The sequence below is a fragment of the Leptosomus discolor genome, chromosome 10 (assembly GCF_034619465.1).
Source record: "Leptosomus discolor isolate bLepDis1 chromosome 10, bLepDis1.hap2, whole genome shotgun sequence".
NCBI lineage: Eukaryota > Metazoa > Chordata > Aves > Leptosomiformes > Leptosomidae > Leptosomus > Leptosomus discolor.
The window spans coordinates 9,498,046-9,567,284 of NC_141400.1; the positions used below are offsets into that span (position 1 = coordinate 9,498,046).

A 69,239-nucleotide genomic window follows, 5' to 3' on the forward strand; every position below is an offset into this window, starting at 1 on the left:
TGCCAATAGCAGATGCTCAGTCTCGGCCAGAGCTACTCGTGTTTGCTAAGGTGGGATGAGAAGTGTGGGGAGCTTGTGGCAGGAGAGACACCGAACCTTGCTGCTGAGACTGAAATGGCACAAGGACCGTTCCCTGACGGATCGTCACCAGCGGCGGACTGGGGACCCGCAGTTCAAACCCTGCAGTGGCCTGTGGGCCCTCATGCTGCCGGGCTGGGTATTGTCAGAACCGTGGCTTCCCCAAAAGCGGGGAAAAATAGCCAGGTAACTGTGCTGGTATCAGCGCTGCCGGCATTCCCGCTCCTGCCAGAGACCAGCTGCACACATGGCCCCGGAACCAAGGGCCACCTCGGCAGGGCTCAGGCTCTTGGCATCACATCTCGTGCAATTTCAGGGGCTTTGGTCGTACTTCTTGCAAGACGAAATAGTACCCACACCAGGGAAATGAGAGTAAAACCCCTAAGTCACATCGAGGGGAGACCCCAGGGGACTCTAATCTATCTACTGGCATAGTTAAGGCTATAATATTCTATCTACATAGGATGGCTGAATCCCTAGTGGTCTCTGGGTCTGAAAAATAAATGGAGACGATGGCGATGGCTTGAGGAGCAGTGAGGTTCCCGTTCCCTCAGGAAAACAATGCCTCTGTCCGGCTTGTGGTGGGGTTTGCTCCGACCGGTGATGGGCTCTCTCCCCCTTCCACCTCACCCGGAGATGGAGGGCAAGTTTGCAAGCAGGGAGGATACTGCTTGAGCATGCCTTAAATCCAGCACTGTCAGGCAGCTCCGAGGGCACCTGGCCAGAGGCAGAGTGGGCAAGCGTGCCACAGGGCGCTGGCGAGCACGGGGGATGGATCCTGGGTGCCAACTAGGTGCTGGGGAAGTGTATGGCTTATCAGGTATCGGGCAGAGCATGGGGAAGGCGTTGGGTGCAGCGGGCGTCCGGCGCGGCTGTTGTGCCCCCTCCTGCCTCCCTGCCTCTCTGGATTTTGGGCTGGCTGCTGGGCGGGGATGACAGATGGATCTTCTCGCCCTGCTTGCTTTGCAGGGGGCTGAGGTGAGCGAGGAGCAAGCCGCTCGGCCTGGCCAGTGCCCCAGCCACCTAAGGAGCCGGAGAGAAGCCAGCTCCCTCGCACAGACCCAGAGGTGCCCGTCCCCCCAGGCTGTGCCGGCAGGACCTGCCAAACCAAGTCTGGCCAGCTCCGTCCCTCTGGCCCCTCTCGTGGCTCCAAAGGCAATGGAGGGCTGGAGCAGTGCTGGCTGGCAGGCATCGGTCCTGCAGCCCCCCCGGGTAGGGCATCCTTCTGCCACCCCTCTCCTTCACGCCTGCAAAGCTGCTTGGCCCCACGGCGAGAATGGCACTGCCTGCCGGCTCCACCACGCACCAGGACCGAGCTCAGCACCTGGGTGCTGCGACCCAGCTGGGCTGGGGGCTGGGAGGCTGGGGCAAGAAGAATGGCTTTGACAGCAAAGTGGGAAACCCCAACACAACTGCCGAGCACCCCAGTTCGCCAGCGGGGGGAGGCGGGGGCCTCTGCGGCCGGCAGGTGAATGCCGGCTCCATGACTCTGCTCTGACCCCCCATTTGCTGAGTGACAAGTGCCTCATTACAGTGCATAGTTAAAAATCAAGGAAGCGGTACAATAAATCTGAATTACAGTACATCTGAGCCATAAATACATTTTTTAAGTATATACTTTTTTTTTCTCTTCTTCTTCTATTAAAAATTAGTTTATAATCCTGATTCTATTCACAATTAACAATTTCATCATCACACACTACAGACAAAAAAATGTTATGGTGAACACAGCTGCAACTCCACGGCGGGAGCACGGGAGGGCCAGGAGGAGGGAGAGGGCCCGGGGGGTTCCTAGGCTCACCCTAAAACAACCAGTCAGAAGCGGGGGGACTAACGTGTGGCAGTGAGACATCAACACCATGGGGACTCACAGACAGAAGCAGCTTTGTTCAATGTAAACATCGATCGGAAGGGACAGCAGTCTCTCTCTCGTGCGTGCGTGCTCTCGCTCTCTCTCGCTCTCTCTCGCTTTCCATAGACTGAATAATTTCTTTGAAAACGTAAACATATTGGAAGTGCCTTGACTGAGGTATTGAGGTATTCCTCCAAGGTTAAGGCTGTTACCGATGCAGGCTTAGCTGGGCCTCCTGCAGCAAGCTGTCGAAATCCATGGTCTCGTACTTGCTTTTCACTGGAGCTGGGGAGGACTCCTCCACGCTGCAATCTGGGAACAGCAGGGACACAAGGCAGCCAGGTCAGGGAGCGGGGCACAAGTGCACTCGCTGCCTGGCAGGGAGGGAAACTGAGGCACAGCCAGGCACTGCTCAGCCCCCGCCACCAGCAGGCTGCATCCCAGCACCGCGAAGCCAGCCTGGCCGAGGCGGGGATGGCGAAAGGGAGCAGCGGCAGTGCTGTCTCCCCGCCATTGAAAAGGAGCCGTTGGGCAGAGCGGCTGTAGCGGTGCCGAGCCCGGCAGGTCACACACCACAGACACCCATTTCCAGGTGCGCCGAAATTTGCCGGGTGCAGCTGAATTCCGAGGCGCTGACACGGGGCCGTCCCATGAGAGCCCTGCGGGCGGCGGGGAGCGGGGTGCCTGCCTGCAGCGCTCCCCAGCCCTCCGGCAGAAGCTGAACAAACAGTGCCACCGCAAAGCCTGGGAAAGTCAGCAAATGCCAGAAATAAAGCTGCCTAATTTAACAGCAGCTTAACCCTTTTCGGGCGTATGTTTTTGAATAAGCCATGAATGACGTAGTTGCATTTCACCTCTGCCTGTGTGCTCCCCATCTGAGCCTGCACCAGGGTGAGCACGATTTTAGGAACGAGCCAGGCTGTGCAATAAGGGGTGACTGCTGGCTTTGCAGCAATCTGCAGGTGAGGAGCACTGAGGGGGTTCTCCCATGCAGGGGATAACTCTGGCCTCCCTCCTCACAGCACTGCACAGCCACATGCCAACATCTTCATCACGGGGTGCTATCTGTTTCCTCTCTTCTCTGTGCCCAAATGAGAGGCCCTGGGATTTATTTAGATGAACAATGGACATTGGCACCCACAACCAAAGCCAGAGGGATTGCTGCTCTGAGCAGATATTAGAAAGTGCTAAAAGATCAGGCAGTACTTATGTCAGACTGGGCATCTAGAGATAAGTCAAGACTTAGGGTTTTATTTTCTGTGCCTCAGTCTCTCATGCATGAAGTGGGATACTGGAACCACTTTACACCCTACACAGGGTACAGAAATAAATGCACAGTGTTCATGAAACACCTGAAGGTCACAGCAACGAGCACTGAGCAAAGCCCGGATCACATTTCTTTTGCAGGACCAGCACAGGGTTTCACTCCTGTCCCTCAGCTCAGGCTGCAGCCCTACCTCCCACAGAAGGACAGGGCCAGCGAGACCCTGGCTAACGCGGTTGCCAAGTGAGGCAGGAGGTCTTGCAGAAGCCCATACAGCACAGAAAGAGTTAACGCGACCGCAGCACATTTCAGTGCCTTCATGTTGGCTCAGAGGTGCATGTGCAGTGTGGTGAATCTGTCCGGCGGAGCAGCAAACCACCCAGATCACCTCTTGGGCTAATGAGATGTTGCTGACTGCTTTCTCTAACGACTGGGAAGGGACTTCTCTGCTGGAAAGCATCCAGCGCTGTGTAGAAACACAGTGGAGACAGGATGGGCTGTGGTCAGCCAAGATCCAGCAGCCCTGGGATCTCTGGGTCCTCACACCAGTTACTCTTCTTTTCCTCCAGTTTCCCAAGCCATCTGAGTGAGCTAAGAACAGCTATGCGAGCCATAGGAGAGCCAGTGGGCTTTTCCTGCAAGCTCTAAAGTTGTTTAGGAACCTTCTGTGACTAGGGTTCAGCAGTGCAATGTGCCATCAGAGCTCTGTGCTGATAAACAAGACACTTCAGAAAAAGCAGCTCTTGCTTTCTTACCCAAGTCAGCATATCTGGTCCAGAAGATGTGCCCGAGGCCACCAGAGCTGAGCTGGAATGAAGGCTCATTCCTCTTCCTTAGCGAGGTGCCGTTTTTCAGAGACAAGGCGGCATGCTCTGAATACCGGTAGGTGATGAAGCCATATTTATCCCCCCTGAACAACCAGAGAAAGAATTCAAGATGTCACAAGCCCAGCAGCCCCTCTGATGCGCCTCTGCCCAGCACTGTCCCCCTGGCCTTCCATCCCACTGGCCCTCCATCCCGCTATCCCTCCATCCTGCTGGCCCTCCATCCCACTGGCCCTCCCCATGCCCTTGGACCTGGGGACATACTGCATCTCCTCGCCCAAAGCACCGGGACCGTGGGCTTGGCTGAACGAGGGGTTTGGCATGGCACAGAGCACTTCACCCCACTGGCACAACCGCTTCCCTCGCACACCCGCAGCGGGGTGCAGGGGTGACCCTGCACTGCCTGGCAGTGCTGATGCTGCCCGGGGAGAGGGGTTGTCTGTAGCCGCTGGAGCCCCGGACCACAGCTCGCTCCCCACCCACCTGTTAGTCCTGGACAGGACCTGACACTCCACGATTTCACCAAACACTTCAAAGCGTTTCTTCAGTTCACTGGAGCTCATGCTGCTGGAGAGGTTTCTGATATACACCACCCGGCCTTCCCCCTGCCAAAGCAAGCGAAAGGTTTCAGGCTCTGGCACCCCACACCTCCGCGTTGCCGACAGGCGGTGGAAATGTGAGGCTGTCGAGGAGACCCTGCAAGCCAGCACCAGGAATCAGGCTGCAGCGGGGCAATACTGCCACGGGCACAGTCTCACATCTCCAGGGTCTGGCTGTCTCTGCTCCAGCTCCTGGGTGTCACACCCAGGACACAACTGCTGCAGGGGACAGCCATATCCAAGCTGAAGCAGCCACCACCCTCTTCTTCTCTTTTAAATTTCTCTTGCATTCCTGCAACTTTTTCAGCTTCTCCTGGTGAAGGTGCCAGGGAATATTCCCAGGAATTGCTAGGGGCAAAATTCAATTGCATTGCAGGAAAAGAATGCCAGAGGGCCATGTCTAAATGTGTGTGTGTGTGTGAGTGCACAATAGTATGGAGGACCAAGTTATTTCCCTGCACGCCCACCCAGCTCCCACCCGCGGGCACACACCAGGTTCCCAATGCACAAGTCTGCCTCTGCAGCGGGACCGCATCTGTAAAGGCTGAGCAGCTTCAGGGATTCCCCAGCTCACGCCGCTAATTGCCAGCGCCGACTGTGCTGAAGCACCGGCGTAGGATGCTCCGGGCATTTCTGGGCCAAGGACTCAGTGTATTGCCAATCGCTGGTGGCTTCCGCTTGGGTTTTTCTCTCCCCCCTCCACCCACATGTCCTTGTTTAACACTGGCCTCGCACCAAGAGATGCTGAAGCCAGGGCTAATGGGCTCCACTGCTGCTTTTCTGGGAGATGAACTGAAAGCTGGGGATTGCTTTGTCCCAGCGCAGGGTCCCCGCTCACTTACGATGGCCTTTTCCTGTCTCTTCTCCAGCTGGCCCCGGTGCCCGCTCCCACCCTGACACTGCTCGCCGTTCTCACACCTGGGAAGCGAGGGAGAGGAGGTCAGCCGGGGGGGTGGGGGAGATCTGGCTGGAAAAGCTTCAAACATCATAGAAGCCAAAGCACATGGCATCTGCAGCAGGGGCTGGGCACCCGAGGAGAGATGCATGTCTGGAGTCACTGGAAAGGACACTACAAAGTCCTTTCTGATAGATGCCAGAGGGAGTTCCCAGCCAGCACTTGCCCCTTCCCAGGCATGGCTCTGGCCCCTGCCCATGTCCCGTGGCTCCCAGCACCATGGAAATCCCTGGTTGCTTCATCCCCGTGCTGCTTTCTCTGGCCATGGCTGATGTTTGCAGCAGCTGCTGATGTGGTACCAATTATTTCAACAGTTTTTCTTTCACTAATTAGCATCTTTATTACTTGGGCCAGCAGAGCACAGAGAGTCAGGGCTGCCACGCACTGGGGCAAAAACGCGGGGGGCAAGAACAGTCCCAAGTGCCCTCCCCCCAGATCCCCTGTACCTGAAGGTGCGTCTGCTTGCGGGCGATCGGGACCGGCAGCACGAAGACCCCGAGCTGGACCTGCTCCGGGAACAGAAACGCAAACTGGTCCTAGAAAGGTGGTTTCTCCGCAGGCACAGCTTGGTGTCACCGTGCTCCTCCTCCTCCTCCTCTTCCTCCTCCTCCTCCTCCTCCACAGGGGAGCCGCTCTCGCTGCAGCTGTCTTCAAAGACCGTGTCATACTCGGGGGTCTTACAGAAGACCATGTCCTTGTCGTCGAGAGCACTGTCCAGAAAGCCAAAGTGCTTTGTTAAGCTGGCTCGGATCTCCTGGTCTCTCAGCTGCTTGACGCCGTCCTTCCACAGCATCTCGCCTCCCGCCTCCTTGCCGAGGTCCAGCCCCTGGTAGTGGGCGGCCGGGACCCTCCTCTTGTGCTCCATCTCCACCTGGCCCAGGGGCTCCCACGACCTGAGCACCTTCCTCTGCAGGGCAGCCTCAGGCTTCAGCACCTGGCAGTAGTCGTGGTCCCCGAAGGAGCGGGAGAAGGGCCGCTTGAGCACGCCCTGCGGCTCGGGGAGCACAGGGCGCCCGGCGGCTCGGCTCAGGTGGGCGAAGAGCTCTGTCCTCTCGGGGTGTTTCCTGGTGGCTTTCCGGGAGGCTGCCGTGTCCCCTGCACCCCCAGGGCTGGGGGCCATCCCGTCCTCCTTCCCTGGCTCCTGGGGGATGTCTGGCTTGTAGAGGTCCTCCTCGGCGGGCTTATATGGTGGAGTGGTGGGTGGCGTGAGACCTGAAAGGTCCCCCCGGAACAAACAGCAGGAGTCAGCTCTGCCCCCACCGTCCTGCCCCATCCCACCCCAGCGCCTGGGCTGCACCCACCATTGCAAGGGAGGAGGCTGCTCGGCTCCCGCAGCCTCATCCATCCAGCAGCACTTGGGGCAAAAGAAGGATGCCTGATCCCAGCAGGGACCAGAGGACACTCCCTTCCCTCCTGGCTCATGCAGGGAACCCTTGAACAGACACACCCCCCCCATCCCAAACGCATCCCCCTGAGCCGCTTGCAGTGCTCGGATGCGGAGGCAGTGCATGGGATGTCTCCTACATTTGAAGTGTGAAGGGGGGTCCCAGGCCACGGGATGAACATGCCCCTTGGCTGGGCTTGGCTGGAGCTGGTGCCTCCAGGCTGAATTTAGGGTAAATTCGAGTTTTCCCAGGGAGGATTTTTACAAAATTTAAAAAATTAAAAACCTGTCCTACCTGCTGTCCCACACAGCTCCACAGTCAGCATCGGCTCAAAGTTTCTCTTCCCAAATGTTGGGTCACTGGAGAAGAGCAGAAAATAAGGAGAGAAAGTGTTTAGGTGAACCGCAGTCCCAAAAAAACAAAAGGAAGCTGAGAAAACACTGCCTACACGTGTGCCCTACCACCATGGCTAGTGCCTGATGGAGTAACCCCGCAGGTGGGTGCAAGGGGCAGTGGGGTGAGCTGCGTGCCCTCCCTGTCCCAGCCAGAGCTCCAGAGCATGTTGCCCCTGGCATGCAGAAATGCCCTGCCTTCAACCCAGAGCTTTCTGAGCAACTTGCACCTGAGCGATGGCCACGGCTCCCCACAGCCCTGCGCCCAGCTGCATGGCTCGGTCTGCTCGGCAACAGGAGCTTCGCTCGCTCACTGCAGAGGCATGCCCAGCCAGCCAAACCAAGGCGGCTTTCCAGCCCCAGCGCGGTTCCTTCAGCCCCATGCGCACTTACGTTTGTGCCAAGGACAGCGTGAGACACCTGGGTGTTTCTGAAAGGCAGGGAGAGAAGCAGGGTTACCAGCGGAGCTGTGTGCTCCCTCCAGCACCTGCAGTGCTCGCGGCGGGAGCTGGGGCCCCTCTGCTTGCCCTGGCCTGGCAGGGCGCTGGGGACCATGGGCTTTGCCTGCCTGCGAGGCGGCAGTGTCTGCAGGAGGGCTAACGCTGCCAGGGTTCAGCCATTTGTGCTCACAAAGCATCTGTGCATAGCCGTGATTTTGGGGCACCAGTGCAGCTGAACCCTGGTGCCCAGGCACAGGGCAAGCCCACGGGGAAGAGGGACCCAGAGGGCTGGGGTGGCTCAGTCACCGCTGGGTTAGCGCTGCACCAACTCCTTCATCTTGTTACAAGGATGGGGAAACTGAGGCAGAAGGCCCCTATGGGTTGAAACAGCACCTCAAAACCAGAAGAGGCCCCCAACTCCCCGTGCATGGGGCCCCACGGCCAGCTGGCACATAGGTCAGGGCTCAGCTGTGCTTGAGGCTGCTCACAGCTTCACTGCCAGGTGAGTGCCAGGCGCCTGGCCAGCAGCGCTGGCCCGTGGCAGGGAGGGCACAGGCAGCGCAGGCACACTGGGGAGGGGTGAGCAGAGTGACAGCCCCCAGCCCCCCTCACCTGCTTGCTCCAGGAGGGCACAGTGCTGGCTTTCAGCCCCGTCGCCCACCTCGCCATGCCCCGGGGAGCCCAAGGAGAGGGGCTGGGGCTCCACCGGTGGTGCCATGCCCCCCACCTCCACTTCGGCCGCGGGCTCTTCGGTGGAGAAACCTTCCAGTGCCGGACACGGCGAGGGCTCTCTACAGGCCAGGGCATCCTCGGGGCCGTGGCTGTCCCCTGCCTCCCGGGGGATGGAGGGCTCAGGGGGTGGCTCGTCAAGGAAGGAGAGCCAGTGGCCGAGCTCGGGGTTGAGTCTCTTGGACCGGCGGACGGCATAAACAGTGCTCTCCTGCTTGCGGGCCACCTTCCCCGCGGCTGCGCTCGGGGTGCCCACAGGCTTCCCAGCATCATCCTCAAGGCCGCCTGGCTCCCACAGTGCCTCTGCCTCGGCCCCAGGGCTCTGCCGCGGCTCGCCCTTCTCGGGTGCCATTTTGGCTCTGGATGTGCAGGTCCCACCGGCATCCTCCCCGCCCTGGGCCAGTGGCACTGGGGAGCGGGAGCCAGGCGGCCGGGCCAGGGCGGCGTACACGGGCTTGCCCAGGTGGTATGGCTTGCTCACGTCGCACAGTAGGTCACGAGCCAGCAGCTCCTTCAGGATGGAGAAGGATGCTCCGGGCTTCTTGCAGCCCCCAGCCGCCTGCCAGGCACAGCCCGGCCGGCTGTGTGTGCTGCCAGGGTGGCGCAGCTGCGCGGGACAGTCCGGTTTGGCTCTTTTGAAGGGGCTGCTGCAGGGCTGGGGCTTGGCATCGGCAGCGTCGCGGGTGGGCAGCTTCCGTGGCGGCAGGCAGTAGGTGTGCATGTAGCGGATGAGCTCCACCACCGAGTGCATCTCCCCCTCGCAGGAGAACTGGCTGCCGGAGCCATCTTCCGCCGAGGACGGAGGAGTCACCGAGTCGACGGAGCTCAGCGAGTCCTCGCTGGAGTCACTGTCCTCCTCGTGATGGGCACAGTCACCCGGGGATGGGTGGTGGCTGCCACTGGGGCACTCCTCAGGTGCCCGGGGGGCTTTGGTCTGGGGGCAGGGGGTGGCGGAGGTGAGGTGCCGGTGCAGCTCAGTGCAGCTGCGGCTCTGCACCTGCGGGATGCTCGCCCTCCTGTCCCGGGGACCTTCCACCTTCAGAGAGGAGAGAGGAGAAAGTCAGCCCCAAGCCCCACAGCCATGACCTGACACAAGTACCAAGCATGGAGGAAGAAGCCCCCCTCGGCTGACAGAGCCCCTCCACATCCTCAAACTCGCTGGTTCCAGCCCATCAGCATCCTGACCAGCCTGGGGGTCAGCCCCGTGCCCCAGGGACTTTCCACTGGGCACACGAGGCTGGCAGCCCAACCATCCCAAGCGCTGCCCCTTCAGCAGCCAGCACACAATGATGCTCCTTCTCCCCGGGAGGGATTTGCTCGTCTTCCCAAGCAATCTAATTTTCTGGGCCTAATGCACCACACAATTACCATTAGTGAAGTAGAAAAACCTTTGACGGCAACTTCTGCTGGGCTTCAGGAGATTAGTTTAAGTGAGGGGGTCGGCTCTGCAGCGTGGCGTGCAGCTCTCCCCGGCCGACGGCTCCCAGCCTGGGCTGAGTCAGCGGGAAGCGGGGCGAGGGGGCGGCCAGGCAGCACACAGGGCTTTCACAAACCAGCACTCACAGGAAGCTGGGAGAGGCCTGAGCCCACTGGGTCCCAATGAGATCGAGACATTTCTCAGCCCAGTTTCGCTGAGCTCAGACTGCAGACGGGGGCAGGAACACCACATGCTGCTCTGCCATCGGTGACAGTCCCCACCTGTCCCCAGCCCCTGGCCCAGCTCAGAGACTGCCCGCGCTCCCCGACATCGGTGACCTCCTTCAGGACAGCTCTCAAGAGATGGGCGCTGGACAGGCTCAAGCGCTGCCCACTGAGGAAGTACCTTTGTGCAGGGCCGTGTGGGTCGGGACTTAGGGGTCCCCGGGCGCCGGGCGCTCCCATCCCGCTGAGCCTCGCAGCTTGGAGGCACGTGTGATGGAGAGAGGAGCAATTTCTTCAGCTGCAAAGAGAAGCGGCAAGAAAAGGAGTCGGCATCGCAGTGAGGGCAAGAGAAAGCACCGGTGGGGCCGCAGCCCCTCGGCTCATGCCTGCACTGGGCACGTCCATTGCTGAGCATCTGACCCAAAAATGGGGGAGGAAAAATAAAAAGGCAGGGAGGCGTTTCCCCCCTGCCCGTGGCTACAGGGGCATGTGCCCTGCCACCTGCAGCCCTGAGGGGGTTGGGGCTGTCTCCACAGCACTCACCCAACTCCCCAGGGAGGTTGAGGCAGTGGTGACATGAGGGAATTTACTTTCCAGGGGCATCCCCTGCTCCCATCAGACACACAGGAGCTGTCGTGGCATCCAAACTTCTCACTCCATCAATTCTGCCCTTAGGTGACAGAGATTTTACCCTGACATGAGTGATGGGTTTGGACAGCTTGCTTGGGTCCACGTGCAAGGCTCATTTAGTCAAAACATCCAGGGACAGCCTCAATTCATTAATGAGCTTTCAAGGCGTTTTGCAGATGCAAGCCCCTGTGGGACCTGTTGAGGATCTTCCCCAACTCACTTCGTCAAGCCCACGGGCAGTGGGAGGGGCGATTTCTCTGCGTTACCCACAGTGCCACCACTTTGGATGGCAAGGTCAGCGTACCATTTTTCTTTTACTCAAAACCATTTTTGGTCAGGGGGGAAAAAACCCCAAACCCCACACCCAGCAACATTTCATATTCCACCCATGTCGCACTGACAACTGAAGGCGACAACAGCTCAACAGCAAGACGACTGCGTAGGTGCCAGGGGACTGCATGGAGGAGACAGATTTGAAGCCCCGAGGCAGGCACAAGGGGTTTTAAGGGGTGATAGAAACAGCGGGTGCCTGGGTCAGGGTCTGCAGGGAAATGTCACCCACAGTTTTAGGCGTGCAGCTCCTGTTGGTGGAAGCAACCAGCACCTTTTCCCCCCCACCCCTGCAACGTATACATCCTATATATACACATACGTATCGTGTGTGATATATACCCCCCTGTGCAGGGCGTGGGCGGTGGAAATGCACGCTCTCACCACTGGATGTCACTCCTCCCCGCCACAGCCCCGGCTTTTGGGGAGACCCCGGGGCCAGGCTGGGGGTCCCTGGGGGGGACCGTGAGCCCCAGGAGGGAGCGGGCTGGGTGCCCCTGTCCCAGGGGACCTCCCGGGGACGGCAGTGGCCTGCAGCAAATGCTGCCAGTTAGTCCTGGCCAGGAGGGAGAGAGGGGCTGGAGCCCCAATATTGCAGTGAACCAAGAGGGATGCTCTGGTCACCAGATCTGTAGGGACAGGAGGCCACACAGCCCCTGAGGGGGTTGCGGTGGAAGGCGTTGGGGGGGGGTGTCAAACCCTCCCGCTGAAAGCTGAGGGCATGGGCTGTCTGGCACTCTGGCCAAACCCTCTCCGTCACTGCTGTGAGAGCAGCGGTGAGCTCGGCCCCGGGAGCAGCCACTGTTGCCCATGGGCACAGGGCTGGGATGCGCTAGGGAGACCCCCGGGCAGCCCCACATCTGCACATCTGATTTAAAAGCAGGTGTGGGCCTCGCCAAAGCAACCCCCACCCCGTTGACACCCACCCCCACCCCCTTCATTGATATATTTGTATACACACAGCTTGTTCCCGTGAGGATGGTGATGGAGGTGACAGCAATGATGCAGAACATGTATACGTATACAATACAAGTATATGCTTTGGTATTGACGGTTAAAGAGAGTTTTAAGCCTAGAATGAAAAAATTCAGACCTTTGCTTCCTATCATACCCATGCAGCCGGCTTATCAGGGGCTCATCCAAATCCACCTTAAACAGTAGGAAGTGGGTTCTTACTAGAGACAGCTCATCAAACTCGGGGGCTGGGGGCGGCCCCCCCGTGACCAGGGCGGTGGGTTTGGGGGAGGGGGCAGGCGAGGTGTAGACATGGTTGAGCGTGTCCCCCTCTTCCATAGTTCGGAAGGCAGCCAGGCCCATGTCATCTCCCTGTATATCATCCAATGTCTCGGTGAGGGCTGCCAGCAGCGCTTCATTCTCGCTGTCTATTATCTGAAAGGAGCAGGCAGAGAAGAGAGGGGGAGTTAGAGTGGGCAGAGGGACTGGGGGACGCTGGGCAGGGGGGAAGAGAGGCCAGCCATGCCACACCAGCACCCATACTTCCCAGTGACCCTGCAGGAGACCTGGGAGAGCTTTTCCCCAGCACAGCACTAGGATGGGATCAGGAGAGAGACCCAACTGGAAAAGGAGCATCAGTCTGTCTCCCTGCACCTCAGCGGGAAAATAACGAATCAGAGCATCTTTTCTCCCAGTAGTCACTTCCACCCCACCAGGAGGCAAACAGCAGCAGATAAAGGATCTGTGATTAAAAGGCTCCTTGCCCAAATCCTCCTGACCCTGGGCTGCAAGTCCTCCCGACCCTGGGCTGCAAGTCCTCCCAGCACTGGCTATCACAGTGCTGCTGAGTGGTGTTGGCAGCACCCAGCCAGGACAGGAGCCCGGGGAGGGGGCAGGCACAGCCCCCCGCCCTCTGCGGGGCTGGGGAGGCCTGAGTGGGCCCGGCTGGTTATTTGCAGCTTGCCTAATGGGGAAGGCAAGGAAAACGTGAAAACCCGAAAGCTCAGCCCCATGCTGCCCAGTGGACAAGAGGGCAAAGCCCCCAGGAGGGCACAGGGGAAGCTCTGCCCAGAGCTGAGAGAGGAAGCTGGCCAGATGCCACAGCTTGCAACAAGCAGTATGGGTTTTGTTTTCACTAAAAGCCCCCAAACACAGGCATCTCCAGCTCAACAGGGGCTTTCAGCCCCCTGGCTTAAAGCCAGCTGCACCCAGTGCTCTGCAAGGGACCCTATCAACAGAGCATGGCCCCCAGAACAAGATGGCCCTTATATTACAGCTTCCCTGATGTATTTTTTTCGGCGAACAGCACGATCTGGGGATGCTGATGGGAGGTTTGGGAGTGTCTGGGGCTGTGCCGGGGCTGTGCTGGGCCAGGCAGGGCCACAGGCTGCTCCTGCCTCCTCCCTGACCACCACCCCAACCTGCCTCCTCGGGCCCCTCTTTCCAGCTGGGCTTTGCCTCAGCTGATGCACCTCCAGCCCTCCCAGTGCCCCCCCAGTCCCACAAGCCCCCTTCCAGTCTGGTGATACAATGCAAAAGCCCAAAAGAGGATGCAGAAGCTGAGGAATGGCCAAAGTGAGCCAGGAGTTCCTTCTTTTCGGTCCTACTCCATCACATTCTGAATGTAAACCATGTCCAACAAGATGCAGGCTACCATCAGCTATAAAATTAGCACAGGGGTAAATTCAGGCTCGCAAGGAGGACTGTTGACTGCACACAACCTTCAGTGTTTCTCTCATCTTGTTTGAAAATTAAATATCTTTTGTTCCACGCCCTAACCTTGCTCGCAGTTACTGGAGCAGGCTTCAGGGAAAGGCAGCAGGATGCTCCATTTTTGGCTCCGTTTCTTCTCCTCCTGTTATTGGCACAAGACTGCTGTGCATACAAGTTCAGTGGGATACATTTCATCATAGTGGAGACTGCTCCTAATGGGCCTGTCTTTTGCATTTCTTTTATGTTTATCTTTTCCCCAGGAAGTTCAGCGGAAAATATGCATCTCGTGATGAAGGTCCCTCAGCTGGACTGGACCATTTTCAAGCACAGCATCAGCACAGCATAAAAGCCAGAGGATTGTTATTATGGCCAGGTTAGAAAATATTGGAGCTTTTTATTTTTTTTTTCTCCTTGTTTAAATACAAATACTCCTCCCTCTCAAAATGTAACCCAGAGTTGGTGACTGCAAGGCACCAGTGGGTTGCAGCCTCCCTGTCTGAGGGGGTAAGGGCCTGGGTGCTGCTCAGGAGGGCACAGAGACCCCAGCCACCAAGCACAGGGCACACCCAGGGCAAGGCATGAGCTTTGGGAAAGGCAAGTGGGCTGCTCAGTTGGCTCTGCGCCCTTCCCTGGGCAGCCCCTGCGGCCCCCTGCCTCCACCTGCCTGCGCTGTGCTCACAGCCCTGCCCTGGCACCACAGCTCCGAGAGATGCTCAGCTCTCTGCAAGGAGAAGCAAAAACAGTGCTGAGAGACAAGGACCAGCTCCGCCTGTGCCCAGGACTGCTTTGCACCACGCGGTCCTGGGTGCTGGCACAGTGATGGGTCCATCCCAGCATAAAGGCGAGGTGAGAAACCAGCCACCGTCTGCCAGAGGGACCCCAGCCCTAAACACAGGGAGGATGCCAAAGCTGGAGAGCCAGAGGAAGAGCTGCATTCTGCTCCAGGGAAATGAATACTCCTGCCCCACACCACAGCCCTGAGACCCCCGCACTGCCGCCCTGGGAAACGAACGGGACATGCTACACACCAACTGTAATTCCATTTTAATAAGACATCACAGGAGGGTTGGCTCAGCAGCCCTCCTCTGCTCATCCACCTCCTCATTAGCCTTACTTGGCTTGCCCCATTTAGAGCCAGTGTGCAAATTAACGGAACACTAATCAGCCGGGGAGGACCTATTAATAGTTGTGTCCCCTCCTTCCTCCCTCCTTCTCCCCCTCCCCTGCCCTCTCCCTGCCTCCATCCTTGGGTCCCCTGCACAAGTAGGAGGGGGGTACCTGGAAGAGCTCAGAGTCATCGGTGCTGTACTGGCTGGAGTCGGTCTCTGAGTGCTCCCCGCACCACTGCAGCTCGCTGAAGCAGCCGGTCGAGTCAAAGTCACTGGCATCCAGCTGAGATAAGTCAATCTCTGGGAAGTCAGAGTAGAGGTGCTCCTCGCCAGACACCTCGTACTGGGAAGAGAAGAGAAAGGGGGTGAGCCCGCTGCCATGCCAGAGGGGCAGGCAGCAACAAGCACCAGCAACGACCCGCAGAGACGGCTGGTCTCCTTGCGCGCTGTCGCCTCCGCTTGAGCCCACTACTCAGACCGTCTTTCGAATGAGCTTTGGCAAGCGGCTCCGGGAGCAACTACAGGGCAGAGCAAAGCGCAGACAGCACCCCTTCACTGCACATCATACAACTTGGTTTGCACAGCCTGGCGCTGGCACTGCTGGTTACTGAAAGCTGCCTCACAACTGCCACCAAACCCCCACCTCTGGCGTCCTGCACTGTGGCAAGCGTCAGAACAGCAGCACCTGCATTGGAAGAGCCTCATCTCCTCGGGTGAGCAGAAGCTCAGGACACAGCACAGCCACCCTGACCCTGGCAAAGCAGCTGCTCGTGCTCTTAGGGGAAACCGAAGCCACTCCTACCCTAAGGGTGACATCCAGGGTTATCCAGCTTCCCTGGGGATCAGCGATAACAGAACAAGGCAAGAGACTTGGGCACACAGGAGACAGCAACACACAGGGCCAGGCTCCAGTGGGCAGCCTCACGCCCAGACAGCGTGGCTGCTCCCCACCCCATACCTGTCCCCACCACACGGCACTGAATGCCTTGGGGACAGTCCGTCTGGGGAAGCTGCACGTCCCGCATGGCCCAAGGCACCGCCAAGGCAATACAGACCCTGGTCCCTGCATCACACATGCACGATGAGAAAAACAGCATGGAAACGCATCGATGCCTGGGCGCACATGGTGCGATGTGAGCTCTGGGAACCGAGCTAAAAATCTCCATTTAACCACAGCCCAGAGCTGGGACCTGCCCCGCTTCTGCCTGGCTCCCAGCCACTGCCCAGCCACAAAGCCCCACAGCTGCATCCAGCGCCCATGGGAGCAAGGGTTGGCACCAGCACGGCCCTGCCTGCACTGCCACTCGCTGCCTGCACCAAGTCCTTGCATCGTGCGTGGTTTTGCCCCTGACGTCCAGATTCAAACACGGAGGGGAAAGGTCTGATGTGACTCTTCCCCGTATTGGCTGACTGGGGGGAGTTTTCTGGTCATGAGGGAAGCAAGTTTATTTACAGAGCAAATGGATTTCGGAGCAGGCAAACATCTGAGCATGTGAGAGAGGCTGCAGGGGCAGAACATGGGGGCCTCCCCTCCTGGAGTGCCCTGGAAGGGTCTCCTCTAACACTCAACGTAAAGGAAAAGGGATTTCAAACTGAGCTGCAGGAGTGGAAAAGACAGCATTTCTCTCTTTCTGTTCTCTCTTTTTTTAATTGGGATAATCTGGGATTATTGACTGTGTTCCCATAGCCTGAGGAGCCCGTGTGCCATGCTCCCCACTGGGTTTAGGACACCCTGTGCCACACCAAAGGACACTCCTCTGCACGCACCCACTCCCATTTTGCATTTCTCACCTGCTTTCCACCCTGTCCTGTCCCATCCCAGGGGTGGTGGAAGGAAGGGCAAGTGGTTTGGAGGACACAGCAAGGGTAGGGGAGAGCAGCTTCATAGTCCAGTAGTGAGCCAGCGCCATGTCCTGGCAGAGGACTGCCAGCCCAGCTGTGCCCATGGCTGCAGCAGGGCTGGGGGCTGCAGGGAGCTGCTGATGCTGCCCCAGCCCCGCCAGCACAGGCAAAGCGCTGCAAGGAGTGAGGAGCTGCCCTGTGCTGGGGGGATGCTCTCCCCATCATCCTCCCTGCACCCTGCTGCTGGAGGGAGGTGTATCAGGTAGACATCCACAAGCGTGATGCCATCAAGTATATCAGGCACAAAGAGTCTATACAGAGTCCTGAATGGCTCTGGGATGCAGATAATCCTTGTGGGCCCATCAATGCTGGTGCTCTTCAAACCTTCCCCATAAAAAACTTTGCTCCCTGGGTGGTCAGAGCTCACGCAGCAGGTCAAGGGTCCCTGTCCTCATCACTGCCAGCTCTGGAGGACACGATGTTACCTTTCCCCTAGCTCTCCTGGCCCCTCTGCTCAGGGGCATCCTGGGCTGCTGTGGGACCAGACGTCCTTTGGCCTTTCAGATGTGTCCCTTACCTGCTGTGGCTTGCCCCTGCTTTCCTGCCACCACTCTTGCGCCTGCTCCAGAAAAAGTCTTGCAACAACTCTGGCTCCCCCTTCTCCCCAAATCTTCCCATGGGAACACAGGCAAAGGCTTTTATTTTTAGAAAAGCCATACATAACATATATATGTGTGTGTCTCTGTGTGTGCATGTGTGCGTTCAATTAAAAATAGCAAAGCAGTCAAATTCTCCTGCTCCTTTTGATATGCCACAGGGGAAAAGATCCTGGTGCTGAGATCACAAGGAGCAGCTGACACCAGCGCTCGGGATGTCTTTTGATCAACTCCACAGATGTGACATGTCCCCATTGGCAACAGGGCTAGGTAAAAATAAACTCCTTCAACCTAATGCTGCTGAGCTGCCCTCTCTGGGTACCCCGGAGGCCGGAGTGCCCCGGCACTGCCATGCTGCGTGCAGCTATCCAAGGCAGTGGTTGGCAGCGGATGCTCCCAGGTTCCCAGCTAGCACAGGTCAGGAGTGCCCGAAAGCTCAGCTCTGCCTGCGTCGGTCCCCCTCCTCCTCGGAGAAAAGTGGAGAGAGCCTTCACTCAGCACGACCGCCCACACAGGCACCTGGCAGGGCATCCCAGCGCAAAGCCACAGCTCCAGCCAGCCCCCTCTGCTAGAAGGGGTCATTTAACCAGCCCAGCCACTGAGGAGTCTCTGGAGGGAATCCATCACTCTGAGCACCACTGAGCCCTGACGGCAGAGCCCCCCTGGGCTGGCTGCAGGGGTGGGGCAGGACCCAGGCCCCTGCCTGGGGAGGGGGTGACAGTGGCGATGGGGAGTAGCTGCCTGCGGGCACTGGACCTCATCTGCTCTGACTTTCCCTTTTCCCACCCTTTGCATTTCCTGCTGCCTTGGGAGAGGAGTGAACTTTTGTTCTAATTTTACTTGGGAGTTTGTAGGAAGATCAGCCATGGGTTCTTGGTGTGCAGCCAGCAAACACCCATGGAGACATGCTCAAAAATTCGGAGGCATCCTCCAGCCCAGACACCTGGCCCGTGCACACTGCAGCACGGCTGCGACCAGAAAGCTGCCGGCAGCTCACTGTGACTTGTCTGATGAACCTCTGCTCTGGGGAAGAGGAATGCCTAGCCAGGTGCCCCCGTGCCACACACCTACATCCTTTGGGAGCAGGAGCCCAAACTGGGCATCCTCTCCGGCAGCAGGAGCACCCCACAGCAGCACCGCGCGGGCAGCTGCACCTGAAGGCCGAAGCTAAAAGGTGGAGGGCATTTGGGGGAACAGCCTCTGTTCAGACACATCCTCCTCGGCTTTCATTAAAGCATGAACCAACTCTGACCTCAGCCCTCGCAGAAACGCAATCGCAATTACAGGACAAAGAGGCAGCTGATACTCGTTTGCGTGTTGCAAGGAGCTTTGCCTCTGCAGAGGCTTTGCTTCCTGGGAGAACAGAGCATTAATGTTTTTATTCATTTACTGCTGAGCTCGAACAGCCCTTCCCCACTGCGAGGGGTTTATACCTCCAATTGTGGGAGCCGGGGTTGCCTCAGGAGGCCGGCAGGGACCCTTGCACCAAGGGTTTGTGCTCATTTCGTGCCCCTGCTGAGGCGGGCCGGATCCGGCAGCAACTGTGCCGTGCATGCCGGGGGACAGCCTGGAGAGCGGGAGGGCTCTGCGCCCACCGTGACCGCACTGCCCCACCACCAGCCCCACTGTCCACCTCTGCCGCGGCGAAGCTGGCAGTAGCGAGAAAGCACAAGGGACAGTCTCCAAACTGGCAGTCAAGGACGTCCAGAGGTCATCTCGCCAACTCTCCCGTCCTGGGGAGCCTCGGCTGCACCTAAAGATTTCCCAACAAGTACCAGGGGAGACCTCCCTAAGCACTGCAGGTGAGGAGGGGCCGGCTCCCCCCGCCACCTGCGCTATGCCTTCTGCTAGAAACCCTACATGAGCACATCAGTCTGAGAGCTTCTGGTGGCTCCTTGGTCAGCATCCCTTTGTCTCCTGGGGCTGAGAATGGAAGAGCTCCCAGGTGCTCTGGGGACTGCAGCCACCAGGGCACCTGCTGCTCCCTTCCTGGGGCAGTGGCAAGGTGGAGCAGGATGAGGAGCTCGCACTGGGGTTAGCTCCATCTCCCTGACTGATCATGAGGGTGGCCAATGTGAGCAACTGTCTCTAGCGTCCCCAGTAGCTCCAGCACATGTCCTGGGCTGGACCTGCAGCAGAGTGAGGACAGCCACTGGCTGGAGCCACATCCAAGAATGCCCCATTGAGCACAGCTCAGTGCTGGCTCCTGATGTCGTGGGGATGTCAGGTGGGACATTTCAGGTCTTTCTCCAGCTTTGGAGCAGCATTAACTCTGGTGCGGGAGCATGTGAGGTCTTATCTCTGCAGAGACACGAGGTTCCTCTCCAAGCCCAACTCTAATTCAAATATTGGATTAACGAGACAGGAAATGTTTTCCTTTTCAGTGTCAACTTGGGCTCCTCACACTAAACCCCCTGGCCAGCTGGGGCTGGGCTGCTGGCTCCTGGGTGCTGCTGTACCCAGTAAGCCCACCAAGAGCTTGCTCCACGCATGTGCAGCCAGCTTGCTAGGGGAGCAGGCTTCCTGCCAGGCACCTGCCCCTCAGAGTTCAGCAGCTTTGGGAAAATGCTGATGCTTTGGGGTTTTGCCTTCCCTGCTGGTAAGCCTGGGAAAGAAGCAAAGGGGTGACGCCACCTCCAGACACCATTTTGGAGGAATTCCTTCTCTGGAGACATTCAAAACCCGCCTGGACGCGCTCCTGTGTGATCTACTCTAGGTGGTCCTGCTCTGGCAGGGGGGTTGGACTAGACGATCTTTCGGGGTCCCTTCCAACCCCTGACATTCTGTGGTTCTGTGATTCTGTGAACTGCAGCCCTGCTGCCAGGCAACAGCAACCTAAACCAGGGCAAAAGAGCTCAGCTGGCAGTTGCCTGCGGTGCTTAACTGGCTCAGGGAGGCTGGGCCAGGGCAGTGACCATGACGAAGAGACCCGCAGGTCCTCTCCTCTGTCACACAACAGTACCGGTAGAAACTTCCTTATCTGCAAAATTTCCTTATCTGAAAAACCCCAGGGTCCAGCTCCTTGAAGTTGTGGCCAAGTATTTTGCAGCGAGGCTCCAAGCACACCAGGTGATGGCACACACATTGTGCTCATGCTTAGTGAGGCTGCAAAAGCTTCAGGTTCTGAAGTCTGCCGGCACAAAGTGCTGCTGGACGGGCGCAGCACCTTCACGGGAACTTAATCCTGTTTAAGCCTGGGAGGCCAGATTTGCATTGCTGCCTGCATACATGGCCCCAGGATGCTTTGCAATTGCCTTGTCACTCACATGCCACTTTGCTGTATGAAAAAAAAGAAGGAAAGTGGCAGCTCCTCAGAGGGGGCAAAGGAATTGGCCAGAAACAGGCAGCCGATCTCCTTGCAGAGGAGCTGAAGTGGTGACTCAGCCCCGCACGGAGCCTCCCCCCTTCCCACAGCCGAGCGCCTACCCAAGGCATTGAGGGATAAATATACATCCACATGCGCTGGAGACAGAGCCCCAAATTAGCCAGCAGCATTTAGGCTCGGACCCAAACCAGCAGAAGGTGAGAAATGCCGAGAACGCGAAGTGCCGGCTCCCCCAGCCCTCCCTTGGCAGCATGGGCAGTGCCGGCTCCCGATGCCCATGTTCGCAGCCAGCCGGGGAGTTTCCCCCTCCTCACCCTCACCCCAGGCTTGTCTCTAAAAAGGAAAGAAAATCCTTGGGCAGGGGTTTTGGAGAGAGCCGTCTGGGCTTATCAGGGAAATCCGCAATCACAGACTGCTTGAAATGGGGATTACAGCCATGCAGGCAGACGGGCACCGTGCGGCTGTTTCACCGGGATGAACTCTTTCCCTGGCAGGCAGCAGGGGGCTGGCTGGTGCAGCCGTGGGCATGGCTGCCCGCCACGCTACTCAGGCAGGCAGGGATAGGCGCCTGCAGGCCCCCAGCACCCTCCCAGGCTGCCCCAGCACCTGGCGATGGGGGCACCATGACCCACGCCGGCGCCAAACCCTGTCCTGTCCACCCCCCGGGTGCACCCTGCTGTCCCCACAGCTCTCACCCGGGGGGTTGCAGTCCCCATGCGGTCAGGCCACCAGCACCCTTGGGGGGTGAAGCTAGGTGCTGCCAGCCCCTTATCATCCCCAAGGATGTGCCAGCTCCCTCCCAGCCCTCCCAGCCCAGAAGGACCTGCATGGGACGAGCAGTCCCCCTCCAGTACTGGGAAGAGGGGAGAGGTGGGGATGGAGGAGAGCGCTATAAATAAGTGTAAATACAGCAAGGAGGCACCTGGCCAGAGCTGTGAAGGTCACTGGAATGTGTGCCAGCAGATAAGCAACCCCCCTTCCCACTGGCATTTGACAAAATGTCACTGTGAATGAGGAAGAGGTGGTGTTGGGTTGTGCCTTGGCCTGGCTGCCCCGTGCCACCCCCTGACATTTATAGCCTGACAGCCCCCAAGCAGAGGGCGAGTGGTCCCTCCTCAGAAGGCAGCAAAGGCAGAGGGGGCTGTGCCTGCAAACACACTGATGTGGCCCAGCAGGGCTGTGCACCAGCAGGCTGCAGCTCCCTCATCCAGCTCCCCAATTTAGGGGTAAAAAGGAGCACAGGAATTTTCCAGGCTCCTGGGTCTACACAGAGGCATGCAACACCTCGCTGTCCTGCTAGCAGCAGGGCATTTAACCCTCTGTATTCTATCGATTTTTAATTTTTTTTAATTTCTTCTAATCTGCTTTAACGATTCAGCCCAGCAAGCAAGAGGAAAAAACAGCACTAGCATTTAAAGCCTGGACAAAATAAATAGGAGGTTTCTTCCACTCGAGCTGCTCAAAACCAACTTCTGCTTGTCCACATTGCCACAGCACATGGGAGCTGCCGTGGCAGCGCCGGGGCCCACGGAGGACGCCCTGCACCAACACGCGTGGAGCAGCCGCCCTCCCAGCACAGCCTGTGATGTGCAGAGCGGGCAAGGGGAGGGGGTGCAGGCGGCACCAGCCGGATGAGGGGTGCTCGGTGCCAAGCTCTGAGCCACAGCCTGAGCGTGAACATGGTCTCTCTCGCTGACTTCTGTCTTACATTAGAAGGGTGTAATTAAGATCAACCATGAGATGCCAGTCATAGGAAATATTAAACATTAACTGCAAACAATAAACATGAACTTGCCAGGATATCTTTGATTTGGAGGAAAGATGGAAGAAATTGCACTAAACTATCCCTGAGTCACAGGACAGAAAAAAGGAGCTTGAGATACTGGTAATAATGCCCTGAATAAACAACGCTCTGCTTGAACACTTTAAACAAAGGTGTGTCGGGTTTAGGAAGAAGGGCAGCAGCAAAGTATATCACAGGTTACAGAGCTGCATGTTCATACTACACTCAGCGGCCGTTTTTTGGGCTCCAAATGACAGGGTCCACTTTACGTCTGCCCCAGCTCTGGGATGGGCCAGCCCAGGGCTGCAGGACCCACCTGTGCTGCAGCAGAGCCGGGGAGACCCCACAACCCCAGCCACCCACACAGAGCCCAAAGCACCTCCCCACTGCCGTCACCCTCTGGCACTGCCACCGTCACTGCCAGGGCAGCACCACCGAGCACCAGGCAAGGGCAGAAACGGAGAACTCATGGTTGTTTTTCCCCATGCAAGGAGAGTGGGCAGCAGGTAGATGTGGCTCCTCTCAACACCGGCTTATGGCCAAAGCACCTGCCGACTGTGGCTGCTGCCAAGTGCCATGCCCTGCCGGCGGCTGCTGCTGCCATGTCCCCAGGATACGGTCTGCCAGGCAGAAGGCCGGGCACACACAGCATGCTGATAACAGTGTCTCCCATCGCAGAAGTGTGACAGCTTTATCCTGCACCCCTCGAGCCAAACAGCAGCACCCCACAGCCACCCTGCCAGCAGCCAGCCCAGCAAACACCGCCCATCACCCGCTGAGTGGGGCACAGCAGAGCAGCACCCCCAATTGTGCATGTGCCAGCGCCTGCTGCCAGCCTTGCCCCAGACATCCACGGGTGCTGCTGCAGGCAGCGGGGCTGGCACTGCTCGACAGCATCAGCCAGGCAGGGCACGAGCCTCGTCCTGAACCCTGGTGATGTTTTCTAAGAAATTCCTTGTTATCTGCCCCAAAAGCAAAGGCAGGACCAGCAGACAGCAACCAGCACGAGCCAGGTACAAAAGCACACTGGGAATTGCAATGTCCCATCAGCTGGGAGGCCTCCAGCCCTGCCACGCGATCCCCTGGCCGTGGGGACAGAGGCACAGGCAGGAGCAGGCGGGTGTTGTGCTCCAGCACGACGCTCACCTCCTCCCCACAGCGTTTCTCCAGCAAGGCAGCACAGCCTGTGTGGGGCAAGGACAGAGCAAGAGGTGGCACAAGCCCTGTAACCTCGAGGGGCTCTGCACAGAGGATGCCCAGCAGGACAGGGAGCAGAGGGGGCTGCGGCCAAGGCTAGTGGGGGCATCGAGACCCCAAAACTCTCAGGACTGCTTCCACTCGCAGACCCACAGCTGGAGGCAGCAGGAAACGCTGCGGTGTTGCGAGACAGGCTGGGGAGCCCCGGGAGCAGGGGTGCCCCTGAGCTCGAGCCAGGCTGGTGGCACAGGGGGGCCAGGCTGTGCCTGCACCTGACTCACCAAGGAGCTGACTATTAGCCAGCTCTGCTGGTCACAAAAATTCCCCACGATGGCAACTCCCTCCTTTTGAAAGGAAAACATGAGGGGGTGATTATTTTCAGATCTTCCTCTTCTGCTGTCCTGGCAGCCAGCAGCCACATGATGGCTGTGGGCAGAGGGACGCCAGCGAGGAGGCTCCCCAGGGGTCAGCGTGGCTGCAGGGGCGGGAGAAGGAGCAGCTCTGCCCCTGCCCTGCTCTGGCCACCAGCCCCTTTGGAGGTCTGGTCACCAGCTCGCAGGCCAATGTGGCTCCATGAGGCCCCTTCTGTCCAGAGGATATTGCAAATGTCCTCCTGTGGTGCAGCCCTTCCCAGCTAACACCAGTTCAGCTCCATGGGCACTATTTGCCCTGGCACTGGGAGCTCTTCACCCCTCTCAGCTGGCTGCAAGAGTAAATCCCTGCCAGGAGGCAGTGAGCAACTGTCCCTCCAGTTCCCCACACTAGGAATGAGGCTGAACCTGCAGTAGCACAAGGAGGAAAGCAGAGCCATTGCCCGCAGGGAGCACGGTAGACATCACCGTGTCATGCCACATCAGGTTCCCGCTGCAGCTCCAGAGCTGCACAGGCGAGTCCAGCCTCAGCCATGCTCCCTACCTGCAGCCACAGCCTCGGGATCTTCCATGGTGTTGTGCTTCGGGTGCAGGAACCCAGCCTGTGGTCCTGGGAACCCCTGAACTACTCCCGGGGCCTGGGATAGGCAACGTGGGGAAGCCGGGAGGCTTTTGGGGTCCACGGGCAGGCAGCAGGATGTGCTGGTGGGGCTGGCTCTCAGTTGCACCAGGCCACTCGCCCTGTGCAGCTCTGGAGCTTGCAGCCTTGAAGTGGTGAAATGACAGGGGAGGGGAAGCCAGCTCGGGGTGAACCATCATTACTGAAATATGCTCTTCCCCTGGCTCGGACACCAAACACAGGGCTTTCTGGGTGGCAGCTAGCGGGATGCAGCAGCCTAGCATGCAGCCTGGCTCTGCCATGCTTGGAGGGGGACTGTAATTCCCAGCGCATTCCTGCACTCCGTGTCAGCAGATCCACGGCTCTGAAACGGGATCTGAGGTTAAAGCCAGCCTGAATCCTGCCCCTTTCCATACACATCTGACGAGCAGGTGGAGAGAACCTGCTGACTCCCGACACCACAGCCCAGCGACATCCCTCTGCCAGGTCTGTGGCCAACACCTGCAGGATGCTCTTCACCTCCCTGAGCCATAGGCGCCTTTTTGCATCTTGCCGATGCTCCCGTGCAGAGCAGGGACTGTCTGGGCAGCCTGTCCCCCTCTGGGAGCACTCCCAGTCCCTTTTGCCAGGGAGGTGGCAGGCAGGGGAGGGAGGAAAGCATGTCTCCTGCCTGCCTGCCTGCCTACAGGTTTTGCACTGAAGCCAAGAGAGGTGCTGAGGCCTTCCCCACCATGGAAGACAGTGCAGTGCCTCACACCGTTCAGTGCTGCCTGCGCTGCCGGCAGCACAGCACCCTCTTAGCGTTAATCAGGACAAGGCGGGAGACAGGGAAGGTTCAAGCTGGGGTTAAGAAGGCGCAAGGAGGATCTTCCCGCATTAGCCTGACCTCCCAGCGGGCCCAGCCCCGACACTCTGCTGCCACAGGCACACTCCAGTGACACGCCATGCCCTGCTGGGGATCAGGGCACCATCACCAAACCCGACCCACTGTGACCCTCCATGGACCCTTTCTCCCGCCAGATACCAGCTGTGCTGGCCCTCCTGCCAGAGGGAACTTTGGGGGAGCCCCCGCTGTGCCCAGCTCCCACATGAAAAATGAAGTTTTCAGCTGGAAGTGTGAGGTCTCGAAGGATGAAAACCACTGTGGAAAGGGCAAAACTGCTCAGATCAGTCCGTGCCCTCCTGCCAGGCCTGTCCATGCATGCCTGGGCCCATATCCTGGCAGGAGTGTATGCACCAGCCCTGCCCAGCCCTCCCTGCCAAGCGTGTGGGGGCAGCCGGCCACCCCTCACTGCATCACACTGCTCCTCACTGCTCCCCATCACCAGGGTGTCCTGCGAGGGCAAGGAGAAGGGTCCCCCTCCACCCCTCCTCCTGAATCAGAGGCTCCCACCTCTCCTCTGCTCCAGCTGATGGATACTGCAGCCTCCCTGATTAAATTATTGCCCATTTTCTGCACAGCGTCTGGAGGTGTGGAGATGCATCACCACCCAGCATGGTCACCGCTTGGCTCCGCTCCGGCACGACTCTGCCCTCACTCCCTGGGAAAGCTGGTGAGGGGGGAGCAGGGGAGCCCGGGCATAGGTGGGCAGGCATGGAATGGGCACTGCTGCCTCCTGGGCTTGCCCAGGGAGGGCTGTGCCAGCCCCAGCACCCCAAAACTCCAGAGAGTTGGCATGGCTGCATTGCTCCTTCAGTGACTCAAACCACCTAAAAAAGTAGTGGGAAAGGGCGATGCTGAACAGCTGGGTATTTTCCAGGTGGGCAGCATCAGTGCTAGGAAATCACCGGTATTAACTGAGAAACGGTATTGATATTATTCCAATTATTACAGTGGGGAAACTGAGGCACAGGATGGTGAATTGAGAGCAGGTTATAGCAGGTCCCATGACTGCGGCTATGTACACGGCTCACAAGGAGGATGGTGGAGGTGTCATCCCTGAGCAGCACCTCTGGGGCTGCCGTGCAAGTGCCGCCAGCGCCCACTGCACTCTCACTAGCACAACCTGTTCGGCCTGGGGATTTCCTGGTGCTATACCAACCGGCACAAGGCTTTGCTGTGCCTGGGTCTGCACCGGAGCACTGCTGATGTCCCGGGAAGTGGTGGGTGTCCCAGCCACGCCACCTGCCTCCAGGGACCTGAGGCTGGGGCTCTGTCCCTGCGTTTTGGGTCTGCAGGGAGCATTTCTGGGAGCCGCAGCCTGGAGCCGGTGCTGCCAACCCAGCTGCTCCTCCGAGCTTTCTCCAGCGTTGGGACTGGGCCCTCCCCGCTCCCCCTCCGCAAACAACTGACTCACCCCGGAAAGAAACTGCTCCAAGATCTCCAGATAGAAAAATCCCTCCAAGGGTAAAGCACTCCTTGAGGAGCACATGCAAACCCAGACAATCACCCACGTACACAAAGCTTTGTGCTATTCCAAATTCCCTCCCTGCAAGGGACCACACCTTTCCCCTCCCCAAAACCCCAGCCCAACAGGCTCCGGCAGGAGCTGCATGCCCAGGTGGGGTCCAGCCGCTCCCCACTGCGGTGGCTGGGGGCTGGGACCCCTCTCCCTCCCCCAAATCAGTGGGGGTGAAGCCCACAAACATGATTTTCTATGCTTAAATCAGACTCTTTTATCCACTCCATGTCCTGTGCCAGCTCCCTCATAACCCTGCCCTGAGATTGCCTGCTCCCGAGCCTAGTCCCCCCCTAATTTTAACCCTAGCTAATCCAGGGATCAATATAAAGCCAGACACCCCAGGGCAGACTGGCCTGAAATCCAGACCTGAAATCTGGATCTGACAGCCAGGTGCCCAGGAACTGGCCTGACCCAGCATCTGCCTCCGGGTCAGGAGCATCAGAGCTGAGGGTCCCCTCCTGTACACAGGCAGCTAGCTCTGCCCTGGCAGTGCCATGTCCCAGATGGCCCAAATTCCCATGCAGGGCTCACAGGGGTTAAGGCGCCTGCTTGGTGTGCCACCTTCATACACTTTGAATGGTCCCAGCGCCTGGCAGCAGCTCCCCAGTCTTGTTAGCAGCGCCAGTTACCGGCCCCGCCGCTGCCTCTGCGCCTCGCTTTTATCCCATCCATCTCCCTGCTCCACCGAGGCCATCCGTCTCTCCCGCTGCCTCCGCTCCCTGTGTTGGGGGCTGCCATGTGGCAGCGCGGCCAGGTGTCCTTGGGCAGCGCCTCCAATGTCACCTTGGAGGGGAGCGCGACGGGTCCGGCAGGGAGGCCGTGCAGCAAGGCTGCAGCCACGCTCGGCACAGCACCGGCGGGGGAACCTCGCAGGGACCCTGCCCGGGCCACGCAGGCTGAGCCCACGGGTAAAGCTGGCTTTGCACCCTCCCATGGCTGCTGGAGGGGAGCAAGCCACCCATGCGCCTCCGAGCCCCGGGCAGTCCCGGCACGGCAGGCACGGCGCCACAGCCAGCAAACCCCTCGGTCTCTCCATCCAGCGCTCCTCTGCGAGTGCGGTTTCCAACTGCGGGCGACCGAGTGGAGCCGCGTGTCCCCAGACCCAGCCGAGCCATGCTTGGTTATGCAAACCGCAACGGGAGCTGTTTCAGCTAGTTGGACTGCTGCCTGGCAGTCAGGTGCCTCCCTCCTCCTCCTCCTCCCAAAACGGCTGCCAGTCCCCTGTGGGAAGCTGCCCGGGCTCCCATGAGTGCCTCCATACCCACGCTGAACATGCTGTGCACGCTGTGAACAAGGGGCTCTCCTTCCCTGGGGTGCCCTGGGAGGTGGGGGCAGGCATGGGGGCTCGCTGTCCCCCAGCACAACGCACTGTTATCCCCCAGCGCAGCTGTGAACCAGTCCCGTCAGCAGGTTTCACAGTCCTTGAGGTGTCCTCAAGTGTCCCGGTACTGCCGACGCACAGCGTGTATCACGGGAATCAGAGGAAAGGTTGTCCATGCGCAGCTCGCACCCACACAACACCCATTGTGCTCGGCCGGGAGGAGGGAGCTGGGGCCATGCAAGCCCCAGGGTGCAGCAGAGGTGGGAAAGGAGCCGTTTGCCCCATTGATGGCGAGTTTTGCCCAACACTGTGGCCATGTTGGCATTTCCTGCCCTGTCTGCATGCTTGGTGGGATGCAGGAACCCACGGAAACTGCTCCCTGTGACCTGCTGTGATCAAAATTTGGAAGGGAACAGGAAAAAAGAGTCAAGGTGCTGTGAGCCACAAAGGAGGCCTCTGGCAGAGCTGGTCACCATGTCTGTCACTGGCTGGCTCAGCCACACTCATGTTTCATGGCAATGGCTCAGTGTTTGGCTTTGCCTGGAGAAACTCACCCCAGTCTGAGGGGAGAGGAGCCAGCATGTGGAGAGCATCTGCTCCAAACAGCCTTTGACATGTTGCAAAACGGGGGAAAAAACCCAGATCCCAGTACCAGGCATCTTCATGCAAATCTCATCTTTCCCAAGCCAGTCCCGACCTCACACTCTAGGACGGCAGGAAACCTGCAGCTTAGCTCTGCGCAGGGCTCTTCATCCTTTGCACAACACTTCAGCCTCTCCTTAAATTTCAACATGGATTGAGGGCAACTTCATATGATGCCAACTGAGTCAGTGGAGGCCCGGCAGCCCTGGCTCCAGCAGGGAAATGTTCACTAAGTATCCTCCGGCTGCTCCCAGCAGCTCCAGCAGCACAGCAAGGGCAGCCGGGCTGCGGCCGGAGGTTTAGGCACCGTATGGATTAGCAGCTCCACAGGGCGATAGCTGACACTGTGCTGAAACGCAGGATGAAGTGGGATGAAGCCTGCTGCCCACCTGCACCAGGACTGTCGGGCTCCTGCCATGGACAGTGTCTGATCCAGGGAGCCCGGCGGGGAATGCAGAGAGGGAGAAGTCCTGCAGAGTCAGCCTTTATACCGCTCACTGGGAAAGGGAGAAGAATCACCCAGCCCAGCACATGGAGAAGAGAGACGCTGGCGCGGTGGCACCAGCAGCAGTGCCGGGAGAGGGAGCTGACACCAGGCTGGGGTGGCACAAGAGATGGTTCCATCCCTGCGACATGTTTCTTTACTACAAATTTCTGTGCAACAAAACAAGGCCTTTGCCAAACTAAACGGGCCCCAAGCCAGCTCCTTCCAAGGCTCCCTGGGATGCTCCGCTCTACCCATCCCTCAGCGGGTGCCAAGATCTTGTTGCAGGTGTCGGTTTTTCTGTTGGGGGTTTTTTCCCAACTGGTGCTGGATGTCCTTGATGAGCTTTTCTGCAAAGGTGGCATCAAGCTGGAGGAGCGGGGAAACCTGCCTGCACTGAACAGTAAAACCCCCTGGCAACACCGTGACGCTTCTCCAGACGCTGCATCTAAATATAGACTCCTCATTTATTACTCTGCTGGCTGCTGGATTTGGTGCGAGAGGAGCCGGGGGGCTGCACTGATGCTCCCCCTTGCCCGTGGCTGGGGACTGCCTGTACACATCCAGTGCAGAAGCTCAAATTGGCTTAAACGGGTGCAAAGCACAAAATAAACCCTGAGCCTTCTCTCCGGGTGTCTCCTAAGAAATGGGGCTGGTTTGCTGGTGAAATGCTGTAGGTCCAAATCCCCCACTCTGCATCCCAGAGGGGTTTAGAGACGCACTGGCATGAGCAGGTCCTGCCTGAGTGGGAAGAGATTCCCTCTGCTCCTGGCTACAGCAGCAGTGGTACTCAGGCCTCCCAGCAAAGGACACATGGCTTTCCTGTGGCTTCCCTGACGATGAAACACAGGCATGCTTCCTCACCCAAACCAGCCATGGATGCCAGCGCTTGACCTGGCTGCACTTACTGTCTCCCTGGGACTATGGGCGAGGGATTGTTTCTGCCAAGCATTCAGGTCATATCAGGATTTGTCCCTCTGTTGCACATCCCGGAGGGAAGGAGATACCCCCAAAATCTGCTGGGGACCTGCAGCCTCCATGACACCTTGCCAAGGTTTTCCTGAGAGACCCTGTTCACCGACGGCAAATGTGGTACTGGGAGGGAAGGAGTCAATGCTTAGGGCAGAGCAGGCAGGGGAGGATAGAGACTGCATCCTGCATGACTGGGAGAGCACAAAATCCTGCCAGGCTCAGCAATGGGACATGGTGTGAAGGCAGCTGCCACGGGGCCAAGGCACGGGCAGGAGCAAGAGGGATGAAGCCCAGGATGCTGTAAAAGGCCACCGGCTGCTGCCCACACTCACAGGCGGCTGCGAGCTTCCGTGCCGCAGCACCATGCCCCTGGCAGCTGACCCCACACTGCCCCACACATCCTCCCCACCCCCGGCCAAGCTGCATGGCCCCTTCGCCCAAGCTCCTGTGGGGAAGCATTCGAGAGGGTAGACTCGGTGGGATCCTGAACATGCTCCCGCTAAAACCCCAGCCCTGCTCCAGCCCATGGCCCCGTCAGAGCCATCCCAGAAGATGCAGGGCTGGTGTGAGCTGCCTGCAAGCCTCCTGCCCAGGCAGAGCAAGCTCCTGGGATCTTTCCTGCTGCTCTCTGCAAGGGACGTTGGAGCAGAGGCCCTGTGCAAGAGGCAGGAGGGGCAGGGAGCCACGCTCCCATGGGTGCCATCGAGCCCCAGGCTGTTTGCTTGCTGCCTCCGTCACCACATCTGGGAAAAATGGGTAAAAAAAGGGGATGCACTGCAAGCCAGCCCCTACCCCCACGCAGCCAGGAAGCCAGGCTGGGCCCAGGCGCTGCTGGCTGCTCTTGGCACCAAGTCCCATTGAGACGGGGCCAAGCAGGATGGGAACTCCAGGCATCCTGCCTTCTGCCGCCGGCACTCCCGGCTGGCCGGTTCACGCTGGGACACCCGCTCCTGGGGTGGCCAGGGCGCCCTGCTGCCACCACTGCCAGCCTCGGCCACAGCTCCTGCCCCATTACCACAGCGCTGGCCAAAGGAAACAGCCCTCCGGCTCCCTAGCCCACCCAGCCTTGCCCCCACAGCCAGCCCCCTGGCCAAGCAGGCAGCTGGGAAGTGGAGGTCGGGAAGGGGTTAAGCCATTAATCATCCCTGCTGCAGAGCGGCTGGACCCAGGGCCCATGGCACTCACAGGAGCACCAGTCCTGCACCCCATGGGTATCGGGACCACCCAAGGGTCTTGCAGAGTGGCGGGAGTCTGCTGGGGACTGCAGGCTGGCAGCGCATCCTCCTCTGGGTGAATGGGATCATATGGTGGTAACAGCAAAGGCAGCCATGGTGCCTGCTGCGCCTGTGCCACCGCTCATGTGGGGACTGGGAAGCTGCCAGGCTTGCACTCCTGCTGCACACCCACCCATCACACACCCGCCCATCACACACCCTCCCACCGCACACTAACCCGTTGCACACTCGCCCATTGCACCCTCTCCTGCTGCACTCCCACCCATCGCTGCCACAGGGAGGGTGCGATGCAGGCACCCTGACCAGCGCGGGCAGGGACAGAGGTGACAACCTCTGCTCCTGAGCATCTCAGCCACTGGCTGGAAGCTGAGCTGCACAGCTGCACAAACAGCCCGAGGCTCCAGGACACAAGGGATGCTTGTACCCCAGGCTGCCATCCCCACGCAGGGACAGGCAGGACAAGGTGCAGGGCTCATGCAGGACAGCTGAAAAAGCCACCCTCTGACCGAAGGGTCCTCAGGCCCCACAGTGTCCCTGCTGCTGCAGGGGCTGTGGCAAGACTGTTGCTGCCAGCGGCCCACAGGGACCCACAGCAGTGCTGAGGGGAGGGAGCTGGGGCTCTGCAAGCCCACAGGAGCCCCATGCCCACGAATGCCCCTCAGCCCAAACCTGGATACAATAGGATGTTCTCAGTCTTCAAATTCCCATTCAGTCCCCACTTGGGGACCAGAGATGGGGGAAATGTTTTGACCCCTCCTCCCCAGATCTCACCATCTTCCAACCAACTTTCACGTTTTCAGTGTAGGGGAGCCTGGAGCAGTCTGACCCTCACCACATCTCCATGCTCAAGGTGAGCTGGCCAGTCCCATGCTACGTTCCTCAGCCAAATCCTACAGATGGCAACAACTCTTCTTTTGGGGGAATGTCTGGGCTCATAAGGCAGGAGCACATCAAAGACCTCCCTGTGCCTTTGGGGGCTGCTCCCCCTTCTCCCCTCGTTCCCTGCTCAGGGACCATCCTATGCACAAAGACTTACAGCAACGCAAAAAGCACCAACCATGATCTCTGGATGACCTCCTCCTCCCTGTGCTGACATCTGCTGAAGCACCACTTCTGCCTCCCCCCTCAGCCCCAGAGGCCTTTCCCCTGCTTTCCCCAGGCTCACAGCGGGGATAAACCCTCGGGCAGTAGCTGGTATTTGGGTAACAGGCCACGGAGCACTGGGGATGCAGAGCCAGGAACATGCACTGCTGTTGTCCTGACGGACAGACGGACACGGCTGCGTCCATCAGGACAGCAGAAGCGCATGTTCCAGCAACTCTCCCACGGCCACCAGCAAACACCCCTGGGATCCCCCAGTCCAGATGTGAGGGATGGCAGATGGGGGAAGAGCTCAGAGAGGAGCAGAGCCTGCCTGCCTGCAGCTCTGCCCTCCCTGCCTGCAGCTCTCTGGGCTGGAGGGGCTTCCCGTGGCATCACTGCTTTTGCCCCCTCCAGGACCACAGCTGATTTTGGATGGTGATATATGCCAGGTGAGGCTTTGCTGCTGTCCTGCTGGAAGGATCCCTGTCGCCATCCCTGATGGGATGCTCTGCAGCAAGCTCCTTCACCCTGAACAGCTCATATCCCCTGGCTGTGCTGCCCTCCTCACCCTCCTCTGGCAAATGACAGTGACTCTCTCCCACCTCGCCCCACAGGCGGATTTTGCTAACGCCCGCCAAGGGATTTGCAGGTATAAAGGGCTCACTAAGTGCTAACCGTGCCCAGGAGCCGTCTGGCACCCATGTTGGCAAACACCCAGCACCATCCTGGAGAAGCCTCTGCCAAAATCGCACCCCGTGCCTGCCGACCCCTGGCCCAGGGCAGCCCCTCGCCCCAGCCACGGCCCCTCGCCAGGGGTATGGGTCCCGTGGGAGGGAGGCAGTGCCTGGGCAGACAGCGCAGGGGACATCCAAAGAAGGAAAGGAGTCGGATGGATGGAGTTGCCGGCTGCGCTCCCTGGCCGGCCAGCCGACCCATACTGTAAAAGGAGTGGGAACAGCTGTGCTGCCAGCACAGCTCCAGCTCCAGCGGTTTTAAGATGGCTGTGAAGCAGAGAAGAGGAGGAGGAGGAGGACATTAACCCCGCCAGCCCTGCGCTGCAGCCAGGAGCACCGCGGTGAGGAGAAATGGCAGGTTTCCTGAGGCTCTGCTTAACAGATGGACCAGGGTCCCCCAGCTCCCACCCGACAAAATGCAGCTAGTGATGCTTTCAGCCCTGGCAGCGCTGAGACGGGAGATGCTGCCCTCAGACTGGCCGTGGGAAGGCGAAGGAGGAGGAGGAGAAGGAGGAGGAAGGGGAGGAAGAGGCACGAAGAGGATGCCTGCAGGAGGGAGGTGAACCTCCACGGGTGCAGAACACTCAGCAGGGCCTCGAAGACCCCTTGAACATGGACTCCCCGGGAAGATGCCCTCCCCCTCATGCTACCCCCAGGAAAGCACCCCCTTGGGGGCTCGGCAGCACCGGAGGGGCAGGAAAGGGGCACCCACGGGTGCCACCCCTCTGGGCGCCTGTCTGTCGGCACTGCCATCCCTTGCTAGCTGCTCAGCAGGGTGCAGCAGGGCTGAGCGACTGCTCAGCTTCCCTCCTCTTTTCCCTGTGGACACGCACGTGAATAATCACTTTTTTCCTGCTTAACGTTTTCCTTTAAAAACATTGGGCTTGGCCTTCCCTGCACTTTTCTGTGGGATTCATCAGAGCTGCAGGAACCCAGGCACAGCGACTGGAGGACCAAAGGTATCAGGCACTTAACAACAACTTCCCTTCTCTGAAATGTTTATTGGTCATTGACGTCAAGTAATTATTGAGAATTATTAATTAAGAAGGCATTTAAGGGCTTTGCTTTTGTTGAGGTTTTGTCTTTACAATTAGTTTATCGGCCAACAGGAGAAACATCAGCCTTTGCAGTTGCTTGGAGTGTAGCAAACCGCCCATAATTAATTTCCCCTTCCGCAGCAGCGTTTTGCTCTGACCTACCTTGGGGACTTGCCTTTCTCCAGGTGTGCCAACCATAACAGCTCTGGAAACACCCAGCCAAAGGGACCTCAAGAGGCCATCGGATGGGAACACCATGTCTCCTCTAGCCTGTCAGAGGCAGCTATGCATGGATAGCAGCTCTTTTCGGGAAAGCATCCTGGCCAGACGCCCTGATCGCAGGGAGGAAGCTGTAGAGTTAAGGGTTGAGTCCCGCGGTCTCTCCAGGGCCACCCTGCCATGCTTCCATGTCGCCGTGTCCCTGGCTCTTATGGCACCCCCCTCCCTGTGCCAGCACCGGCATCCTGCCGCAGAGCAGCTCGCTGCCGGTGAGAGCTCAGGCACGCTGCCATCTGCAGCCTTGTGTGACGGGCGATTCAGCAGTGGACCCTGTCTGTACAACTGCTGGCACCCTACGCCCCCACCACATACTCTGCTCAACCCTGTGCTTGGACCCTGTTCCTCGTGAGACACGAGCCTGGGAGGCCACCACGCTGTACCAGGCTGTGCCTTTGAGGCAACATCAGCCCCTGAGGACAAGGTACCTGAGGCTGGCAGCGACGTGGCTGCTCCAGCACCCAAAGCCCCAGCCTGCTGAGGACCCAACACCCAGGCCTGGCTGGAGGGGAGGGGATGGCCAGGAGGCAGGCTAACCCCATGGGATGTGGCGCTACCTCTCGGGATGGGGGCTTGAGTGCTGCCCTGGGCTGGGATCCTGCCTCAGCCCAGGTACAGCCAGGTAAGCCTTGGGTTGGTCGCTCCAGCAGCAACTCCTGCCCGATTCCATCTCTGCTGGGGCACCTCTTCCTTCTCCGGGAGAGCTGAGGGTGCTGGTGGGTGGGTAAGCTGGGAGGGGTGCTGAGGAAGCAGGCGGGCTACAGAGCCTGCACCCCCTGAGTGGCAGGCAGCCTGCGAGCGGCGAGTTTCTGCAGCCCTTCCACAGAGCAGGCTGCAGCCGACTGCAGCCCAGGCACCCGCAGCCCTGTGCTCCCAGTCCGATGCTGGTGCAGCCCCCGTGCACACGTGCACCCCCAAGTGCAGCACCAGGAGGGGCCGGCAGCCCCCGCTCGGCAAGTGGGTCAGCTATATATAAACGCAGCAGCCCCAGCAGCGCCGGTACCAGGCACGTTCCTGCCTTGCATCATTGCCACCCTAAAAACCATGGCCTGGAGACAGGGGCTGGCTCAGCCCAGGCTGTGGCAGCCACGAAATGCTGCCGTGTTGCCAGAGGCACTGCTGAATCAGCTCCTTTGCAGCCGTCACCCAGAGGGCTCCCAGCCCTGCACCCTGCTCTGCCAAGGCAGGGGGTCCAGGCAGGACCGATGTCTGCCCCACGGACGCTCCCAGGAGGCCACAGCTGCAAGCCGTGCGTACTCCTCCACACACAGCAGGCCCCCAGGAGGGAGATTTCCACTTCCATTTATCAAAACCAGCTGCCCCAGCTCCCAAGCACCCAGGCAACAAGCTCAAAACCCCTCATTAAGGCTGGGCAGACACCTCCTGGGCCCGAGGCGCACAGGCATGCCCGCTCGGCAACATGTTTGGCTCATAGGGTGACACAGAGCAGCCCCAATGCGGCACATCGCTGGGCAAGGACATTGTGCAGGAAAACTTCAGCAGGGCAGATTTAGTGCCAGTATCCCCAGTTTGCTGCATCCCAAGGGCAGATGTCTGCCCCAGTGCAACCTGCCCCCTTCAGCTGCACTGTTGCGGTTTGTGGGTCCAGTAAATCTGGTTTTGAAGCCCAGGAGATCCATGGTTCGGGGTGCTTTGGGCTGCTGCCCCCTTCACAGCCTTGCCAGCACCACACAGGAGGGAAGGGCTGCTGTTCCCCCTGCACTGCTGCAAGAAGCTGGAAAAGCCCTTTGCAGCCTGCAGGTCTCCAGTTGTCTCCAGTTGAACATCACCAGCCTCTCAAACAGCCTGGAGGGTTGGTTATTAGCAAAAAACACTTTAATGAGGCAGCTCATTAAAGGCAAGAACAGATTAGCCCAGGCACCCAAGGAATTCTGTGACTGCCAAGTTCAAGAGTAGGAGAAACAGGCCTTTCCCTGGCAGTGGTAGGAGATGCTGCCTCAAAGCAGTGGGCTGAACCCACGAATCCTCAAAGCCCTTTCAAAGCCCTGCACCCTCCCAGGAGCCTGCATGAGCTCTGAAGATAGAAGATGTCGGGAAGGGAGTACCATAGCTTGAAACTTATGAAAACACCCACTGAAATACAAGTGGAAAATACTCCATCCTCAATAGTCAAGTTCAGGCACTGCCTCCTCCACCGATCAAGCAAAATCCCAGCACTACTGTGGGCTTCCAGCAGGGATGCTCCAGGGAGAAAGCCTTTGGCATGACACAGCCCCGCCGGACAGGAGCAACGTGGGAGGAGAGGCAAAGGCAAGCAGAGATCAGTTAGTCACCAGAGAAAAATCAACCCTGGAAAAAAAATCCCGCTCCATTTCCCACTACAGGGGAAGGTTTGCAGACCATCTCTTTCCACAGCGAAATGAAATGCTGGTGGGTGGTAGAAGCACGGGATGAATGGGGCACCCCAGGAGGTTGGGGTTACCTCAAAGCCACTTGAAGAATCAGGCCCGTGCAATGGCCGTTATGAATGATGGTGGGAACAGTATTGCTAAAGATAACTTTGTGAACAGGTACTATTAATAGCAATACTACAGGGCTTTTTTGTGTGTGTGTGCTTTCTGCAAGGCTCTCACTGGGATTGGTGAATACTAATGGCTCGGGCCCCGCTACCACGCCAGGGAAGCGACCATGCGTGTGCATTGCCGGAGCCCAGCAGCAGACTGATGCCCTCGAGGAATAAGGACCAGCAGCAAGTGGCCGACCGAGCCAGCCACCCGCCACCACCGTGGCAGCCCAGTGCCGGCCGGGTGCTCAGACCGAGGATCCCGCGCGGGAGCTGCCGCCATGCCGGTTTCCATGACGACTTCAGCACTTGGCGCGAGATGGAGATGACGGGATCAGCAAGGAAAGTCACTGAGCGGAGCTGGCATCCTCCGTCTGCCGCGGCTGACGGCACAGCCCTGCCAACCCTGCGCGGCCGGCTGGCACAGGGCGAAGCCCCAGGAGCTTACGGGCATCTGGGTCCCCCTCGCCTTACAGGGTGTGTGCTGGCTGCCAGCTGTCCCCGTGAAGTGGAGCCTGCCCATCCCATCAGTCCCTCCCCAACACCTCCATGAAAGCACAGTCTAGGTCCCGACCCCCAGCCCCACACTGGCCCGGCGCACACCCAGCACCGAAGCACCCAGACGGGTTTGTGCCCCAGCGCTCCATTTCCACTCCTGGTGGGGCTGTCTCCCTGGTGGCACCACTTCCGAGCACACATCCCCTCACGCCCCAGCCTGTGGCGCTGGGGCCAGCTGGTACAGCGGGCAGCCTGGCTGGGCGGTACCCGGCTCCCCTCTGCAGCTCAAGGAGACGCTGCACGCCAGGGCTGAGCTTGCACCGGGGCCAGTCAAGCTCAGCAGTACCAGCCTGCACCAGAACAGCCCTGATCCTCACTGGTCCTCAGTCCCCACGGAGGCTTTCCCTGCCTTTCAGGTAACCTAAAATCAAGCACTCCAGCCAGAGGTGCTCAGTCAGACACCCAGGGACACCACGGAGCAGTGGGGAACTGAACACTTGCAGCATATGACTCCCCAGCTGGCATGGTCCCCCTAGCCCCAAAAGCCACCGGTGCCCAGCTGAGAAGCACTTCCCAGGGACCGCATCCCTTGTCAAGCCACCGCACGTGGCCGCTGCTTTCCCAAGCTGCTGGCAGGGAGCATGCAGGGGGCCAGGGCAGCGCGGCGGGTGGCTGGGACCCCCAGCACCCCCTCCCACCCACACGCAGGAGCCTGCTGCGCGCCCTTTTATTCCAGCAGTGCAATTAGCCTTGCTGACCCCTGAAATCCTCAGCCTCTCTAAGCAGCCATGCATTAAATCCCGGATCCAAGAGTGGAAATAGACTTCGTAAAAGGCTTATGGCCCTATTTATTACATTTTACGCATGACGGAGCCCGACAGCACAGCAATGGTGCTGCAATCGGTGCTGGCTCGGCCTCCACGCTGAGGCAGACGGACAGACGGACAGGCAGGGTCTGGAGCGGGCAGCAGAGCCTCCGTGGGTATCTTCTCCTGGCCAGGCTTGGGTTGCCAGCTGAGCACTCCCTCAGACGCAGGCAGGCAGGGATATCGATCTAGATGAAAGCTAACACCGCTCTTGGGGCTGGGTAACCGTATCTGCCGCACATTTGTATTCCTTAGGGCAGGGCGGGAGGGCTGCAGCCATCTGCCAGAGCATCGGAGATCCTGGGGACGCTGCAAGCCCTCCGGCCGGATCTCCGGTGCACCAACTCCTCCCATTTCAATGCGCAGCCTTTACCTTCTCTATTTCACCTCCACCTTGCTAGGGCCAAATAACACAGACCTGAGGAGGGCATCACCAAAACGACAGGGTCCTTCCTTCATATCCAGTCCACCTCCACCCAGAAGGGACCAGTGCGGCTGCCACCGGGCAGCGCTGAACTTGCCTGGTCCTTGCCTGTGCGATGGGAGCCAACGGGGCACCACGCTGCTGTTTGCAAGGTTGTACAAGGGCACCGTGCGAAGCCAGCAAACATGTGTTCACCAACACCTCCCCGGGGGTCCCACTGTTTAGCTGGGTGACTTCTGTCCCGGTGGGATGGCAGAGGACCCTGCACACCGGGGTGAGAGCTGGCATGAGGCTGCAGAGCTCCGGGCTGGGCAGGGGGCACAGTGAGGGGCAGGGATGGGCAGCAGGAAGACGTGGAGGCATGCAGGGAGACAGAGGTGCCGCATCCAGAGGAAGCAACAAGAAAAGCACAGAAACAAAGGTTTGAATAGCTGAGGGACCCTCCGCTTTCCTGCAGAAAACATAAGGCAGCTCCTGTGCATCTCCATCAGGGCCCAAATCAGAAGACAGATCAGGGAGCCCCTGCAGCAGCGCCGGGCCAGAGAGCCCGGTTCTCGCGCTCAGCGCTGCAAAGCAGGGAGGAGCAGAGGGGGCCCACAAAGGTGCCCCCTCCATGTGCTTATAAACAGGCAGCTGCAGAGACTCAAGCAGCATGTGTCCCACGCCCCGATCCCCTGGGACACTGGCACGCACGGACACAAATGGCTGCTCCCCACCTCCTTGGAAGGGACCCATGGCACCCTCATTGCAGGGCAGTCAGAGGTGTCAGGAGACAAGAGCAAGGGCCACCTGTGCACCTGAGAAACTCAGCTGCATGCCTTGCTGATCCCAGGTGGTACAAGAGAGCCCCACCACGCCACATGGGCACGCTAGTGAGGTGGTCAGACCAGACTGGCAAACCCATCTCTTGTGCTCACTCCAAAGGCAACAAGGGGTCTTGTGCGTATGAAGAAGCAGAAGCAGGCCCACGGGATGTGCACAGTGCCCAGATCCAGCCACCGCCTGCATCTCAGCCAAGCGTACGGACCCCAGCGCCCATGAGGGTGGAAGCGTACGTCCCTGGCAAGGGCAAATGGCACCTGTGGGGTGTCCCTCAGCTCAGCATTCCGAAAGGTCGGTCCTGCATCTTTCACTAAAGGAGATCAAAGGACTGCGATGCCTGCTGTGCCCCACACACCTAAGGGCAGAAGGAGCTTCGCCCTTCCTTGCCTTTCCGTCCGACCCCACGTTGCAGTGGTGACTCCTCCAGCAGCCCTGAATGATCGCCCCAGGGTGCCACAGCTGCTTGGGGCCCTGTGGCAGGGCAGGATGTAGAGGTTTTGCCCCATAACTCAGCTCTGCCTCTATGCTTTGGAGCATGGTGCCTTCCTCCAAGGGGAGGCGATGGCACGTTAGCGAACAGCATGTTTGGGCATAGATGGGCTCAGGCCTCAAAAGGCACTGAGACATTCGGAAAAAACCTTGCAGTCCACATCTCTGCTGGTTCCTGCTTCCCTGCCAGCCTGCGCAGGCCGTCACTGCTGCCAGCTCCCCGCTGCCCCAGGACGGCTGCAAGCCTGCCCTGCTAATGGCAGGGGAATAAACCCCCCAGGCCTGATTGAACAAGACTTAAACTCCCCCTAATATACATCCACAAAGGTCCCATACCCGCCAGGGCACTCGCAGGCTAATCCTCCCTCCAAAGCAGCAGCTATATTTAGCTATCTAAATGAGACAGAGTGGCTCTTTCCAAAAAAGAGTTAGTTTGGGTTACATAAATACAGAGAGAAACTTGAAAGCTGTGTTTCCAGGTCCTTGCACTGCCATAAGCGAGCAGCAGAGATGGAGATGGTCTACCCCCAATAATCTGCCTTTCATTTATTTTTGACTCAGCTGGATGTGTGGATGGGTTTCCAGCTCCTCTGGGCAGACAGGCAGCAGGCGAGCGGTGCAAGCTGAGATGAGGGAGCCTGAGCAAGCGGACCCTCATGGGCAGCCCCTGGTCACCGCAGGGAGGCAGGGACCCATGGGCTGTCGATGAGCAGCAACCCGGATGCACTAACACAGGAACAGAGAAGCCATCACTGCAGGCAGGTCAGGCAGCATGACCAAAAGTACAGGCAGGAGGAGTCAACAGAAGTAAATAAACCGAGCAGCTCCAGCCCTCCCTATCTGTGCCTGTCCTAACAGTCCCCCCCCGCCCGTGACATCCCTCCCCGCTCAGCTGCCGACTTCCTTCCTCCTGCATCCACTTCCACATCCCAAAGCCTCTGGTCCCACGAGGGGAGGAGACGCATGTGCACGAGCGTGTCCTGCACACCTACCACTGCTCACCCCAAGCCCCCGGGCTGCAGGGCAGGGGCTGGCCCTGCTTCCCAGCTCAGCTGCTGGGGAAGGTTGGTTGTGGGTCATCAGCAAAGCAGCATCCCCACCAGAGCTAGGTGACAACATGCACCATGGGGGTTTTTGGGGACATGTACCACGTGCTTTCATTTTCAAAATACATATAAATAGACATACTTACTCCTTCTTAAAAGGACACGACCACAAGAAAAAAAAGGCAGCTGAAATACCATCCAACCTTTCGGCCTGAGAAAACCACACAATTCTAATAGGCTTGAGTTCTGTTACCTGGGAAATGAGTTTTAGCACCCAAAACCCACATGCACCAGTCTCCTGGTGGGGCCCACACAGAGACAGAAACTTCCTTTTTTAAGAAGAACATTTTCCATTTTTTCTTTTAATTATTAGCACAGTTAGGTCGTGACTATCTGTGTGCAAGCTTGCTCTCAAGGAGAAACGATGCTGGTTGGTTTAAATCTCCAGCTCCAGCTATGCAGAGCTCTGGGTTTTATGCTCTTCAAAGGAAGGTTTTAAAAATCCTCCTGTCATTAAGATGCTGGAAGGTGGCTCTGAGCCACACGCACCTCACACAGGCAGGGCTGCAGGCCCCAGAGCAGAGGGGGAAAGGAAAGCAGCTAGGCAGGGGTGGTTTAAAGGCAGCCGACAGGAATGCAAAGTTTAATTAGCTTGAAGCCAAGGGCTATGGAAGTTGCAAACATTTGCATCGAGGCGGTGCAAGTCCCGGGAAATCAGGACAGACGGACTTGAGCTGGAACAAAGTTCAGCCCCACCGTGCTGGGTGCCAGGCGACCAACCTCTGTGTGGCAGGAAAGGGCACCGCCGGCTCGCCTGGCACGAACCACCGCGCAGCCCCCGGTGTCCTGCCCTGCCCCCCGCCAGTGCTGCCTGCAAGCCGGCAGAGCCCCGATCCTCCTGGCACACAGGTAGCAGCTCTCACCCCTGCTCCGAACCCGGGGAGCACACGCTCTGCCTGGGCGACGTGCGAGGAGCCAAAGGACCGCGTCCGCCCCAGCCCTGCGTGCTGGCAGAGCCTGCCCTGCTCTGGCCTTCAAGGGGAGCCGCACGAGTGCGACGTTTGGCACCTCCAGCTCCTTGCTGTGACCCGAGCACGTGTACAGCCATCACCCCGGCTGCCATCAGTGCTGCTCTTCGCTCTAACCCAGCCCGGCTGCTGCTGGGCTGCCTGGAGCTCAGCCCCATCAGTCCCGTGTGCGTGCAAAGGGTCACAGCAGGGTCCCGCTGGGAGGTTTCCTGAAACACCCCACGGCTACATTTGCGCTTTCTTCATGAAAAAAAAAATAACGTGACTCGCTCCTACCTAGGCATTTTGGCTAAAAATGAAGCAAGAAGGAGCTCGGCAAGGCGGCTGCCAAGACTGGAGGACAGGGCCCGCGCTGCCTGTGCCTGGCAGCAGCTCCCCTGCACCCCAGCTCTGTGCGCCCAGGGACAGCTGGGGCTGCTCTGGCCGCGGGTCCCCTCGTGGCAGGACAACCACGTCCCCAGCTGTCGCTTGCAGGCGGCGAAACCTGCAGTCCCCCCTCATCCGGGCGGGAGGGAAGAGAAAAAACATGGTTAGAGGCAGCTGGGCTTCCTTCCGTCCGCAAGGCACAGCCGGCCGCCCCAGCTCAGCCCTCCACCTGCGCTGGGATGCTCTGCCCTCTCCCCTCCATCTCCCCCCGCCACAGGATTTCCTTGCTCTTGATGTGCACAAAAATTAGGAAATGAGCGTTCCTCGGGGACTAGGTGGGGAAGGCAGCTTTTGGCGGGGCCGAAAGGATGACACCTCCCACACCCCTTGCCTGCCGCCCCATACGCTGGGGTCGAACGGGGTCCTGCAGTCTCCCCAAACAAAGGCCGGGGAAGCAGAAGCGACAGCAGCGATGAACTTGCTGCAAACTGAAACAGGAACCGAGGAGCCTGACCAGTGGCGCAGGCTCAGCAGAAGGGCCTGTTTCGGCCAGCGTGCTCCCCACCGCTGCAGGCAGCGACCGCAGGGCGCAGAGGCAGCGCAGAGGAAGAATTTAGAAAATGCATCTCAGTAAAGATACGCTGCCCTGCGACTGTAGTGGCCGCAAGAGCTCCAGGCACTCATTTTATCCTCCGCCACCTCAGCACAAAACCATCCATATAAAGCATGTACTGCTCTGTCCCAGGGAAGGGGAGAAGTGTCACATCAGCTCTCCCAGCGCATCGGGGTCTCTCCGACTTCAGACGCCATCACACAGGCTCCCCCTTGCCAAAGGCAGAGGCCTCCTGCTCCCAGCTGCGGGGCCAAACGCCTGCCTGTTCACCACCTGGGTGCCACGCAAAGGGTGGGTACATACAGGCAGATATAAAAAGCTCCTATGATACTTCAGCAGGACTGTCATCATGCTCCTCCAATGAAGCTCCTGGTACAGCGGGCTCTGGGGAGGCAGCAGGCACCCAGGGACAGCACAGGATGCAAGATAAGCGAAGTATTTTCCCTAAGCCCCACATTGCTGCCCGGGAGCCAGCAGTGATCAAAGGTTAGTCTGGCTACTGGATGGGGCCATCCCAAGGAGCCTGCAGGGCTGCCAGAGTCTCCACACGCCCCACCAGCAGATACCAGACTTGCCGCATGGGGAACCCCTCCCGGGGGGTTTCCAGCTCTTACAGGGCCAAAGGAGATTTCCAGCATTTAATTTTTCCCTGTCTTAATTCTGAAGTGAACCAGTTTAACGTAGTGACTTGCAGCAGCTCAACCCTGGCTGTTGCCTCTGCCCTGGGAGGTGCAGCAAGACAGAGCAGGGTAAGGACAGGGCTGATGAGACCCTGAGCGCAGCCAGATGTGAGCAAAGTCCTTCGGCATTTCTTGGAAGCTCCCATTATAAAAAGCAATAAATAAATAAATAATAAATAAATAAATAGTGAGCCAGAGCTCAGGAAAAGTGCTGAAAAGCAGAACAGCCGAGCGATAAGGGAAGGGAAACACATTGGTTGGACCATCACCCCGTGCCTACAGCTCGGCTGCCCCTGGAAGTAGGTCACTACCTCACCTGACCACCCGGCCCATTAACTTCAACCTTTAGTCTCTGGCTCATTACTACAAGCAGAGGCAGCTTAAAACAGGCACTCGCAAGAGGGTACTTCACCAGGCAGCAGGCAGGTGGTGGGATCCTGCCCTTCCCGGCACGGCATGCCGGCAGGGCAGCCGGCTGCCTGCTCTGGCAGTGCGGGCAAGGGGCTGCCCCAGCCCGTGCCCCCCCAGGGAGGAGGAGTGCAGTGGTCGGCCTGGCACAGTCGCACTGGCAGCAGTGGCTCTGGCACGTACAAAGTTCCCCCTCTGCTAAATCACTTCAGGCTGCCAAGCAGTCACGAGAAATATAAGCCCATGCGGGGTTGCCATGGAACAGGGCTCAGCCACGGGAGCCTGAAGCTGATTCCTCCGGCAAACGCATTTGCCGACCGAGGCCCTGCCAGCACCTCATGTCCCCCCCGCTCCTTGGCAGCGAGTGAGCACAACACGCGTGGTCCTGGTGGAGACTTCTCTCTGAGGACAGCCCGGGCCCCCTCAGTGCTAGAGAGCCCCATGGGGCACTGGAGCTCAAAACACCCTGCAGGGACAGTGCCCCTCGCCCCGGTGACGCCATCTCCCCAAGGCCATGGTCAGGGAGAAGCAGCGGTGGCTTCAGTGGTGGTGTTTGCCGCGCAGGCACCAGCAGCAAAGGCACAGACTGTGCCTGCACAATGCCTCTGCCCCAGCCGAACGGGTGATGTCCCTGAGCTCCCGTGGGTGCTGGCACATGCCAGCCAGCAGGAATCGTGCCCTTGCCAGCACTCTGCCCGCCCACAGTGCACACATGAGGCTCCCATGCTCTGCCACAAGCCAGCCCCCGGCCCCACCAAAGGGGATTTCAGAGCCTGGCAGGCTCCTGCACCTCGGGAGCAGCAGGCAGCAGTGGCTGGCACCACAGCAAACTGCCTGCCGGGAGGCATGGGACCCATTCCTCAAAGCCAGGAAGGGGTTTGGGGCAGGAAGGTCATCCCCCGGGCATTCTTCATCGGACAACCAACAGCGCTGAAGTGCCAGAGCAAGTGGAGTTTCTAACTATAAAGAGGCTTCTGACATTGGAAAGGTTAATGTGAGAGAGAGAGATCCATCTCCCTCACAAAGCTCCCTTTGCTGGAGGCACTAGGTTGAGACTTTAATTATTCACCTGTTGGAGAGGTGTCTTTCCATTACGGCACGAGACCAGGGCAGGGACGTGCAGGCAGGAGGGAGGAAAGCCCATGGCGTGGGGCAGCCCCGGGGCCCTGCCAGGGTGGGGAGCACCCAGGGATCCGGTCAAGAGCCAGGGGTGAAGGCAGGCGGGTGCGCAGAGAGCCTCTCCAAGGGGCCAGATTTTAGGCCAGCCCTCCTTTCCCCTGCTGCTGCTCCCAGCAGCTGCTCTCTCCCGGCTCTGAGCGGCAGGCTCAGCAGCACGCTGCGCTCCCCATCTCCCGCAGCCACCGCTGCGGCACGGGCAGCTGCCGGCATCCCCAGCAACCGGCTTTGCAAACGTACCGGCATGGCCTCTGCTAACTGCCACCATCGGCAAGAGCCACCTCGCAGCGCTTTGCCAGGAAAGCGAGGGGGGTCTCCAGCCCCAGCAACGCAGCGGCTCTTCAACCCCAGCTGCAGCAATGCAGCCAGGCTGGAGACTGACTTTGCGCAGGGCCTTGGGCTGTCTCAGTCATCCAGACACTGCCCCCCCCCCCCCGATCTTTCAGAGAAAAGCCTTAGAAAAAGCAGAGTATTGGTCTGCTCAGTGAGGACTATCAGAAATTAAGGATGTGTCCCCACTTCATTACTAGCAGTAACAATCCAGCCGATGGATTGCTTTTCCACCGAGGGCTTCACCATGCCTCCTGTATCCATCAATGGATTAAGCTGTTAGCAGGAGGCTGAGAAGTTAAAGATGAAATATTGTATTTCACAGTTCATGTGATCTTTAAGCATCTCTCTGAGAAGCAGCCTGGTTTTTTGGGTTTTTTGCCCCTGCTGACTTCATTTGGGGTTTTTAAACAAAGCGAAGCCACAAGAGTCAAACTGCTCCTGCCTCTCGCAGGGATGCCGAGAGTCGCTGGCCGCTCCGTGGTGCTCTCGGCAGAGCTGCCTGGCTGGCATTTTCCAGCGCCTGGTGCCAGCAGATGAGCCAGCTACAACCAGCTTCATACCTCTGAGCAGCAAAGAGTTGCACAAAATGGATTAAGCAGGCCTAGAAATGACACATTTCGAGTTGCAACAAAACAAAATCAATTTTTTTTGCTGTTAAAAAGGGAAAATGAGTTGGCAGAAGAAAGGCAGATACCAAGTGAAAAACCCTGATTTTCCTTCTGTAGCAATGCAGGTACCACGTGAATCATCGCTGTCCTCAATATGTAAATAGAGGTTAGCAGGCACCCTCAGCACAAGCCCACATAATTAAGGGGCTGGTGCAAGTACCTGTGTCAAACCTTCACCGTGCATCTCCCTGAGAGCCCTCCTGAGGATTCCCCCCCTGGAGAGGAAGGGATCACCTGGCACCTGTATGCGCCCAACTGCGCCTTTCTCGAAACCTACTGTGAAGGCAAGGACTGGGAGGAGCACGGGGCAGAGAGAAGGCCAGTCAGAGTTCCTCAAGATTTCCACGAAGGAAACGGCTAATATTCATGATCTCATGGCCTCCTGACATTGCAGCCTCTCGGGATAATCTGATCTTGTGGTGGAGCACTGGGGACTTTGCAGAAGCAGCTTTCGGGCTTCATTGAGAAGTCAGTAACCCGGTTGTAAGCAGAGGCTCGTACAGTAGTAATGGGGAGAGACGTCAGCAGCCAGCCCGGGACCGCCTCCCGCTCCGAGTTATAAAGCAGGCATGTGACAGCAGCCAAGGCTCGAGCCTTCCCTGCAGTTTCATCAGAGGTTAAGGTACAAGCACAATACAGACTTACAACTTCAGGCGTTCCTTAAGCAAATGCATGCAAATCATAGCTGGGGGGGGCGCTTTTTCCCCCCCTTTTTTTCTTTTCTTTTTACCCCAGCGTCTAACCCCTCTGCGCACATGGGGACAGAGAGGAAATGCAATTATCGAAAGCAGGCGCTGGGCGGGAGAGCAAACACAGGCTGCACACTGCTGCCGAGGGAACCTGCCGCGGGCTGCAAGGATCCCTTCGCTGCTCTTCACGTTCTACACCCCGCAGACACCAGACTAGCACCAACTCTGTGTGCGCACCTACACTGCTCCCTCCAATGAAGTGCACGTATTGGAGAGGGAGAGAAAAAGAGGGGACAAGCACAGCAAACTGTATTTTAGGAGATGCCATAAAAGCGGTCTTATTTCATCACAGGCCATTTCACAGTGCCGAATTTTGCAGAGGATGTTCACAACATGGTGGTTTTGCACCAGAGAAGGATGATAATTCGCAGGATTTTTTCTTCCCCTTAGCACTCCCTTTTTGGAATAAGATTCCTAAATTGGCACATCGAACGCTGACCAAAAAGCAAAAAAGAAACAAGCCTTTAGATGCGTGCTGCAACCACACGAGCTTTTCATTTCATGTTAGGCATGCGGAGAACAGGCAGGTTATTGCAGGGAAGCAGAGCCAGGAACTTTCACCTGCCCAGGGAGCAACGGGGCTGGTGGGAGCTGCAGCCTTCCTGCCACACTTCTAGGGACAGCATCCCGCACCACCAGTCTCCTCCTCTCTAGTCGACGGTTCCCTCAGCAGTAATAAATCCGTCCGAATCAGAAAAAGCAAACCGCTTACAAAACCTTCTCGGCCCAATTCTCACCCTTCCTGACCCTTCTGCTGTAATCAACCTGTCAGCAGCTCTTCGTTAACAAGCGAAGCGGCCACCTCCCCCTTGCCTTGCCCCCAACAAGCTGCCCAGGTCCCATGCCAAGCCGGCGCACTCTGGAGCTGGTGCATGCGAGGCGAGGCGCCGGGACTCCATCAATCTAGCTGGTGGCAAGACCTGCCTGGTTCTGTCTGGCACATGCACCAGGGGCCAATCTGATTTACCAAGTCTTGAGACCTTATTTGTTTTGAACCCAAACAGCAGGATTAGTCCCCGTCCCGTTCCCCATGCACATGCTCCTGCTGTTTGCAACCCCAGAGCTAAACTGGTGAGAGAGCAAGGGTTGGGATGAACGCGCTAGCTTTACAATCGAAGCTATTTTGTAATCTGTGGTTATGAAAGTGAAGGACTGGAAGGATGACATATAACTACAGAAAACTCTTCCCACTTGCACCAGCCTCATCAATCCGACTGTGAAATATGCGGTTGTGCTCCAGATCAGTCCCGGCTCTTGCTACTGCCCGGCTTATTGTATAGCGCCTCTCTTCCACCCCCCAAAATGGAAAAGCATGCAAGCCCTATAGCCAGCACGGCTCGCTCTCGTGATCGTGCAGGAGCTGCCAAGGAGCCTTAATCTGATTTTAATACCCAGCTCCGTCCAAAAAGGAGCCCATCCAGATTGTGGAGCTGCTGACTCGCAGCACCGAGACCCCTCTTCCTACCACCCCCCCTCTCCCCAAACCTCCATCCCCCAAGATCCCAGCCCGTATGCGTGTAACTGACGCTCGGCATGACTCATCCCACAGCCCGGCTCTTATCAGCCCCCACCGCGCAGCCCCCTGCGGAGCCCCCACCCCCCACTCCCGCCACCCTGCACCGCGGCGTCCCCCTCCCCACCTTTGCAGCGGGGGAGGCTGTTGCAAAGGGGGGGGAGGGGGGGGTGCGCCAAAACCGATCAACCCATCAACTTCTCTCCCCCCCCCAAATTTCCTGCAGAAGCGGGGGGGCGGGAGTCCACGTGCGAGTGGTGCTGAAAGCGCCGGCGGGGCTGCGGGGTTGCCGCCGCGCCGCGGCCGCCCCAAAGCCACGAGGAGGGCCGCGGAGAGAGCCGCGGGGGCGGCGGGGTTCCGCGCCTCCCCCCCGCCCCGTATTTCCCGCTCTGCTCATCCGCGGAGCAAACGGGACCCCCGCAGATCCTCCGGGCACCTGGGGGAAGAGCCGGTCCCTGCACCGTGCGGGGACCGGCTCTTCCCGCAGGTACCTCGGGAAGGGGGGGCTGTCTGCCGGCTTCCCCCCCCCCCCTCCCCAGTCGCACCGCGCCGGGGAGCCGGACAGCAGAGCGCCTCCGCCGCCCGCCCTACCTGGCTGTCAGCGAGGTAACTGAAGACGAAGGAGGAAAGATCCTCGTCGAGCAGAGAGCTGCAATCCGGCCCCGGCTCCGCCATCTTCCACCTCCGGCTGGGGCTGAGGCGGCACCGAGCATGCAGCAGGCGCGGCGGCGGCGGCGGCGGGGAGCCGGGCGGCCGGCGGGGCGGAGCCGCCCGCAGCCCCCGCCCGCCGGCTGCGGGAGCCGGGGAGGGCGGCGGGTGGGAGGGAGCGGGGCAGAGAGGGGGGGACACGGCGCACCCGCGGTTGCGGAGCGCTCCGTGGGGTTGCAGCCACGCGTGGGGCACAGGCAGCCTCCCGCGGGACGCGGGGTACCCGCTTTAACCACCCCCGAAAAGTGCCGGCTCTTAAAAGTGGGGGCACCCGGGGGGCTGCCAGCGTCACGAGGTGCTGCTACTCGACAGCCCCTGCATCGCCCCGAGTGGAGGTGTACAAGCCTGAGTGCAGCGTGTCGGGCTGAGGGTCACATCTAGGCTCAGCGGGGGGGACGCCCATGGTTGCAGGGTGCCCCGCGAGGCTTGCAGCCACACGTGGGGCACAAGCACCTTCCTGCGAGATGTGCGCCCACCCAGGGCACCCGCTTTAAGCAGCGCCATGCATATGTTAAAAGTGCCGGCCCCTAAAAGTAGGAGCACCCAGCACCACCAGGCACCACTCAACAGTGCCTAGATTGCCCTGTATTGAGATATATAAGCTCTGAGGACAGCATGTTGGGCCGAGGGTCACTTCCAGGCCAGGTGGATGACAGCAAAGATTAACAAGGAGCAAAAGATTGTCAGATTTCCCTCGTTTTCGTCTCAGTGTTCACGCCACCGTTGCCATGAGTATCTTCTTGTCACGCACATCATTTTTCTGTCTGGGGTTTTGATGCGTACATTAAAAGCCCCTTCAGAAATAATTAATGACGGGACCAAAAATCTTATGAATGTTCTATTTACTTACCCACAGCAATTACACAGGAAAGAACAGGGCTTGGCACTGCAGCCTCAATTAGCTGATACACAACCAACTGAGTAGCAACACCTGCAGCCTGATGGCTCCAGATCCTCAAATCCCCTCAGATGTCTGAGATGGGCCTGCAGGATCAGTGTAAATGGCTGATGAAGCAAAGCAATGTGGAGTGACCTAGGTGGAGAGCTCTCCACCAGGCTCTGATGGGTGAACAGAAGGTGCCTCTTCCTCTGGTAGGAAGGGCTTGCTGCCCATCCATGTTCTTGCCTCACTTTTGTTTCAAAGGGAGAGCGCGTGGAAACAGCTTCAGCCTCCTTTTGGTTCAGGACATGCTGTGAACACCATGCGATGTAGCAACATTGGATTTTCCCTGATGATCCCAAGCCTTGCACCGAAAGAAGATGTCAGTGGACAGCGTGTGTTATATGATGATGAGAGCTGGGGGCAGGGATGGCTCAGCTGCTGGGAAGGGACAAAGCAAGAGGGAAGCTGCCACCAACTCTTCCTCATTGCTGTGGCAGTTTATTACTACTTACTGTTTATGAAGTGCTGAAAGAGTTACCCGGGGTGTTTTTTCAAGCTGCCCTGCCAGCAATGAAACTTCTCTTCCCATAGGTGGGAGGTCTGTGCCCAGAAGGGCCACTGCCAGGATGCACAGCTGTAGCTCACAGCAGGCACAGCCCAGAGCACCGCATTGCTGGACTGCACCAGAAGGACCCAGAGAAGGGAATTGCCTTGCTCAGGGGCATGCACAATTCCGTACAGACCAAGACTCGAATTCCCAGCTCACCCTGCTGGCCGGTGATCTGGAGTGCGTCCCCCCCCCCCCCCCCCAAGTCCCTCCTTTGCAGAAGATGCAAGTGCTGAACACTACAGAGAGAGGAGGTGGCCTGAGAACAGGAGGGAAAAAGCAGGACTGGAAGGCCTCATAGTGAAAGTAGTCTTTTGGTAGGAATTTCTTGCACAAAAGGCTTTGAGGTTCTTGCTCGAGTATCTCGTGATTTCCTTTATATTGGTTGTACTCAAATAGGAAGTAACCATGGGAATTCCTTGTGAACAGCTGTTCTAAAATGAAGATATGCATAGCTGTGTGTTTCAGAAATACCTTCTCCCTTCTGCTGTGTGTGTGCAAGCACAGTTCTTCCGACCTTGCTTCCTAATCCAAGAAGACGAGCCCTTTCCTGTTGCCAGCTGCGAGACACCCACCCTGGCAGCAGCCACCTGCATGGTGCAGCTCAGCCAGGTAGCCAGAGGCATTGAGGAGCACGAGGGAAGCAAAACCCAGCCTGCGCTACCCCATTTCTCCTCTGGACAGAGATGGGTTAGGGCTTCTTTCAGCCAAGCGGGCAAAACTGGATGGGACACTGGGGTCAAGCTGCCCTTGTGCCCAGAGGGGGCCAGAGGATGGCAGAGATGGAGTGAAATGGGCATCCCAGAGGGATGGACTTCTGCTACATCTTGGCTTCAGTGGGATCCTGGAGGACGAAGTACAGTTGCTCACGTGGCTGCAAGTCAGTGTTAACATGCTCCAACTTCTGCTCCTGACTGCTCTGGACTTTTGCACAGTCCAAGCGTTCTTCTGTGCCTTTTGGGTTTTTTCACCTGCAGAACATTGATCACACCACTTCTCTTTCCCTTGGAGCTTCTGGGGAGATGGGTTGAATAACACTCATAAAAAGGGCTTCGAAAGCACCAGGAGAGAGGCGAAGGAGGACAAGATGTTATAGCTGGTATTGTCTCCATCTCCTTAGAAGTCAGTCATGTGGGAGCCTCAGAAATACCTGCGGTGGGTAGAGAGGGCATCCAATTCACAGTGCTTCAGTGCAATGGTGTGAACAGGACATTATATCCCCCGTGTGCACACACCCTTCTCTGTCTGCGCAGAGTGACCGTGCAGTTTCGCTAAGTGCTCACAGCTTTCCCCCTAAACCAGAACCTGAGCTTTGTGAGCAGGAGAGCTGCCAGAGCTCCGGCTTCTGCTGCTCTTTGTATTTATGTACTCAAAGAGGTGTCAGCCACAGTCGGGCAGAAATAAGCCCCCTGTGGCCACCCCTCACCTGCCGGCCCTGGCGAAGCCAAAGCGCTCTGTGACACTGCGCCAGTGCTGCAGCCAGCCGCAGCAACATGATGCTAAGCCCGGAGGGGCTGGGGATAATATTACCAAGGTAAAATATAACAGGAAAAGTCTGCAAATGCCCTTTCAAAACAGCAGAGAGCGAGTAATGTCATTAGGCCAGCGGTCAGGAGGGGACAGGGTTTGAAGGTACCCTTAGCCTACCAAAGGCCAAATGTAGGACAGGGGCAGGAGCCAATGAGCGGCGGCTGGACAGGAGACACCCCGTGCTGTGCAAACTCCTGCCTTTGGTTTCGCCTTGCAGCTGCCCCTGTTTGTGGATGGGAAAATGTTCTAAGGACTGGGCAGCCGGGGCAGTGAGAGGCAGCAGCAAAAAGGGCTCCTCCAAGTTACAATTTCCCCAGCCTCCGGTGGGTCCTCGCCAGCCCCCCGCCTGGTGACACTCTCTCCTTGGCACTAAAATTAAATGCAGCCCCAGGGGGAATAAGCTGGGGGCAGTCAAAGGGAAGGTGCTCCCAAGGCTCTCCCGAAGTCCTCCCCTAAAGTCATCTTCATTCATGTGGGCTGTTAATTGGAGGCCTCGCTCCCCATGGGGCAGCAGGGGTTAGCAGTGCCGTGCCCCTGGGTTTCACCGAGTTTCTCTGCTTGGCTTCTTTCCATGAGCCCTGATTTTCTTTCCCCTCAGCCCCACTCAGCACTCAGCTCAGCCTTGTCCTTCACCCGAAATCACTGAGTGCAGTGACCTAGTGTCACTTTTCCTCCATGCTTTCTATGTCCAGTGGCTCCTGATCAGCTGTGTTCACCTGGGAGCTCCTGCCGCCTCCTCCTCCTCCTCCTCCTCCTCCTCCTCCTCCTCCTCCTCCTCCTCCTCCTCCTTCTCAGTTTGTGGCATGAGGGCTCTGTGATGCTTAATGGTCAGCAGGGAGTGAACCTCTGGAAACGCACTACCGGGCAACGTGGCCCCTTGCTCCTCACAAGCCTGGGTGGAAAATGCCCCTCTGCTCTCAGTCTGATATCCTCTTTGCCATAGGGCTGAGGATGTGGCCCCTTTGGCTGGAGGGGACCTGGGAAACAGAAGGGTGGCTTCAGAGGGCAAGTGGGTGCTGGCTGGGCTCCTGGCTGTGAGCTCCAGCTTGTCCAGAGAGTGGGGCTGTGGCTGTGCCTATTCAGGGGTTGCCATTGCTGCTCCAGCATCTCCAGGCATTATCGGGGAGTGATGCTCCACTGTGCCAGGAAAGCCCCTCGTGCAGACACACACAGGCAATGTATCTGCCCGTGCTACAGCAGAGATCCCCCAGCCCCCTCTGCAGAGTGCACCTGGCAGAGGGTCCCTCCCCACCCCGTGCCACCAAACACAGCTTGCTGCAGCTCTCTTTCCCTGGAGCAGAGACAGGCACATGCGCTGCTCCAGCTCTGGCAGAGGAGCCCACGGCCAGCACGGAGGGCTGGGGGGACACACGCACACAGGGTGATGTTGTACAGGGCTCCAGCCTGCCCGATTCTGCAGCCTGCTCCTCTCCAAACCCACAGCCTTGCACACGCTGTGGAGCTAACGCCATGTGGTTATTGGAGAGGAAACCTACGAAGAGAGAAGTGTGGTGGCAAAGGAGTAAGAAGGGGGTTGTGGATGAGCTATTGAAACAGATGGGAATTTCCCGGAGCAAGCGGCAGAGGCCAGGCAGCGCAGCGGAGGGTAGGGAAGGCTCCTGCACGATGGCTCATGCTGCCCACCAGCTGTGTGGGCTGAGCGAGGAGACCAAGATGCCCATTGACTCCTTATGGCGTTTTCAGTGACTCATTTGTCCGCAGGAAGCAGCACACCCACAGCAGCTGAAGCAGCCTGTCCTCCTCCCCGGGCTGCTCCAGCGCAGCGGGGCCAGCTGGCCCCTTCTGCCTGGGGATGAGAGCCTGGCAGCAGCCTGGGGCACTCAGCTCACGTTGTACCTTGCTTTATCTGGGGGAAAAAACCTCCCGTCAGAGACCCTGCACTGCTCTTTCTGTGCTGCCTGACGTCCTGCCATGGAGACACAACCCTTCCCCTTGCTGTTTCGCCGGTGGTGTCCCCACGTGCTGCCCCAGAGGCAGCCTGGCACACTGGCACCAGCCAGCCGCCGGCGTGCGGAGACTAAAGGGAGTTGCACCATATGCACGTGTCTCTCGTTCTTACTCTTTCGCTCTGGCTGAATCGACTTCCCTGCTGCACTGTGCCACTGGCGGCTCTCACAGTGTGCTGACGGTGTCTGTCATAGCCCATTGATGTCACCCCGCTGTCCCCTCGTGGGCCTGCCTGCCTCATCCCTGCCTGTCAGGCTGCCTCTGGTCCTGGTGGTGCTGCTCGGCCTCCTGTCCCTGCCCAGCAGGACAGCACCAGGAGTTGGGGTGTCTCCTCCATCCCCATCATCTTGCTACCAGCCACTCCTCTGCTCTGCTCCCTGGGAGTAGTGAGGGGCAGGGGGGAAGCTGGCCGAGACCCAGACCGACCTCATCCTCCTCTGCTGACCCCGGACCTGAGCAGGGCAACTCCTCCTGCCTCTCCTCAGGGGCTGTTCAGAGTCTGGGTGCTGCCATCACTGTTTTCTCTTCCTCTTTCTGCTTAAATTCCTCCTCCCAGAGACATGCCATGATCACCCGAGCAGGTCCCAATCCCCCTGCACCAGCAGAACTGGCCAAGGGGGCGAGCAGCAAAGGGAGCTGCTTTGGATCCCCAGCGCTGCCAAGCAAGGACTTGCTGTTCCTCAAGCAGCCGTTGCTGGCAGGGACGTTTGTGGGCATCTGCCTGCCTCGTGGCTCCCAGCCCAGGGTGACTGCCAGCCAGGCTGCCCCCGTCTGTCCCCAGGCCCCCATCCCACAGCACCCCCTCCCGCCACCCCTGCCCTCCTCACCAGCTCTTCTCCAAGGATCTCCCATGGTGACTGGCCATCACTGTCCCCAGGTACTGCACCCCCAGCCCAGGCACCAGCAGTGGGAAGGGGCTGGTTGTCAGGTTCCAGCTCCCCCTGGCCACAGGCAGTGATGTTAGAGCAGAAACCCCCCCGTAGGTGTCCCCTCCTGCTCCCCTTACCAGCCTGGCAAGCAGGGCCACCCACAGCGCTTTAGGGAGTGTCGGGGATGGGGCCATGGGCTCAGTGGGGCTGGAGGCCGGGATGCTGGGGCAGCAGGCACTGGTGCATGTCCTGGCCCCGTGCAGGCACTTCAGCTCTAGCCAGCGCTATAAATAAAACCACGCTCTTTTATCCCACCAAATAGGTTATCATTGATTTTACCTATTCCTCCTCCTCCCTCCTGCTTCCCTTTGATCTGTGAAGTTAGCTGCGGAGGAGCTCACGGAGCCACCAGCCTGGTGGGGAAAATGCCACCCCCTCCAGGCCCGCTCCCCCACAGATAGCCTCTCTCCCCTGGCTTTTGCTCTCTGATCAGGCGGCACCACTGGAGGAGAAGAAACAAAGCTCCCTGGTGGAAATTTGCTGGCTAATTATTTATTAATGCCCTCCTGACAGTGCATTTGCTGGCAGCGAGGCAGCCCCCAAGCCCCTTGCTGTGGGCAGGAGGATGAGGATGGAGAGCTCTGCTGGTGGGGCCCTCTTGCAGAGGAGCTCCGGGTGAGCCGACACGTTGCTTCCTTCTCTGACTGCTTCGGTTACGGTTGGGCTGGTGGCTGAGATAAGGAGAGCCCATCTCAGAGGCCCCAGGTCCCCATCCTGGGAAGTGCTGAGGGCTGATCCCAGGGTGGTCTCTTGCAGGTCATGTCAGCCAGGGGGCTCAGCCCCCCCAGACCAGGCGGTGCGTGAATGCTTGCTGGCTGCAAGCAGTTACTCTGCGCACAGGAGCTCCCCGTGCAGAGACGGCTAGCAACAGAAATAACGCAGCACAATCACAGCGCGCACAGTCTTCCTGGCACTTGAAAGCATCTCGAGAGCTTAAAAAGCTGCAAGGCGCTCTCATTCCCATCCTTTCCCTGCTCTCCTTGCTGCTCGCTGCCTGTGCTTTGGGCCTCCCTTCCCGGGGGGTGGGGAGGGTGCAGCACGTTCCCAGGCAAACGGTACCAAGTTAAGCATGGCGAATCCTGCCCGCACCGTGCAGCGGGAGGCAGGGAGGTCGCGTGCTGCCCGCCGGAGCGGGGCTGCGGGTGACTCATCGCCATGCAGTATGCAATTACCACGGCAAGTGCAGGCCCCTGCTGTTTTGCACAGGTATCTGTGTCAGCCAGGGCTATTTCCAGCTCTCTCTGCACTCCCAGCTCCTTCGAGAGGTAAGGAACACAGCCGCCGAGCTACTCTGCCTGTGCAGGGATGGGCATGGTATTCCCATGAGCGCAGAGCCAGGGGGTTGGATATTGCATCCAAACACCCGAATTGCACAACTGGGGGAGGAGGGAGTGGTGTGCGATTGCCCACACTTTTTATGGATTTAAGGGCGCACCCACAGACATAGAGAGAACGGAGGCACAGAAGATGCAACAAGGCTGCACTGCACCCGTTGCTACCGACTAAGCGCCGGGCGAGGAGAATTTAGAGCTCTAACATTATAAGCCATGCTGGTAGTGCTAGAAAGGAAGTGGCAGGAATGGGATAAAGCAGAGTTTGGAAAATGCTCTGGCCTGGAAAGGCAGGGGAGGGATGAGGGTAAAAGGAGCAAGGCGAAGTGCGGCAGCACCTTCTCCCTTCCCTGCCAGAGCAGATGACTGCAAGCTCAGTGGGGCAGCGTCTCTGTTTCCTGATCTGTACATTGAGTGCACACCATCCCCCGTCAAGCTGTTAAGCTAAACCATGCTCAGAGAGTGAGATTTTTTGATTCCCAAAATGTTTGCCTAAGACTTTGCTCATTACTTTTCCCTCTGGTCACTCGGAGCAGGAAGTGGGGGAAAGCTTAGGGGTCGAGCACTTCTTGGACAAGCTCCAAGCAAGGGCTACAGCCCTCCAGCCGCAAGCCTCGCTTGCTACGGAGTTTTGCAACTGGGGTTGTCACAAAAGGGCAGCAGCTGCAGCCCAGTCCCTATGGCCGTAAGCGGAGGCAGCTATATCATTGTGTCAGTGCTCTGTGCAGCAAAAAATGTGCCTGCGCTAGGGTGGAGGGGGTGCACCCTCCTGGGAAGCCTGAGCAGGCTGAGTCTGCCTGGGGGAAGCGAGCCCGGCCTTGCACAGCCTTCGGCAGTTTTCCTGGGGCGCTGGAGTTTTGCTCAGCTTCACCCAGAGGCTGCGATACAGGGGAAGCCTCCGTATGTGATACAGATGTGTCTGCCATGGGCCACTCTGTGCCTGTGCAGCAGGGTGAAGCGATGGATAGATGACATTACCAAAGCCCCAGGGACCCCACACACCACTTGTCAGGGGACATCGCTCATCTGTTTAACTACCGTAAAGATGAGCAATGTCCATCACCCAGCTGGGCTTGGGCAGACAGGTCTGCTGGAGGCAGGCATGGGGGATAACAGCCACAGGAGGAATGGATACAGAGCCAGGACCTGCAAAGGGGGTGGGAGGGCTTCGTGCCTCAACCTCCCGCCTTTGCCTGACATGTGCCCACCAAAGCCTGGCCATGAGGCCGCAGCCAGACCTCTCACGAGTGTGGGCTGTGCCCTCTGCGGACAAGCCACTGGGATGCAAGAGGCACCGAGCGCCTTCGTCCTTCCCACGCCCCCTGGCAGAGCCCTTGACATGGGAGAACTGCTACAGCTTTTTTCTGGAAAAATCACATTAATCATCCTCAGCACCGCCTCCCCGGCCTTTGTCACAGTTTGGTGCCCTAGTGCCAGCTTCATTTTAAAAGCATTATTTATTTTTAATAAAAGCTGATCTAAACAGTGACATTGCTGGGATGATAAAAATAAAATTGCAGTGGTTGTCACAACTGTCAGCACCCCCGGGAATGGGGGACTGGTAGTGCCCGGCTGCGCTCCCCTCCAGCCTGTGTGGCCACGTGGGCAGAGGAGGAAGCATCCAGCAGCACGTGCCTGCAGCAGCCTCTGCGCCAGGAAAAGCAGCGCCTGGGTTTTTTTTTTAGTACACAGGTGCACTTCTTATGTATACTTGTTATTTTCTAAATGTTTAGTAACTACTTTCATTTATTGCATGAATAAATGAGCAAATATGACATATACAAATGTTGGAAAATAAAGTAGTTTGTTAAGCCTCTTCATTAAAAGAACTATGTATTATTAAAGTATCTATGTTGCGATGCATTGATATCACGTTAGCAACAGTAATAAGAAATGCTGTTTATCCATACAAAATTAGATTTTCAGGGCACAGATCTGGCAGTGCATGTCGAGTTGGTGCATGGCCGAGACCATAAACCGCAGCGACTGGCGGCTTCTCCATTTGTTCAGGGAGCCGTGGTGGGTCACAGAGCGATGTTCCATGTCCCAAGCTGATGGCCAAGCTGAGCTCTTCACCCCGAGGTTGCCCCTGGAATGGTCTGCCTCTGCTCCCCAGCCCCGTGGCGATGACCCATCAGGCAGGGCGAGAAGGAGCGTGCAGGAAGCACACTTCGCTCGCTTCCTGAGCATCTCTTCTCCTTCAATCACTCGTTTTTTTTCTGGCAGACAGGAACAAAGCTTTACTGGAGGCCCCCAGGAGAGCCCGGCCCAGCTCCTGCGCACCCCTGCCACTGCTGCTCTCTGCCCACTCTGGCCGGCTCCGCTGATTTCTCCCATGGGGCTGCGGCTTTTGGCAGGGCTGGGCAGGGGCAGGCTGCCACGCCAGGGCTCCTCTCAAGCTCGGTTTTTCCCTGGGATTTCCAAACCAGCTTTATTGGCAGGCACGAGCCCCATGAGTGCCTGTCTTTGAATGCTGCTTGGCCGGAGCAGAGTGCAGCCACTGGTGGGACAAAACAAACCCAGCATTCACGAACGGTCATTTAAATTCCCAGCAGCTGTTCCCTCCCAGCACACTCATGCCTGCTCTCCTTTGCTGTCCACAGGCACTTGCACAGGCTTTTTCCCTGGGCAGTCGAGGAGCGGGTGGGCAGCAGGGGAGCAGGTCTTCCAGCAAGTTCACCATGTGACCAGCATCCCTCCTCCTCCTCCTGCTTGCTAAAAATACGTGGCCAGCCCTGAGGGGATGGGAGCTGCTCCTCGCTTGGACGTCTGCACCCACCAGCGCTTCAGCCCCCCATGGTGCCTCCTCCCTGCCCCGATGCAGTGGGTCGTGCGGGGCCAGCTGGGTGCTCGCCCCACGGCAGGAGCCCCACGTGCTCACCGGCACCCCCAGCCCCCGCACCGGTTGCAGGTGCCCCACGGCTGCCTTCCTCGCCCCAGCTCATTCCCGTTGCCTCGTGATGGTGCCTCACCCCCTGAGGCTGAGCCACGCTGTCGGGGCGGCTGCCCAGCCCGCCTCCAGCACCGCACCGCCCGGCTCCAGTGGGAGAACCGGCTCCCCGTGCAGAAGGACACTCAGCTCCCCGGGGCAGGGGCGCGGACACGCGTGCACCGCCGGGACACCGGGTAAGCTCAGTGCGATGGGGCTTTGGGCCAGGCATAGCCGGGGGACAGCAAGCAGGAGCTGAGCGGTGCCTTTTGGCCCTTGGCATGCTCACGTGAGAAAGAAATTGCTCACACATATTTTGGCCCGGTTGGGTTTAACCCCAGCCCTGCTTTCCCATGCGGGCTGCCCGCATAAGGGCCTGGCAGGGAGCAGGCAGCGGCACGCCAGGCACCAGCAGCAGGAGCGAGCGTGCTGCGGTTTTCCAGCTGGAGACGGGCAGCTGCTGTGAAGAGCTGGTGGTGAAGCGCTGCCTGCAATCCCGTTACGGCTGCGAGCGCGGATGAGTTTAGTGGCCTCAATTTAATTCCCATTTGTACATGGTGAAAAAAAAAGAGGAAGAAGAGCGAAATCACGGATCAGCAAGGATCGACTGCGACGGGGATGTGCAAGTTGCAGCCACGTGGGAGGCACGAGCTACTGGGGATGTGCCCAAGCCCAGGCAGAGGGTGCCGTGCTGGCAGCAGGGAGAGGTGTTGCAGGGGGAGGAGAGGGACACATCGCTCCCGCTGGATGTGCCCAGCACGCCCGAGCCTGGGCTGGGAGAGCTGCTGCAATTTCATGTAGCTGGAGCCCATCAGCAAGGGAGCGCACCAGGCACAGGGCTCCCCCCATCCCGGCTGGAGAGCCGTATCGACAGCAAGCGCACGGGCTGCTGTGGGCCAGGCTGCGCCCCACAGGGTGGGTGCCTGTGACTCCCTCTTCTCCTCACCCCTGGGACGTGTGTTGGGCTGGAACAGACCTGGCCATGGGAAGGCTGGAGAAGGGAAGACACTGCTTAAAGCCCTGAGGAGCCGGGGCTCCAATTTCAAAAAATAAAGTGAGGATTTTCATCTGTATTTGCTTAGTGCGTTAATGACTTTATTTCTGATTTGATGCTCTTGTCTCTGATGACTCAGACACGAAAAGGGAAAGCAGATAAGAGGAAAGGGGCCCGGCCGGAGGGATGCTGGTGGCTGCTCAGCGCCTGGCGTCCCCCAGCCTGGATCACTTCCAGGGGATTCCAGAAATGCTGTCGGCATTGAGAGCAGGACCATGGGCACAGGGAGGGCAGCAGCTCGGGGAGGTGAAAGCAGAAGCAGCCATCCCTGATAAGAGATGGGCTCTGCCCCATTATGGCTATGGCAATCGCACTAACAAAAGCAGTAGGTATTTTATACTTGGCATGACCTGCCCGGATCGTGCTGTACCACCCCAGCCATCTGACCTTGTCCTCTTCTGAGAGGAATAAACCTCTCTGATGGGGAGGAGACCTTCTCCTTCCCCTGACACCTCCAGCTGGAACCTGTTTGCTCATCCTTCGGCCCTGGGTGATTGCTGAGCCCTGGCAGGCAGCGTGGAATGCCCCCAGCCCAGGGGATTTAATCAGTCCTAGCGCAACCCAGCCCCTCCTGGCTGCACTTCTCCATCGTGAGAAACAAACAATGTGGCTAGCCCGAATTAGCTGTTTTGGACTGAGAGGGCCACCCCAGTTGCACCCAGTTCCCCCCAGCCTAAACAAGAAGCTGGGCAAAACGTGCATTTTCTTTGGTGAGGAGGAGGCTTCTCCTTTCCTCCATCACTTGCTTCCAAGTTCATTGAGCCCTGCAGAGACGTGAGCAGAGCTCTCTGCAGCTGGAGGCCTAACATCTCATCTCTTCCAAATAAATAGAAAATGACCCAGTTTCTTTATTTTTCTCTTTTCCCAAAGTCCAAGTACCCAAAAAATGAGACAGTAAATGGAAGCCACAAATAGATTTCATGTATCCTGACAGAACTGGGAGATGAAAAGCGGGGAAACAGCTCCTACCTCCCCTGCTCAGATCCAGGTACAACGGCAGCACATCCTCCCCGGGGTTAGCTTCCCCAGGTGAAAGAAGCACAAGAGGCTTTGGAGCTGACCCCAGCTTGAGTCCCACATTGCCTATGAACTGCTTAGGAAAGCCGCCATCCCCTGTCGAACCCCAAGGGCTCCGATGCTCTTTGTCCCCAGGCGCGGGGCCTTTGGACCACACAAGGTCCCAGGCTGTTGCAGGTGGGATGCCGGCTCACTGGCCTGGTGCTCCAAGGAACATCTCACTGCTGCTGTTCAGCTTCACAGCCTCAGGCTCTGCTGGCACTGGAGCTGGATGCGCCTCCGCTTCCACCCAGGAATGGCTCGAGGTGCAGGAACCCCTCTTCCCCTAGTTTTTTTTTCCTCGGTTCTTTTTTTTGAATGATGCCAAGGGGGCTCGTACAGTGCCCACACCCATCGGGGACCAGGCTCTTCCGAGGCAGGGTGGGAGCCTCCCCAGGGCTGCTTCCATCGGCCTTGCTCCGATTTTTAAGGTGAGCAGCAGAACGTGCCCAGCCTTCAGCTATTCCTATCACGTCCCATCTGGAGACAGAAATCTGCCTGCTGGCTTTACAATTAAAATTGAAATGATTTGATTATGGGGTTTCATTAGTAAAAACAAACACCAGGCAGCCTTCCTCCCTCTCCCTGCTCCATCCCTGCCCAGCCATTCCTCCCCGAGGGCTGTTTTAGGTAAATCCCAGCCAGGATGCGGGCTGGGCACACAGAGGGGCTTCATGTCTGCAGCTTGTACCTGTAGTCGGGTGCAGCCCAAAGGAGGCAAATTTTAGACCCACAAATCACCTCCTTCAGGTGGAGATGCAGCAACAGCCTCGCATTGACGGCTCGATGGGCTGCCGCCCAACAGCGGGTGTAGCAATGGCTTTAGCAGCAGCAGGACATTTCCCAGCCCTGCACAGCCTCCTGAATGCTTGCAGACCTTACTGGGGAAGGGCCTCCCAAAGCCCTTGGGGCTTCAGATTTACACTTTGACTCCATTCCCTTTGTTCTGTGACTGCAATGGGGCCGTTTGCACCTTTGCACCAACCTGGACTTGCCATTGCCAGATGGGTTCTTCTTCCCTGCAGCTGCTTCATCCTGCGAGGACAGCGGGGAGCACGGGGAAGGGCTGAGCCGGCGCGGAGCAGGCTGCCCGTGGCGAATGCAGATGCTCAAGTCTCCGAAGCTACAGCAATTCCGGGGGAAGTAATTCAATTAACACTCAGGGCGTTGGGAACAGGCTGTGCAGGCTGGGAGAGGAGGAATGCTAACGAAGGAGGGCTTGGGAATGCTGCTGGGTTATAGTGCTGCTCTACCTGGTTTTCTCTGGCAGATGGGATGGCTCCAGGCAGTGGGGAGGTGAGGTGGGAATTAGGCAGCCTTTCTGCCTGCGGTGCCTGATGCAAGGAGAGGGCTTTGAAACAGCTCTTGATGCTGAATTGGTGGCCCATCTGAAAGGGCCTGTGGCAGAAGAGGTGTGCGCTAGCCCCACTGTGGCATGCCAGCTGGCAGCCCTGCCAGAGCCTCACGCCCACAGAAGGGCAGGATGACCCCTCTGCCTTCTCCCTGCCTGCAGGCAGGGACACATCCCTTCGGTGCTCACCTGAGCTTCTCCATCCCTGCCTCCCACCTGCACCGACTGCCTTCGCTCCAGCAAAAATCCACCTTTGGGTTCTCCCCAGTGCCACAGCACCAGTGGGGCCGTGCCTCCAAGGAGCAGCCAGCTGAGCTAGGAGCTGGCCGAGGGGACTGAGCCATGGTGCCTGCAGACCACAGGGCCAGGCTGCCTGGGACTCAACACCCCCTTTAGTCCTCCCTGTATAACAAGGGAAACCTGGGGAGCTGCAGCCGCAGGGCTCTCTCCAGGGAGGAAAACCCTGGCTCAGGAGCGGGGCCAGCTGTGCCAGCTCCGGCTGCAGCAGGGGACAATGGCAGTGCCTCGTGGCACGCTGGGATCACACACGCAGCTTCTCCATGGGGTGGTAAGCCCACCCGAGCAGGGGAGGCCATCTGCTCACTCAAAAGAGGGGAGCAGAGCTGGGCTCCAGAGCCCCTGTGCCCAAAATGGCTAAAAGCAGGGCTGCCTTTGCAGCCTGGGGGGCACCAGCACCCCAAAGATGGACCAAGGAGTGTATTTGGGATGCCTTTGCAGGGATGTATTTGGGATGTCTTTGCAGTCTCAAGTGCTGCTGCGACAACTGGGTGCAGCCACCCCAAGGACGCAGGTATAAGGGCCGCGGAAGGAGAGCTACGGCTGTGGATGTCTGTCTCCTTTGCCGGGCTGGGCAGTGCGAGAGGGTGTCTGTCACAGGAGCCACTTGCTCCTTCATTCCTGTGGCCTCTGGAAAGCCCCAGAGTGCTCTCTGGCCAGTGGAGTGACCTTGGGGAACAGGACGAGCCTACAGGGATCTGCCTTTTGCTGCCAGGCAGATGAAGCCCCTCATGCCATGGGACTGAGGAAGCCCCAAAGGAAACAATGACTGACCTGGGACCACTGGCTTGGGGGCTCCCTGCCTGGGACCCTCTGGGGCATGGTGGGAAGGGGTGCACGGTGCAGAGGCTGGCATGCTGGCTGAGCTATTTGTGGTGGGTAGTGTTGCCCGGCCGTCCCAGCTGACTCATGTCACGTCAGGGCCAGGCTGGCTTCCCAGCGGCACGAAGCCTCCCCCCAGCTGGTGGCACTGGGCCGAGCCGCAGCCAGGGCAGGTGGCAGCGGGGCACGGGTTATAAGTTTACACCAAAGAAAGAGCAGCTCCTGGTGGGACACTCCCCTCCCCAGCTGGTGCCATCTGCCTGCCTGGCCTCAGCTCGGTGCCTGGGGATGCTCCAGCTCCATCCCCCATGCAGGGGCCTAGATGCAGCCCAGAGATGGTGGGGTCCGGCTGCAGGGATGGGCTCCAACAGCAGGGCTGAGCCGCAGACAGCAAGGCAGAGGGCTTAGTCCTCTCTGTCTGGGCAAGTGTCACAAAGTCAGCGGCGCTAACAGCATTGTTGTCCTACCCAGGCTTTGCTTGTGGGCTAAATCTTTAACTAGATCAAGGGTTTAACTTTATCAGCAGCTGCAAAAACGTGGCACCATTTCCCTGGGGCAAAGTGTCTTGATCCCTGCAGAAATACCAGATGCAGCTCCTTCTCCTGGGCCCCACTCGGCAGCTCCCCAGCACTTGTGTCCAGGCCTTCGGCATAGGGACCTGTGGGACTCTCTGGGGCAGGGATCACCCCACGCATGGCCTGGGCTCCCAGCTGGCCCCCACTGCCCTCCAAAATCACGGTTTGCACAGACCCGGGTGCACCAGCGCGATGCCAGCATTGAGGAGCTGGCACTTCCCCTTGCAAGGTGCACCTGGGCACGGATTGCCCTCCTGGTGGGCAGCATGGGAGGAAAGCCACCGCTGGAGCAGAGACCTCTGTGTCCCCTGGAGGGGAGCCCCCTCGCTGGCACCACAATCCTCTCACCAGCCCTCCTGGCTCCCCAGCCCTGGAAAACCTTCCACAACCCCCACCCAGAGCAGGATGATTGATTATCATTATTAAGGCTGGAGAATGGTTTCCATGCACATCCAGGTGGTTCAGGAGCAATTAGTCACCCACCAGTGAGGGGGGGCTGGGCTGCCCCTCTGTCCCTGCCAAGGTGGAAGCCCTCTGTGACCCGAGAGAGGGTTCAAGGTGGCTCCTGGAAATCCTGGCGCAGTCAGAGAGCTCTGTCTCCTTGTGGGCTGTATCTGATGGGCACGCTCCCTGCCAGCCCTTCCTGGGAAAAGGCAGGGCTTTGGCAGTGGCACAGCCACAGGGCAGGGCTCAGACCTGAGCTGACCCCTGCACCCCAAGGGCATCTGATGGCAGGGAAGGAGGAGGGTCTGCAGCTCTCAGCCCCATGGCAGAGATTTATACCCCTCCAGGGTGATGCATCTGCAGCAGCTTGTGCTTTTACATGGGGTGGGTGCAATGGAGGGGCTGAGGAGGAGGGAAGGGATGCTCATCCCGGGACAGCGGGTACCACCCAGCAGCCCCCAGCACAGTGGTCCTGCAGGGCTGCGCAAGGCACAGCTCCAGCCAGGGGCTCATCTGGCAGCGCCGCGACAGCAGAGACAGCCGCAGCAGCCAGCTGCTGGCTGGGAAGGGGGGGCTGTAATGACGGTCCATCTCAGCAAAGGTAGCAGAGCATGAAAGCAATTTCACACTTTATTAGACAATTCAGGTGCCGGCTGTGCAAGCCTGGAGAGAGCACTGCTGCTCACACCTCTGTTCCTGTCTCGCAGCCCCAGGGCCGCTCTCTGTGGGGCTCAGTCCTCCCTCGGGCCACGCAGGACCGTGCTGATCGCGACTGGCAGCATGGCCAGCAGGGCCGGAGCGGGCTGCCAGTGCCCGGGGTACCAGGGCTGCGGGCTGCTTCTCGTGGGCCACACTGCTCCCACGCATGGGTGGGCGCCTGGGAACAGGGCAGCCACAGGCTGGCTCTGCTTAGAGCCAGCTCAGCCTGGCTCCGCTCGGGCTGGCTGTGCCTTTCAGCTGCCCTGCTCCTGCTGGGTCCCTCACCTACTCCCCTCCTTCCCTGCCCATTGCAGCCCTGCTGCACTTCTACTGCCCTTCTGGCACCCCATGGTGCGGGGATGGGTCTGGGTTTGGGAGCCCAGGCTTCGGGCTTCCCTGGCAGCTGCTTTGCTCTCGTGTCTCCCTGCTACCTGGGTGCCCCAGCAGAGCCAGGGGGCACATCAACATGTGGGCACACAGCCACCCCACCCCCCTGCAATCCAGGTGTCTCCATCCGGAGATAGGCTTTGAGGCTCCCCACATTGCTTGTGCCACTGCCTTATCCCCAGGGACCAGCACACCCCGCAAAGCAGGGGAGAGTGGAGTCTGAGCTGCCACCATCCTGATCTCCGGCATGTGGCCGGGCTGGCGCCTTGCACCCCAGGGACACGGCTGTGTGCTGTCACACCCTGCGGGTGGATGCTATCCAAATGCCTGCACGTCCAGGATATGAATCAGCCCGGACACAAGTGCAGCAGCCGCTCCTGGACACCTCGAGCTGCCCAGCAGTCTGCTCAGGCAGCCAGGCTGTGCCTGTGCCAAACCCCTTGCAGGTCGGCAGGCAGGTTGCAGGCAGCAGTGCCTGCCTGGCTACGCTGTCACCTTGCAGATCAGCCCCGGGCATGGCAAGACCCCAGCCTGGCACACATTTCCCTCCCCCTTTCATGGCTGTGCTTCCGCAGTGTGGAGCCACGGCGCAGCGGTGCCCAGACAGGGCGATGCCTAACCTTGACCTGACCTCCAGGCGAGCAGCCGTCCCTGCCCGGCTGTCCCCCTGTGCCCCCAGGCACAAGCATGTTCCACCAGGCCAGCCAGAGCATTCCTCCCGGGAGAGCCTGTCCTCGACGGGCTATTTAAAGGTGCACTTTTGCCCTTTACTCCCCCTCCTGTTTAGGCTGGAAGAGCCCCATACCCTCCATTGACTCCGAGGGGGCACTTCCAGGCTCGGGGCAGCAGCAGGTGTGATGAGTTTGTGTGAAATCACGGGAGAAACAAGGGATGTCCGTGCCCCGTGTCCTGCAGCCAAGTACTAGGCCATGTCCTCAGGACAGACCCCATGGGGAAGCTCCCACAGCCACCAAGGTTGGCAGCAGGACTGGTGGATACTGCAGAGCCCAGCTCACCCCTTTGGGTCCAGAGACTGAAGTTGCCACACAAACTAATTTCTCTCTTCCTCGGGGGTGTCCATAGCGCGCTCCAGCCGCCACTAAGACCTCGGGGTAGGCAGGGTGCTGGTGTCCTGGGCAGGTTGCTGGTGCTGGCTGGCTCAGCACCAAATGAAGGAGCCTCTTGGTGCCTTGGCTGCACCCAGCTTGGAGCACAACCGCGTTACCTGGCAGGGGGCAGGCATCTGGTGCCTGACACAAGCAGCATGTCCCCAGCGTGCTGCCACCTCCTGCACAGCACTGGTGTGTGGCTCATGTACATCTCCTGCTGGGATGTGCATGGGCTGTTTCCACCTTGCCCTTCATGCCTGTCAGCACTGGCAAGCACCGGTAGACGGACATTTGACGGGTAGAGTGGGGACCCGGGAGAGGCAGCAGGGGTCTAAGACACCTCGCAACAGTCTGCATCCCCTGTGCCAACTGCAGGCAGGGCAAATAGCTCCTTCTGGCCAGCACTGATACACAGGCAGCACCAGTGGTGTCTGCAGGCACGGAAAGCAGAGCTGTTGTTGCAGAGCACGTGAAATCCAGCCCTGATGAGCGGCATGGAGAAAGCCCAACCAGTTTTATAATCTGCCTATCAAGTCCTGCCTGTCCCAGGTCTCCTTCCAGCAGGCAGATGAGGGCAGCAGCAGTTTCTCGGTGCTCCTTGTCCTGCTGTCACCTTTCACCTTCCAAAGAGCCTCAGGCACCCGCGGGCTGTGAAGCGGGACCTGCCAGAGCTGTGGACTCTTGCCATCGCCTGCACTGTCGTGGGGCTGATTGCATCTGTGCCCCACTGAGCTGTCAGGAAGGCGACTCGGGAGGGAAATCCGACCTGATGTGATTTGATTAGGAACAGAAAAATCCAGAGGAGCCATCAGCAGCGAGCTGGAGGTGTGAGCCGTGCTGCTGCAGGGCCAGGGCTGGGCAGGCGAGCCTCAGAAACACAGCCCCTGTGCAGTGAGCATTTGCTTGGGGCTTTCAATGGCACCCGGGCAGAGGTAGCAAGCCCCCAGCCTCCCCACAGATAAAGCCCCAGGACGCTGCAGGGACAAATGAGGGTGAGCCCCACAGACAGCTCTGCCCCAAACCAGGCACCTAGACCCACATATGGGGTGCACAGTGAAAGCAAAGCGGTGCCTGGGGCCTGTCCCCACCTGCCTGTCCCCCACTTTGTCCCACCCCACACGGTGCAAGCTTGGGTGAGAACATGCCACCTCTGCCTCCTGCCCAGCGCACAGCCAGGGCCGCAGGGCAGCACTGCGGAGACCCACACCCAGCCACAGCGCTGCCGAAGCACCTCCTGCGGGGAGCCCGTGGGCGGCCGAGCGTGCTGCCTCCCTGCCGGGCGGCTGCAGGAGCCGGCGTGCCAGCGCTCGCCATCGCACCTTTGATGCGGGCAGCGGCAGGTGCCCGGGGCAGCCAGGACGACGCCAGGCTGCTGCACTGGTGGGTGCCTCTGCACTCCAGTGCCTGCGGTGGGCGAGGGGCGGACAGCGTGGCACCCCGGGCTGAGCTCTCCCACGGAAGGAGCGTAGTGCCATTCCCCGAG

The 69,239-nt window shown here is 58.8% G+C and overlaps 1 protein-coding gene across 1 annotated transcript; it reads right to left on the bottom strand.

Moving 5' to 3' along the window:
* Positions 1-2,138: 2,138 nt before the first annotated feature.
* Positions 2,139-49,752, bottom strand: PPARGC1B (PPARG coactivator 1 beta). The gene is made up of 12 exons (XM_086471004.1): positions 49,669-49,752; positions 15,065-15,238; positions 12,296-12,508; positions 10,341-10,457; positions 8,402-9,554; positions 7,743-7,779; positions 7,252-7,316; positions 6,019-6,784; positions 5,460-5,535; positions 4,502-4,623; positions 3,950-4,104; positions 2,139-2,242 (listed from the first exon to the last, which is right to left on the bottom strand). The coding sequence occupies exons 1-12, from the start codon at positions 49,750-49,752 to the stop codon at positions 2,139-2,141; spliced, it is 3,066 nt and encodes a 1,021-aa protein (XP_086327130.1).
* Positions 49,753-69,239: the final 19,487 nt, after the last annotated feature.

Excerpts from the sequence above, each read along its gene's own strand:
- PPARGC1B (XM_086471004.1), bottom strand. The coding sequence starts at position 49,752 with ATGGCGGAGCCGGGGCCGGATTGCAGCTCTCTGCTCGACGAGGATCTT. Across the intron at positions 9,555-10,340 it reads CCACACGGCCCTGCACAAAG|GTGGAAGGTCCCCGGGACAG; the intron begins GTACTTCCTCAG and ends TCCTCTCTGAAG. Across the intron at positions 2,243-3,949 it reads GACCAGATATGCTGACTTGG|ATTGCAGCGTGGAGGAGTCC; the intron begins GTAAGAAAGCAA and ends TGCTGTTCCCAG.